The 72,089-nt window shown below is 37.8% G+C and overlaps 2 protein-coding genes and 1 long non-coding RNA gene across 4 annotated transcripts; 1 reads left to right on the top strand and 2 right to left on the bottom strand.

Annotated features, from left to right (window-relative positions):
- Window positions 1-39,313: 39,313 nt before the first annotated feature.
- LOC132610831 (uncharacterized) lies at window positions 39,314-40,892 on the bottom strand. Its single transcript, XR_009571322.1, has 3 exons — window positions 40,726-40,892; window positions 40,236-40,447; window positions 39,314-39,533 (listed from the first exon to the last, which is right to left on the bottom strand). It is a non-coding gene; the product is annotated as an uncharacterized LOC132610831 (long non-coding RNA).
- Window positions 40,893-43,647: 2,755 nt separating this feature from the next.
- On the top strand, window positions 43,648-45,998 carry LOC132611473 (staphylococcal-like nuclease CAN2). The gene is made up of 9 exons (XM_060325896.1): window positions 43,648-43,965; window positions 44,133-44,188; window positions 44,309-44,423; window positions 44,633-44,746; window positions 44,836-45,023; window positions 45,109-45,165; window positions 45,250-45,409; window positions 45,491-45,559; window positions 45,632-45,998. The coding sequence occupies exons 1-9, from the start codon at window positions 43,828-43,830 to the stop codon at window positions 45,734-45,736; spliced, it is 1,002 nt and encodes a 333-aa protein (XP_060181879.1). The 5' UTR covers window positions 43,648-43,827; the 3' UTR covers window positions 45,737-45,998.
- Window positions 45,999-46,134: 136 nt separating this feature from the next.
- LOC132611474 (uncharacterized) lies at window positions 46,135-57,073 on the bottom strand. 2 transcript variants are annotated; one of them, XM_060325897.1, is made up of 4 exons: window positions 56,494-57,068; window positions 54,746-54,815; window positions 54,580-54,672; window positions 46,135-46,413 (listed from the first exon to the last, which is right to left on the bottom strand). In XM_060325897.1, exons 1-3 carry the CDS (start codon window positions 56,860-56,862, stop codon window positions 54,614-54,616), a joined length of 498 nt encoding a protein of 165 aa, XP_060181880.1. In that variant the 5' UTR covers window positions 56,863-57,068; the 3' UTR covers window positions 46,135-46,413; window positions 54,580-54,613. The 2 variants fall into 2 exon arrangements, with proteins under 2 accessions (XP_060181880.1, XP_060181881.1); XM_060325898.1 differs by lacking the exon at window positions 46,135-46,413 and adding an exon at window positions 46,419-46,716 and having other exon boundaries at window positions 56,494-57,073.
- Window positions 57,074-72,089: the final 15,016 nt, after the last annotated feature.

The raw sequence follows: 72,089 nt of genomic DNA on the forward strand, positions 1-72,089 counted from the left end.
AAGGTGTGTTCCCTACCATCAGGAATCTGGAAATCCAGGATGAAAGGTAGCCATACACACAGGTGAAAGGTGAATATTGGGGATTGAAAAGGCTAAAATAGTAATTATTAAGGAGAAAGACGTGTTACGAGAATGTCTCGAAATCTGTAAGACTTCAACTTTCCCCAGATCATGTAATGAAGGTCATGCGGAGAGGTGGATGCGGTTATATCGCCATTAATGCACTGGATTTCATCGAAGTTTCAAGGTTAAGCGTGCTAAGGTGAGAGAAATATTATGATGGGTGACCCCCCTGGGAAGTGTACTAAAAGTCCTATAGATTTAGACATAAGAGGCAAAGGAGAAGCTAGAGTAGCCTAAGGGAAATTAGAGTATACAGAATGGTTGGAAACCTTAGGAGGTCGCGTAGGACGAGGCAGACTAGACCGGTGAAGAGAAAGAAAGTGCATCCCAGCTCTGGAACTAGGATGAGGTTGAATAGCATTTGGAAATATTTTGTAAGCGAGATGGTAGTAAATATATATATATATATATATATATATATATATATATATATATATATATATATATATATATATAGGTATGCATATGGTATCCTATTTATGACTGGATCGATGGGTATGTGAATCCCGGCAACCAACGTTGCGGTGTATGGAAGGCATCAATCGAACAAGGTAACGGAATTCAAGGGACAAAACAAAAGATATGGTACAAGTGTTACAAGGTAAGCTGATGCTGCTTCCACTACCGGTTAAGATTGGAAAGTCCTAATACAACGATATTTAGAAAAGAAGGAAAGTGAGTAGATGCAAGGTAAGGAGATCAAAATGTCGGAAAAAGGTGAAAGGTAAGAAACATGAGTGAGTGAAGCCCCCGAGAGAAACTACAGGTAAGACACGAGACTATTTGGGTAAAAATTCGAAGGTAGGCATGTGAAAGGGATAGAGTGTGGTAATATGAAACAAGAGAGGAATATGTGGGGTTTGAGAACCGATTTCAATAAGTGGGGCTAAGAGAATGGTGACCACGACAAAGAAAGTGAAGTAAGAGAAAGAATGAATAAACCCTGCGACGATGCTAGGAGATTTTCGGCCCTTGAAAGGTATATAGAGGGATAAATGTGTAGCCATATTGATGTGGTTGCCTCAGACATGGAGGAGCTTTCCTGAAAGGATGACTTAAGAATAGAACAGATCTGTGCGTTTAAAGGAATATTTCATGAACTTCAGAGCCGATACTACAAATGACAAGAGAAGAAAGGTCCTCGAGGAGGAAGAAACCCAAGGAGGGTTAAGGATGAAAGTAGAAAAGGTATACTAATGGGTTGGCCAAAGGAAGAGGAGAGCATTTAGGAGTAAAGTAACCATGGGAATAAGAGGGATACTTTAACGAACTGGCGGTAGGAAACCGAATACTCATCGAGGAAAGAACGAGCATGACGAGTCGACACAATTAATTAGAAAATTGATGACATGGAATAGGAATTCACGTGAAGACCTAGAGATTCGATCCTAGAGGAAATGGAATAAAATGCAAGGAACGTGCATGGGAGACCGCTCGGGCGTAGCATCATAAAGATAGATAAAGGTTCGATGAACGAGGATAGAAATAAAGGATCGATGAACGAGGAAAGAGAGAGTGTAAACGGTAAGAATTTTATGCTAAGAGCAAAATTAGCAGGATGCTCAAAAAACATGGATGCACAGATACAACACAAACGCGTAGTTAAGAAGAATTACGAGTAAGTGAGCTAAATGGGCGAAAGGACTAATGGTGGATGGGAAGATATGGCAATATGGACAAGAATGACGATATAGGCGTAAATGAAAGAAGAACTTAGGGTAAGAAGTTTTCAATATGTTATGCGCAGAGTCGGGAAGAAAGACAAGGAGTAAGGTATAACCGACGACTTCATAGAGGACGTGGTGAATCTCGATATTTCCCCGTTAGCTTGTGAGTCCAGGACACCTTGAGAGGATGCTTCATGCCGACATGAGCTACGATATTTCTAGACCATGGTTTGAATCCCCCGTATCGAGCAAAATTTCGCAGTACTTAGGTATGCAGCGATGTGTCCAAGAGGGTAATAAAGAGAGCAAGAAAGGTCTACAAGCTAAGTTCACAAAGGATAATGGAGAGGATGAAAAATTCAAAGGACACTTCGGATGACAACGACTATTATAATGAAAGTACCAACGATTGGTAGTTTGGAAATTTTTAGGAGGAAAGAAAGAACGCTGCTCCTATGAATGGAAATAAAAGAGTTCACCGGATATTAGAAAATAGTTCATGGACCACTAATTATACTGAACATGAGAGTATACTCTATGGAATTATATGAACTATCAACGTGAAGCTGTGCCCAATTATAATTGTAAGAAGTCCACACCGGAGAGCCAACAAGGAATAACAATTGACGAAACGATCGCCAATACAAGGAAATCAAAGACAAGTATACTTGTGTCGAGAGATGTGAGGGAAGGAAGTAAAGAAAAAGTTGTAGCAAGAGCTCAAAGATGTTGCGAGCTAAGAAATTAATTGAACTCGGATCATAAGTTGCCATAAGTGTAACTGGACTGCGAAGGATAATAAATGGCGAAAAACATTACGTATATACGTATTTCAGATAATGTTATAACTGGCCTTAGAAAGGAATATAACCATTATACTCGCTAGCGACAGAGTTATGTTGGATAAACACTTGCAGTGTAAGGGTAAGACAGATAGTGACAAGATGTGAGGACTAATGAACCTGACCAATGACCTACAGGTATAGCCAAGACCAACAGATATCAGAAAGAGTAGCCCGAGATGGTACCGAAGGGATAAACGCGGAAAGGGTACCGTATATGAGAAAGATAGTGTGTTGCAAATAAGGGAAACAAGAAACGAGGAAAAAGAGAAATACTTACGAGCCGATGAACAGTTACGACACGATAAGTCAAGACTATAATAATGGAGACAGATGAGATCAAGATGCTAGTTAATTTCCGACCATGTACTTGCAAGCAAAGAAGTGAAAGAAGCTGCCTGAAGCAACGAAGGAGTTAAGGGAAGACGAGAAGAAACTGAGCCAAGTCAGAGTCTAAACAAATGGTAATCGGACCCTAAGGGAAGAATAATAGTTCTAAGGAATCAAAGATGGTGTCGTGGGTTGGCAATATTGCAACATTCGAGGACAAATGTTTTCTAAGGAGGGAAGGATGTTACACCCCGTAATTTCTGTATGTTGAGATTTGTGAGGCATTAACTATTAAATCGCAGATATCGGAATTGGTATCGAGAAGATACAAGATCATAGGTGTTACAGGAGGAGTGGAGAACCAGTGAACTAAGGAGATCAAGCTTCCGAGGCTCTGAAGGAAAGTTGGGCAAGAATATGTTTTAGTGCATTAAAAGTTTTGAAGTGAAACAAAAGTCTAAGGTGAAGTTTGGGAAGTCTAGTTTCCAACACAACAAACCGCTCCTCAATGGGACATCGGGGTAAGGAGATATGGACGTTACAAGTCGGGCTGGCAGACCAGGAAAAATGGTCTGCGCGAACGCGTAGGAGGCCTAGGGCCAATACAGCGCGAACGCGCTGAACGAAATTTGAGGCTCAGAGTTGGGATGGAGGTTATATTATAAGAATGTAATAATAACATATATATGACATCTGGAGACCATATGGGGTGAATTGGTTCATAAGGCACTTGATGAAAAGCCCTCGTTGCGGCAAGCTAAGTGTGGCCCACATGTCGGAGTGTTATAGAGGACATATGAAGAGACATATGAGTAGTATATGGAAAGTTGAGCAAGTCTTAAGAAGGACCCATAAGCCAAAAATGGGCATAAGCCCTCAAAAGGGGCGATTTAAGGAAACGTTTTCGGATGATCCGACTTCGAGGGGCCAAAACGCTATTATACGTTTGGAATTTGGAAAAACACAAAGAATGAAAGTTTTATATAATTGAATTAGCTTTCCAACCATAGGTCGTGGGCCCTCACACAATATCGGGATCAAAAGTTATGGTCATTTTAAGAGCAAGACCCTAAGCTGCCAAAATGGCCCCGCGGGCCCCACATGAGGAGGTCGGTGAAACCGACCTAACAGGGGCATAAATACCCCATCAACCTCATTTTTTCAGCATAATAACATTCTCAAAGGTCCTAGAAAATTCTCCACACCTCCCCCAAACATTATAGTCCGTAAATCAAGAATTTAACAAGATTACGCCAAACTAGTCCGTGAAAGGTGATTATTCTTGCTTCCACTTACGCTTGGTGTTGGAAAAAGGTTGATGTGGATGTGTTTCTTCAAATATAAGGTATGTTATTCATCCCATCTCTTGTGTCGAGTTTATTTGAAGGTCTAACAAGCTTTAAAAATGAAAATAGTTATGGAGGAAGGGTCATTAAGTGTTGTGTTGTAGTTGTTGTGTTTATGGGCTGTTTTGAACATGTTGTGGCCGTGTGGATGGACTGATTTATGCGTATAAAAATGGTATCTAACATTGTTGGTGTGTTGATGAGATTATACTCCTTGATTGGGATGGAAGGAAGTGTATATTGTTGTTGTATGTTGAAAAACATCGTGTGGGATGTTTATGGAATATATTGGTATGAATAATGGTGTTGTTGATGTTGGTATTATTGTTGTTGTTGATTGGTTGCTGAATTGTAATTTTGGGCTAGGCATATAAACAGGGGAAATGCTGCCGAAATTTCGGCAGATTATAAATGAATTTATTCGAAGGACTAAGATAAGCGTATAACCATGAGTCTAATGATTGTGTAAATCCTCTTGAATGTAGACTAGCGAGCTTGGACAAATAAGCGTAGCTAATAGGAGGCGGAACAGGTATGTTACGGCTCGTCCCTTTCTTTCAAAGTTATGATTCCGATGTTATGACTTCATAAATGTTTCCATATCTTCCTTGTTTTCAAAAGTTACATGCTTATGATTCCAAGGCATGATTCTCTCCCTGATAACTCGTAAATGTTTTTCCAAAGTGTCTGTATTCTCCCAAAATAGAGGTTTATGATTTTGTAAGCTCTTATGACAACAACGATGGATATGTTTTACAATAACAATGATGATGTCAAGGATGAGAATATTTCTATGATGACTATGATGAGAATGATTTCATGTTTGAAGGTTCCAAGTTTACGATTTTAAAGACGGTATAAGAATGTTGAGCTATCTCTTGATTTCCCAATTTTATTCGTGGATGACGACTATTTTTAAAGATTCTAAAGTATATGATTTGACGCCTTATGAGATTTGTGATCTTATTCTACGTTCTCTTAATGTTATCCTTCGTTGATAGTCTCACCTTATAATAATTGTTCCTTCAAGGCGAGACAAGGCCACGATGACTATTCCGTAATATATAATCGGAGGTTACCGACCTTACGTCACTCCGATAGATACATGACTTTCTTTGGGCTCTCCTGCATGCTGCTATATGATATATGTAAATGTATATGTCTACGGGGAAGATGGGAAAAAGGGCCAGAGCGCTATAGACGCTGGGATATGCACACGATACATGTATCTGTATATGACATGATATCATCCCGGACGCGAGATGCCCGGACGCGGGATATATGTGGCTAAGTGGATCGGAGTCGACGTCTCGGCAACATGATATGTTTTATTTTCTACATATATATATATATATATATATATATATATATATATATATATATATATATATGAACAAGAAATGTTTTTCAAAGGAAGTATTACTATGTATATATGTGTATATGTGGATCGGGCTGCACGTTCCGCAGCACTCAGCATGCATGGTACCGCCAAAATGCATTCATTGTACAGGTTACTCTTTTATCTTGCGGTATGCCCTATATGTCCATTCTGTTATTACTCATACTTTACATCCCATACTATGTTACTATTCACTCCTTACATACTCAGTACATTGCTCGTACTGACTCCCTTTCTTCGGGGGTTGCGTTTCATGCCACGCAGGTGTATACAGATGAGTAGAGGACATTGCTAGGAGATGTGTCAGCTGGATTGGCGAGCTCCATTTCCTTCGGAGTGTTGCCGGGTTAGAGTATTCATGATTATGGTATCTTGATTTATGTTAGAGACTTTGCAGACAGAGTCACGTGTATAGCATGTCAGTCTTGTAAGCGGTTCTGCAAGCCGTCGTACCATTATGCATTATGTTACAAATTCCATATGATTACAGATTTTACTTGATTTGGGAACGACGAAAAGAATGGTTTTGACAAGTTTTTATTATGCATTTCATTTCGTAACTCAAGAGTCCAGTGAGGTTATGAACATAACAAGAGCTAAAAGGGGTTCGCTCGGCCCTGAGTATGGGGTCGGGTGCCCATCATGCCCTATCAAGATTATGGTGTGACATAAGGTCAGGGTATCACCAGTTAAAGATTCGGGCAGAGGATATTCCTAAGATAGCTTTCAGGACCAGGAATGGGCACTATGAGTTCTTGGTTATGTCTTTTGGGCTTACAAATGCCCCAGCTGCGTTCATGGAGCTGATGAACAATGTTTTTAAGCCTTTTTTAGACTGTTTCGTAATATTGTTCATTAATGATATCCCGGTGTATTCTAGAAGTAAGGAGGAGCATAAGAAACATTTGAGGATTGATCTTGGGGTATTGTGGGAGAAGAAGATGTATGCTAAGTTCTCGAAGATGTGAATTTTGGTTGTCTTCTGTGTCATTCTCGGGGCATGTAATTTCGAAGGAGGGTATTATGGTGGATCCGCAAAAAATTCAGGCAGTCAGGAAGTGGGCTAGGCCCACATCAGTGACCAAAATTCATAGTTTTGTGGGTCTGGCTAGCTATTATCATTGGTTTGTGAAAGGGTTTGCCCTTTGACTCGGTTGACTCAGAAAGAGATACTGTTTCAGTGGTCCGATGAGTGTGAGGAAAGCTTTCAAAAGCTCAAGATGTTATTGACTACAGCGCCTATTCTAGCATTGCTGTGGAGGGCAAGGATTGTATTGTTTATTGTGATGTTTCACGTTCTGGTTTGGGTACTGTTTTGATGCAGAAAAAGAAGGTGATTGCTTACGCCTCTCGTCAGTTAAAAGTGTAGGAGAAGAACTATCCTACTCATGACTTAGAATTGGCAGCAGTGGTGTTCGAAAAATCTGGAGGCACTACTTGTATGGTATCCGTTGTGAGGTGTACACTGACCACCGCAGCTTGCAACATGTGTTCGCTCAGAGGGAACTGAACTCTAGGAAATGGAGATGGATGGAACTGCTGAAAGATTATGACATCACCATTCTAGATCATCCAATAAAGCAAATATGGTGGCTGACGCGTTGAGCATGAAGTCGGCTAGTATGGGACGTCTGGCTCGTTTGATCTCTTCGGAGCGTCCGTTAGCTAGAGAGGTTCAGACTCTTGCTAACAGTTTTATGAGGCTGGATATTTCTAACATGGTCAGGGTGTTGGCTTGTGTTGAGGCTCGGTCATCATTTCTGGAGCAGATTAAGGCTAAGCAGTTTGAGGATGCTAAGTTGTGTAAAATTTGTGACAAGGTGTTGCGTGGTGAGGCCAAGGAGGCCGTGATTGACGAATAGGGGTGCCGCGGATTAAAGGGAGAGTTTGCGTGCCACATATGAGTGATTTGATTAAGACTATTCTGACAAAGGCTCACAGTTTGAGGTATTCCATTCATCCTGGCGCTACTAAGATGTACCGTGATTTGAGACAACACTACTGGTGGACTAGGATAAAGCGTGATATTGTGGAGTTTGTTGCTCAGTGTTTGAACTTCCAACATGTGAAGTATGAGCATAAAAAACCTGGGGGTACTCTTCAGAGGATGCTCATTCCTGGGTGGAAGTGGGAAAGAATAGCAATGGATTTTGTGGTTGATCTTCCGAAAACGTTGGGGAAGTTTGATTCTATATGAGTTATTGTTGATAGGTTGACTAAGTCTGCTCATTTCATTCTGGTGCGGATAACTTATAACGCGGAGAAATTAGCCAAGATATATATTTGTGAGGTGGTTAGGCTACATGGGGTTCCTATCTCCATCGTGCCCGGCAGGGGCACGACGTTCACATCTCGATTTTGGGAGCATTTGCATGAGGAATTGGGTACTAGGTTGGACCTTAGTACAACTTTCCACCCTCAGACTGACGGGCAGTCTGAGTGGACCATTCAGGTTCTTGAAGATATGTTTCGGGCTTGTGTGATAGACCTTGTGGTCATTGGGATCAGTTCTTACCATTGGCCGAGTTTGCATATAATAATAGCTATCACTTGAACATCGATATAGCTCCATTTGAGGCGTTGTATGAGAGGAGGTGTAGGTCTCCTATTGGGTGGTTTGATGCGTTTGAGGTGAGACCTTGGAGTACAGACTTTCTGAGAGAGTCCTTAGAGAAGGTGAAGATGATTTAAGCTAAGCTTCTGGCAGCACAGAGCAGGCAAAAGGAGTATGCAGACCGTAAGGTCTGAGACCTTGAGTTTAGGGAGAGATAGCAAGTGTTGTTAAAAGTCTCACCCATGAAGGGTGTGATGAGGTTTGGGAAGAAGGGCAAGCTTAGTCCGGGGTACATTAGGTCATTTGAGATTCTCAAGCGTGTGGGGGAGGTAGCTTATGAGTTGGCTTTACCTTCGGACTTATCAGGTGTTCATTTGGTATTTCACATTTCGATGTTGAAGAGGTATCACGGCGATGGGTCTTACATAATCCTTTGGGATTCGGTGTTTCTAGATAAGAACTTGACATATGAGGAAGATCCTGTTGCCGTCTTAGATAGAGATGTTCGAAAGTTGAGATCGAAGGAAATAGCCTCCGTGAAAGTTCATTGGAAGAATCACCTAGTGGAGGAAGTTACTTGGGAAACAAAATAGGATATGCGTAGCAAGTATCCTCAGCTTTTCGCCGAGTCAGGAAACTTTTCCTAGATTCCTCATCTTTGTCCATTCAGGGATGAATGGTGTTTTAATTGGTATCTGGTGTAACGACCCTCCCGGTCATTATGAAAAATATAGGATCACCCCACCAAATAGAAGCTTCCGAAGGGTAGAACGAGCTAATAGAAACTCATTGTATAAGTCTAAGAACTGAAAATGACTTGACTTATTTGTGATTATTTCTTTATTATGTTGAGTCCATGGGGGGTGACGTAGGGAATTAGAACTCCGTTAGAAATTCCGAGGCCACGGGTGAGTTCATATGGTGTTTTTATGTCTATGTGCATGTTTTCTTTGTGTTTGTGAGGCCTCAGATGAAATGTTGGGTGGTAGAGTTGAAAAACTGTGTAATTAGCGAGCATACTGGTTCAATAGCACCGCTGCAGTGGAAGAAGTGCCGCAGCGGTGGGACCACTGGGGCTACCAACTTCTCGTCGCAGCGGTCAGTCAAATTTTCATTGTGTCCGCTATGGCGGGCACTGGACTGCTATAGCAATGTCGCAATAGCGGGATCAGGCCCGCTATGGCGAAGGACAGGTTTGGTGTGGTCCGCTATAGCGGGCACTTGGCCTCTATAGCGAGACCACTGCAACGATAATTTGACCGCCGCAATAGTCAACGGGAATAGGATGTCAGCTTTTAAACACTTCGTTCCGAATTCTTTATTGATAAAACTCCAAAACCGTCCCCCACAAGCACCTAGGGTGAAATTTCAAGCTAGGGCAAGAATATCAGTGAGAGGTAAGTCTCAACCATTCCTTCCGTCATTACATTATCATCTTCATGATTATCATCCCTTTTATGGGTCTGCAATCGTGAATTAGAATTAGTAACCCTAGAACCTAATAGACCTTCTATAGTTGATGGGTTATGATTGTTATCATGTTGACAAGTGGTGATTTTACCACTTATTTTAGTCTCTTCGCTTTGATTTTTGTGTTCTTAATCTATAATATAAGGCTATTCTTGGTGTGTATGGCTATTATTTCAGGTGCATTGAGTCCAAGGAACAAAAAGAACAAAATGATGTAAAAAGAAGGAAAAAAACTGAATATGCGTTCAGTATGCGGCACCGCAAACTCTGGAATGCGATCGCATACTCAGTCTCAGAATGACTAGTGAGTGGAGCTAAATGCGCAAAGATGCGAAGACTACGCATCTCTGCAAACTCATTCTGCGGCCGCATGTCGACTGGTAAGAAGATCGAAGTTGCGGAGAGAATTCAGAGTATGCAGTCGCATACTCCGGTTGCGACCACATACTTGGTCTGCAAAGCATCATTAAAAGCCATATTTGCACTTTTTGTCTCCCTCTTATAAATACTCTCCTAGAATTTTGTGATAATTTGGTTCATATGATTGAGAAGAGCTTTCGAAGAAACCAAGTGGAAAAAAAAAAAGTCAAAAAGAGGCCAAATTGAAGAAATGATAAAAACTGGACAGTTTTGCAAAAATTGTGCAAAACTGTCCAATTGACAGTTTAGTAAAAACGAGGCAGAACAGCAAAAACTAAAAACTTGGGATATATTTTGTCATTTGTGGACTTGGAAATATGAGGCAACTACAAAAGCAACACTTGAGATATTCTCTTATCATCTTTGGCCATTTTCAACACAAGTTTTGGATACTAGAGTTCATCAACTTACACTTTCGAAGAGAAGATTTGAAGACTTAGATGAGAAATATCTTACTCTTTTACTCATTTCTTCAATTCCTTGTTATATATTGAATATCTAAGTGTGGAGTATTTTATTCCATCACTTTAATCTTGTTTATGAAAATATTCATTTGTAAAGTTGGATGAAATCTCTTGTTTTGCTTTTGTATTGAATGATTTTCATTGCTAATGAAGTGAGTTAATGTTGTTTTAATTAATCTTATTCTTCAATGTTTCTTAAGGGATTATCTAACCCTACGACCCGCCCATTTACTTCGATTTGAGCTCGAGAGAGAAATAGGAAAGTTACTTGATATTATATTGATTATGCTTAATATCACACTCTAAGGCTTGAGAAAGCTTAGAGTGAAATTCATTGATTTGATCGAGAGACTTTTGATGAGATTTTAGAGATCATTATCTAATTAGCATAAACTCACTCATAGTTGTAAAATCGTGAAATACATTGGATCATTACTTGAGCGTAATTCCCTTTGTATCCATACTTCTGGATATTGATCATTTTACCCGCTTTCTAGTTAGTTTTATATTTATTAGTTGTTAAACCAAAAATCAAATATTGAAAAAGTGTTTGGCTTAGTTTAGTTGGTGATAATTCTTTATTTGTTTAAATCGCCTATTATATTGTTCCCTGTGGGATCGACCCGACTCATAGTTGGGTAAATTATATTGCATACGACCGTGTACACTTTCTCTTTGAGGAGTGGATTTGGATGTTATCAATTTTGGCGACGTTGCCGGGAACAATTTGGCATATATTGGTTAGTTTGGGATTTAAGCTTGCTTGCTTTGGTCCAAACTTGTGAATATGTGTTTGTAATTTTTTGTGTTTCTTTGTGTTAGTTTTTCTTTTTGTTATTTATTTTTGCTACTTATGTTACTGTGGCATCATGGAATGAAAATGGTTTTGATGGTTGCAACCCATATTTTGATGATCCATGTCCATATTGTGGAGAACCTCACTTTTGCCAAGATTGTGAAAATGCTCCTAGGAGAGAGATGTGTGTGTAGCGGTTCTATTTTTTCCGAATCGTATTTGCACTTGCCTCATTTAAAAGGAAAGTGTCCCGGGGAACTACGATTGTCAATCATACCGGGGGAAAGGAAAAAAAAATTCTACGTGGATGGTGCTCTAATGGAGTTATTTTAGAGTCGCCACCTAATTTTTAGAAAATTAGGAAAACCAATTCGAAAAGGGTTCATTTAAAGCAGTTAAGTTTAAAAGAATCCTAATCTAACTAAAGTATGGGTAAGGGTTCTAGTGATCCCCAGGGAAGGTGTTAGGCACCCCGGTATTAAGGATCCGTAAAATACGGTTCACCTACGGGTTCTAATAGTATGTCTGTGTAAATATAAATTGGTTTTGATAAAAATAGTTATGTCTCATATTTCCACAAATAGATATTAGTCATTTATGCAAAATATACCACGTTTGAAGAATCAAACGTGGTAAAATTTTGCCCAAAATTGGGCGTTTTAGGGTGTCAGACTAGAACACTTAGGCTAATACCCGAAGGCTCTTAGCCTAAGTAGGACCCTACGTAAGTCCACCCAAAAATAGTTTTGAAAAAATATTTAGAATATAGGAAAATAGTTTTTAAGAAAATAAGTTAGGTATACTATTATAGTCTATAATATTCTACATATATAGTCCATTTTATTTCTATCTTTTTCTAAGTTTTAGTCAATTTTTATTTTTTAGCCTAAGTCTAAATAATCATAATTAGTCTTCATAAGTTTTGTCCAAATCAGTCCACACGTCCAAGTCTGTAGTTTTTGTAAATGTTCAAATCAGTCCCAAACTTCCTAAAAGCTGGCAGTTTTAGTCCTTTAATCAAATCAGTCCCAATTTGTATTAATGCCTCAAATTTAGTCTTATCTTTTGTGGAAAATTCATTTTTGGCAACTTTAAAAACATTGCAATCTCATAAGGGTTCCAATCGGCACAATAATTAGGAAAATAATTAATTTAAAGTACATAATTTAAATGAGGTAGAGAATTTGGGCCGACCAAGCCCAAAAGAAAAAATCATTTATGCAATCAACCTCGTTTTGATTCCGACGTATGCTCCATTTTGCTCCAATGTTGGGTTGACTCGATCTAGATAAGTTAGTGGGCCCCAACCTTTTGGGTAGTCAAAGATACAAACGGGTGTGCACGACATTAGTATATATTCATGAATTAGACAAAGTATAAAAATGGAAATCATAATAACTATTACACAAGCAAAAATAAATTACAATTTATTTGAACTGGCCATCTTAATAATGCAAGGTAACGATAAATGATCAAAAATGGTCCAAATGGAAAATAGGCCCAAAGCAGCAGTAACGATAGGCTGAATATAGTAAGAGGAGTGTCAGGCCCAAATCCTTATCTCCTCCCTCAAGTTTTCTAAGTGCCCAAGCTGGGATATGCACAATATACAACTAATGTACCACCCAATTCTCTTCTCAAATTTTTCTATGTGTCAAACCGTTTTATACGTAATATACCGTGGATATACTAAGATAGAGAGAAAAACCCATGAAAAACATACCATCTATACAACTCAATATACACGATATATTTAACACATTTATATCCTCCAATACCAACTTAAATCACACAGGGAACTTCAAGTTTTCCCAGTAATCCCACAACCCCCAAACTCATGTTCTAGCAAGGTTGAATAAACAACTAAAGCTAACCCAAATTTTAAAACTAATAAACAACAAGCTCAAAACATGAATGTCAACTAGCGTAGGAAAGGAACCAAGCAATTTCAATACCAAACAAGTTATGGAAAAATCTAAGTTTAAAGCAGTCTTTAGTGCAGAACAATGATATAGAGAGGAATTATCACCTAGGATTATAATTAGCAGAGGACAGATTCAAGCAAAAGTGAGAAAAGATTGGTTTAGTCTCAATATTCTTCAATTTCCAAATTTTCAAGTTAAAGTCAATCGGATTCTGAAAATTCACTCAGACAGTTGACAAATCAAACTAGTTGTAGGACATTTCAATTCTATTTTTGTATGAAAATAAGATATTACAGAAGCAAGTTCAAGGTCTAAAGTTATTTTCTAAGTCAATTTTAACTCAACAGGTCCAGATATCAAGCAACATAAGTCACAGATTTAAAATACTTCCCAAGTTCTCAAATTCTAGCTTAGGTTCAATCATAGGTCACAAAAGTCTCAACTCAACACAAGAATCATCTTAGCATGTGAATAGCCTCATGGAAGAAACTGACAGGGTCTAATGGTTTATACTCAGTTTTGTTCTTAGAACTTAAACAAACTGGTCCAATACAACTATAGGAGCAAACAGAGTCTCATTAAGCCATAAAGAGTGGTCATGGCATGTCACAAATGATAGAAAAACTCATATTAAAGCAATTACAGATCCCACAAGGGTTTATACTATGGCTAGGATAGGTTCATGGCGCTGTTCTAAGTTCAAACATCCCCTCAGACATGTCTTAGTTCAAATAAAGAAAGCAAGGGTAGGAGTCATACTAGCAAACAGCAATGGACAGTCTATAGTGAGCACACAACTAAGGAAAAAGCACATAAATGGCTAAGTATCCATATGATGAACAAAGAAAGCTCATGTTAATCTCTTTTAGTTTAGTCTTAGTTTGTTAAAGCATAGAATAGTTCAACAGTAAGCAAGGGACGTGGGAAACAAGTTTCAAAAATCAGACACATAGAAAGAAAGGGAAAAAGAATCCTGAGTTATCATTAGATTTAGTTTCATGCTTCCTGTACTTAGTCCATTTAGATGAAAATGTTAGACCAAGAAAACCAAGCAAACTATGACCAATACTACTATCGAATTCAAATCACAAACCAATCAAGAAAGACAACCTCCCCACGCTTCCTATTCTTTATTCCTCTTGAAAAATTCTCAAAAGTAACAGGATCAACATCCATTCAATGTTCAGACTTTAGATTCCCTAAAAAAAACTAACAGGACAAGTCACAGGTCTTTAAGGCCCTTATTTTAAACAAATATTCCACTTATTAGTCTTATAATTCAAATAGGTAAGTTCAAGGAGCCATTGTTAGACTTTTAGTAACTGGCAAGATTAAAAACAAAAGGCGATTTAATATGCAAGCCAAACAAGTAACAACCCAAGACAATAAACTCCTTTCCTAAATCCTTTAAAGCCACAGAGTCAAGAACAGGGAAGTCAAAACACAAAGATTCTTAAAACTGGCAAAGTTCCCACATCAACATTCAAGGTCCAAGCAAACAGATTTTTTTTTTTTAGAAAAAGAAAGAACCTTCAACATATCAATTTTTAAACAGTTTGACACCATTTTTCTAGTTCATATAACAAATATGGAAAACAACAACCTCAGATTATGAAGATGAGCTCAGCATGAACATGTCAGGCATAGGTTTGGATCAATTCAAACAGGCAAAGAAACACAGAAACTCAACAAAAATAATCCCAAGTTTTAAAACCACTTTTAAGTTCACAACAGCCTTTAAAGGGTATTCCAAGGTCAAACACACATCAAATTCCTAACCTTTGTTTCAAAGCCAACACTAGATTCACATAATACAACAATAGACCTAGGTAACTGGCCAACAAGAGAGGAGGAGACTAGTAATAAAAAAAAAGATCCATACATAATAGTTAAGCAAAAAAACAACAGCCTCCTTCTTTCCTTTTATAGCAGATTTCAGGTAAGTATTGACAATACACACAAATTCATAAGTGAGTTTTAAGATTTCAAAGATTCCACTAACAGGGAAATTTCAGAACCTTATTTTACTCTTTTTTAAAGGATGTTGAGCCATCAGAGGTGATTCAAAATTAACAAGGGCTGAAAAGGATCAACTTTGACCTCCAAGACTTAGACTTTAACAGGTTTCTAAAGGAAGAAATTTAAACTTTTTATAGCAGAGTCAACTTGAGACAATATCTAGGATAAAAACCACATCAAACAATTAAACTAATAGACAAGGTTGGTCCATTATTGTTAACAGGACCATATTCACATCATAAGGAACAAAAGTTACAATAAAAGACTAAATACTCAAAACTAATGAACAATATCATACAACAAAGACACAAGAAATTTAAATACTTGATATAAATGATTTCAGCTCCAAACAACACCCTCCAAATCCCATTTCTTAGTTCTAAATCCTAGAAAGGGAAACAACCAAACAAACCTTGAACATGATTCAAAAACAGGCTCAATCACATTATATTAGTCTTAAACAACATCACCACTTCATTATTAACCAAACTAGGCAGAAATGTATCCAAATTAGTGAAACAACACTTCAAACACACATTTAGGCAATAAAATAATTATTTAAACTCATTTATGAAAAACTAAAACTGATTTAAACAGTAGGATAGGGATATTACCTCTTGCAAAGTCAACCTAAAGATCTAATGAGGAGATTGAATCAAGCCTTCAACAACAACGCTTCAAAAAACCTTTTGCAAGCCTTCTTTTTTTTTTCTTTTTCTAGGTGTAATGCACTATTTTTCAGAGCAATTTCTTCTATATCAAAGTAAAATCTCTATATCTATTTTGGTAATGTATGTATATATGTAGTATATTTTAGGTAAACTATCCAAAGATTCAAACTCTCATAGTCGAGTACTAGTAGCAGCCCCCTCTTTTTTTTCAGAAAAAGAAAAAAGTCCCTTTTAATGTCACATACAATATCTATTTATACCATGGAAGATTCTACCCTAAGGACCAAAATGAAAGATTCTAGACCCTTCTAAATGAATTTTGCACAAATCAGAATTCAAAATTGAGCAAAACAAAAAGGGATTTTATCCTAATCGTACTAATGGCACAAAAAAAAATCACAAGAAAATAGTACACCCAAGGACAAAATGATTCCCAATCATTACATAATAGAAACCACAAATGCACCTAGTCACACACAAAGACAAAGATCGAACCAGAATCGATCCAAAAGGACCGTTGGAAAACAATCAAAACCTTACACATTGATATAACAGTACGAGAAGGGTGTTAATCCCTGGGCAAATCACCACACACCATTTCCCTATTGTGTTGTGGTGGCACAAGTTGGCTAGAGACGTTTAGGCTCGCCCATGGCATCCCACACCACGGGAAATGGTGGAGAAATACCCACATACGTCGTCTTTAATTAACAATTTTCCTAAGTCGAGCCCAGCAAGATATGCATCTTCTTCTCAAATCACGTTTGTGACAGTAAATAACTCGTAACTTCTTGTATTTATTAATTTTTATGAAAAATAATAATTACATGTCAATTTTTGCAATTTTCTCGGGATTTTTGAATTTTTAATTTTGAAGGTGCGTCCTCGCTCCATCTTTGACTCAGGAATTTTGAGAATTAAAATATGCGCCCTATGTGATGAAAATTAGGTGTCAACAATTGCCCCTTGGGAGTTCGAGAATGGCGAGGCCATCCTTGAGCTACGAATTTGACAATCCTAATTTTTACCGAATAATAGCAATTACAACTCTTTTGCGCACAATTTCAAAAGTATGGTCGGACCCTGGCTTCTGGGCTTCCTACATATCTCAGGCTAAATTAGAATTCAGGCCGTTTGTAATTCTGACTCTATGAGGACTACAAAAAATAAGAGCTTTTCTTTAAACTATCTCGAGGTGTCTCGGGATATTTATGGGAATATAGCCGAGTCTCGAATTTTGAGTAGCCTACATATTTCTGGCTTTGGGAATCAGTACAATTGTAGTTTGACTCGGTAGCCCGAAAAGGAATATCCCTTTATGTGGGAATCCCTTTGACTATTTCCAGTGAAAACTCAATCTGAAGCGGTTTGCAAAAGATTCATGAGTGCAGTTGTTTGAAGTGATGTTTCAATCTCGGTGTAGAAAGCTTGACTCTCGTGCACGATTTTTGACCGCTTGCCTAAGAAAAGTTCCACGTTTGCTCCGCATGTTTTGAGTCTGGTTATCTTGCTCCCATCTTGGCATCTTTCAACCATCCCCAAATGTTGAGCCCTGTGTGTTAGTTTCTGAATTTTTTTAATTTTAATGTACTCATACCTTGTTTCGTCATTTTTGTTGACATTGAAATCATCTTCCAAAATTATGTCCGTATTTTCGCAAATACTCGTCCGTCTTTTTTTTTTCTCTCTAAGTGTGTGTGTTTTGTGTATTTTTTTAAGAAGGCAATCTACTCTGGAGAATAATCATGATACTTTGACAGGCTCTTTTTTCGTCATTTTCAGATGTTTTCATCGTTCAATGATAAACTCTGTTGGGATCTGGGTCGGGCTATACCGCATTTTGCGAACCTACACACTCCAGTCCGGTTGTCATTTTCGTAAGTAAGATGCTACTAATGAAAATCATGTTTTCAAGTGCGAGGTCATTTTTGTTTCTTAGGACATCCGCCACCCCTGAAAATTTGGACTTACATCATTTTCACATATTGCGGTGACTGTCGCGAATCGAATGTCGACTACATCATTATCCTCATACGAAGCTTGCGATATACCAGTTCGGGACCACATCACTTATAATAAAAAATATCCAAATGTAGACTGCACATCAGAGTGCAGTATCATATTCCTCTCATGATGGCTACCAACCCCTGTGTCCAGAATTACAACATTTAGTCAGAATATTCAAGTTAACTACTGCATATTCAGGTGCGGAGCCTTTTCTCATGACTACCACTATCCCTGAACCATGAGTACGTTAACTTGAAATAGACTCCAATAGCGACCACAAATCTTGATATAGGAATCACATTCGTATTTCAACGATTGTGGACATCAACCTCGGAATTATGTTACCTATTTTTGGCTATACATATGGATGACGACTCATCCCCTTCGACACGTAGTCGTTTAATCCATATCGTCATTTTGAGGAATGAAGCTTACCTCGGCGGCAAGACTGACACCTTTCTTTTTTGACTCCGAGAAAGAATACCCACCCATCGATAAGGTTCACATCTTCCAAAAGGACTAGACTCGATTGTGAATACGACATTTCAATACCGATATCAACTTATCATTTTAAATTTTTAGATTTTTGGACGTCCATTCAGCTAATGTATCAAGGCAAGCCATGTGACGTCTAGGCCGGGGTCTCAATACCTTGACATAATACCGTTTAATGGAGACCCAACTTTTAGTACCGTGATTATATCTTCCAGTAGTCTTCAAAAAAAATTCTTTTGTAAAAATCTTCGTGCTCTGCAAAACGAACAAACTTATCAACGTAAAGCAAATGTTACTTAGGGGGGTTCGTTACCCTTTCATACATTCTTTGTGCCGCTATTCCCTGAAGTTTCTTCTTCGCTTGGCTTGTTGTCGTTATCCTGATTTAAACATTCTAGCAAACGAGTTAGGGTAAAACATCCATGCTTGTTTGTTCCTGCATCCACAGAAAAATTTGTCAGTTTCCTATATGGTCGACCGCTCGCCCTGCGTATGGACTTCTTCCATTCATATTCGGCAGGAAAGGATGCTCAGTTTCCTTAAAATCTTTTATTTTCTAGCAGAGCTAAGAAAAGTTTTTGGGTGATGATTTTTTTTTTTTTTGAGAATATATGTATTTTAGTATATGTTTCGAAAATGATATATTTTACGCACGCCCTTTTAATGTCATGACATTGGTTACTCAAACAAGGTCTCCCGTCTCTTTCCTCCTTCTTGATCTTGATTTGTGAAATTTGTGAAATTTTCGAATACCTTTCCAAAATTTTGCCCCAGTTGGTATACATTTTTATACCGACTTGAATTTCGCAATGTCGAAGGAATTTTTGAGATCCTCTCAAAAAATTTGCCCTAGTGTACAAGTTTTCATCATTCCGTTCATTTGGACTAATATACTTAAAGAATTTTTGAGGTCCTATCAAAACATTCTAGCCTAGTTTCCTTATGGGGTTACTTTCATCTTTCTCTTACCAAAATATTTATGAGGTTTCCTAAGGCTTGTTGGTAATTTTGTTTGGAATGACCGAGCTCGGGAGAGTGCCTACGTATCCCATTTCAGGAATCAGGTCGAAACGTAGTTCGGGGTAAATATATTGAAATGTTGTTTTTTTGAGACCGAGCTCAAAAGAGCGCCTACAAATCCCGAATGGGAATCAGGTCATAACCTAGTTCAAAACACATAATTTAGGGATTTTTTGGTTAAAGCGACCGAGCTTGGAAAATCGCCTACGTATCCCTTTATAAGTATAGGGAATCAGGTCCTTGCGTAGTTCATACATGATTTTGGATTTGGTTTTTCTAACAAAAAATTCAAATTACAAGCAAAGGGAATGCAACTAAAGAAAACCTAAACTATGGAAACTCTAAATCTTCGTAGTTATCTTCTTCTTCACACGTAGTATCTCTTGATGGCATCTGAATTTATTGCTTTTGGCCTCTCTTGACCATCCATTTCAGCAAGTACCACAACTCCTTCTGATAGTACCCTTCGCACCATATACGGTCCTTGCCAATTTGGTGCGAACTTTCCTTTGTATTCTTCTTGATTAGGGAATATTCATTTGAGCACCAATTGCCTGATTTGAAAAATCTTAGTTCTCACATGTTTGTTAAAAGCTCGTGCCATTCTTTGTTGGTACAATTGTCCATGGCAAACAGCAATCATCCGTTTTTCATCTATCAGAGCCAGTTGCTCATACCTCATGCGGATCCGTTCCGCATCGTCCAACTCAGCTTCTTAAATTATTCGAAGTGAAAGGATCTGTACTTCGGCTAGTATTACTGCTTCAGTGTCGTACACCAACAGGTACGGAGCGACCCCAGTTGAAGTTCTGGCAGTAATGCGATATCCCAATAATGCATATAGCAGTTGTTCATGCCAGTCTTTGTAGTTATCAATCATCTTTCGGAGGATTTTCTTGATATTTTTATTGGTAGCTTCTACAGCCCCATTCATTTGTGGCCGGTATGCGGTTGAATTCCGGTGAGTGATTTGAAACTGCGCACACATGTCTTTCAACAAGTGGCTATTGATATTATCCCCATTGTCTATTATGATTGATTCTGGGATGCCAAATCGACATATGATGTTGCGCACAAAATCTATAATCACTTTCTTTGTTACTGATGAATAAGATGCTGGTTCCACCCACTTAGTGAAGTAGTCTATGGCGACCAAAATGAAGTGGTGCTTGTTTGACGTAGCTGGCTCAATAGGTCCAATAACATCCCTGCCCCAAGCGGTGAATGGCCAAGGCGAAGTCATAGCATTCAGTTCTATTGGATGAACCTTTATCAAATCTCCATGAATCTGTCACTTGTGACATTTTTGGACGAATTTGCTATAATCATTCTTCATGGTCATCCAGTAATAGCTTATTCTTAAGATTTTCTTCGCTAGCACGAACCCATTCATGTGAGGTCCGCAGGTTCCAGCATGCACTTCTTCAATCAATTTTGTAGCTTCGACAGATTCAACACATCTAAGCAATCTCAAATCTGGAGTTCTTTTGTACAGGACATTCTTGTTGAGGAAGAAACCATTCGCCAACTTCCTGGTAGTTTTCTTCTGGTTAATGGTGATTCCTTCGGGATATTCTCCATTCTTCAAGTACACTTTGATGTCAGTGTACCAAGGTTTTCCATCAGTCTCTACCTCTACAAAAGTACAGTGGGCTGGTTGATCTCTGATTTCAATTTTGACAGGATCAATGTATCTTCTGTCAGGATGCTGAATCATGGAGGCTATTGTTGCCAATGCATCAGCAAACTCATTCTGGGTTCTTGGTACGTGTTTGAACTTGACTTCTTGGAACTAATCTGTCAATCTTTGCACAAGTCCAACATATGGTATGATTTTTTCATTTTTAGTGGCCCACTTTCCTCGAACCTGATGAATTAGCAAATCCGAGTCGCCGATTACCTGAAGTTTTTTCACATCCATGTCGAGGGATAAACATAGACCCAAGATACATGCTTCGTATTCAGCCATGTTGTTGGTGCAACTGAAGCTTAAATTGGCTGCCACCGGATAATATTGGCCCGAGTCTGAAACCAAGACGACTCCAATTCTCGATCCTTTAAAGTTGACCACTCCATCAAAGTATACTTTCCATCCTGACTATCTTCATTTTCATCGCCTTTAATTGTCATTATTTCTTCATTCGGGATGTAAGTCCACAAGGGTATTATCATCTACCGGACTTCCCGCCAATAAATCTGCCAGTGCTTGCCCTTTAACTGCTTTCTGTGCGACGTATTGAATGTCGAACTCACTTAATAGCATTTTCTATTTGGCCAACTTCCCTATGGGCATAGGCTAGCGAAAGATGTACCTTAGTGGATCCATTCTTGAGATCAAATGGGCTGTGTATGCAGCCATATAATGTCTTAACTTCTAAGATACCCAGGTTAGAGCGCAACACGTCTTTCCCACCAAGGAATATCTGGATTCCCAGGGTGTGAACCTCTTACTGATGTAATAGATGGCTCTCTCTTTCTTGCATGTTTCGTCATTTTGTGCCAACATGAACCCAAAAGCATTTTTTGATACCGATATGTATAGCAGCAAAGGACTTCCCGGTCTTGCGAGACTAAAATGGGTGGATTTGACGGGTATCTCTTGATTGCGTCAAAGTCTAACTAACAGTCTTCTATTCATTTAGTTAGAGCGTCTTTCTTGAGGAGTTTGAGGATTGGTTCTATAATCACTGTGGACTGGGCAATAAAGCGACCAATGTAATTCAACCTCTCTAAGAAGCTCATGGCCTCTTTCTTCGTTCTTGGCGGTAGGAGTTCTTGGATTTCTTTGATCTTGGTAGGATCCAATTCGATACCACGACGACTAACTATGAATCCTAGTAATTTTCCGACAGGCACTCCAAATGCGCATTTTGCAAGATTCAACTTCAAATCGTACTTGCGGAATATGTCAAAGAATCTTCTTAAATGTTCGAGGTGCTGCTCACCCACTCGGGATTTGATGATGACATCATCCGCATACACCTCAATTTCTATATGCATCATATCAAGAAAGATGGCGGTCATCGCCCTTATGTAAGTGGCGCCGGCGTTCTTGAGTCCAAAATGCATCACCCGATAATGATACACTCCGCACGATGTGATGAACGTCGTCTTTTGAGAATCTTCTTCATCCATCAGTATCTGATGATAGCCCGTGTAGCAATCCACAAAAGATTGCACCTCATGCTTAGCGCAGTTATCAATGAGTATGTGAATGTTTGGGAGTGGAAAATTATCCTTTGGGCTAGTGCGGTTAAGATCACGATAGTCCACCCAAATTCTTATTTTCCCATCTTTCTTTGGTACCAGAACTGTGTTGGCTAACCATGTCGGGTAGGGTGTCACCGCAACGACTCCTGACTAAATCTGTTTTTCTAATTCATTAATTCGGATGCTGACATCAGACTTAGGCTGCCTGATTTTCTGTTTTGCCGGGGCAAATCCTTTAAGGATCGGCAACCTATGGGCAAGAATTTTCGTACTAAAACCTGGCATATCGGCGTACGAACAAGCGAAAAAATCTTCATATTCTTTCAATAAACTCTGATACCCTTCTTTCTCAGTTTCTGTCAAATGTACACTTATTCTAGTTTCTCGAACCAACTCCTTATTTCCTAGATTAACTGTCTCTGTTTCCTCTAGATTTGGTGTTGGTCTGTTCTCGTATTATTCTTTGACATCTATCAACCCTTCTGGTTCAGTTATCCCTTCTTCTTGATCGTCATTTTGTTCGTCGTCGTTTTTACTTGTTTTGTAACATGTCATGACATTATTTGTGGCCTTTGTACTATTAATATAAAACATAACAACACATTTATTAATCATGTAAAAGTAATTTTAATTACGTATTTATATATAATCACATATTTATATAGGTGAAGTAAAGCGATTTTATCTTATTGTAAACTTTGAGGCGTTTTCTTAAAATTTAGAAGAGCGATACAAACTGTGATCCTGACTCGGAATGGAACATCGAGCCATTTTCATTATTTAACAACACGTAAATAAAAAACATGAAAATCCTATAAGTCGTTCCTCAAAGCCGGCTTTCGCCGTTTTTCTGAAAATGAGCATTCTTTCTACCGCAGAGTGAATAACGGGATAGAAGTCCATCCGTTTGTTGTCCCTCCTGGTTCAGCATGGCGAATCTTTAATGCTTCAAAGCATTCTTCAATGATGGCTACGCATTCTTCTTCCCAAAACAACGTCCTTAAACCCTCTTCTGGATCTTCGTTGTTGTGACCCAATGGGCATGTTGTAAACGACTAGTACAGATGCGAGAATGGCTTTCTCATTTCAACGGGGCCTCTTGGTCCATATTCTTCTTCTTCTGTCTCACATGGATCGTATCCAACCCCAAACCGATACTTCCCATGTTTGATACTCACTGGTTTTCTGATTCCTTATAAGTTCTTTCCCGAGCTCAAACCCACTCCTTATCATAGTTGTAGCAACCATTTTATAGACCAGTGGCATACAGATATCTTCATCATCTCCCCTACGATCTATCATGGGTAGTTCAACGGTGTGAAAATCAGCACCAACTAATGACTTCTCTATGACTGATATAGAGTTGTCCGGATAGTTGTGGACGCTTCCTTTACCGTGAATCAAAACTTCTTGATCACCCCATATGAATTTGAGAGACTGTTGTAACGAAGCTGCTACAATTCTGGCGGCGTGCAACCATGGTCAGCCTAACAATAGGTTATAGCTTATTTTGATGTCTATGATGACGAACTCCACTACGAACTCCGCAGGGCCTATTTGTATGTGTAGATCTATTTCTCCAATTGCGTCGTTGGTTGCGCCATCATAAGCTTTTACGTTGGTTCGACTCTGACGGATCTTGCCAACATCATATCTAAGTTGCTTCAAAGTCGTCACGGGGCACACATTCAACCCAGCTCCTCCATCAATCAGCACTTGAGGAATAATCTTGTCACGACACTTGACTGTTATGTGCAAAGCCTTATGTAATTCTTACCCTCTCTTAGTAATTCATCATCATAAAATGATAGCCCATGTGCTCGTACAACATACCCCACGATCTCAGCCAATGTTTCACTTGTAGTGTCGGCGGGCACTTAGACTTCATCCCAAGCTTTTATTAAAGCTAAGCGATGTTGAGACGAACTGAGTAGCAATGACATTACCGATATCCTGGCAGGAGTTTTATGCAGGTGCTCAACAATCTAATAATCCTTGATTGGAATTTTCCTCCAGAAGTTTTCAGCTTCGCCTTCAGTGATTGGTCATTTATGAGGGTTCTCATGATGTGGTGCTTCGAGCACAGTTTCTTTTATAGCATAACTCCTTTCCGACCTGGTCATACCTTGAACCACAACAACTATTTTTTTTTCTTTATTGATCATCATATGGTGCGGCGTTTTGATCACAAAGGGTGCATTCTCAACTAGTCCTGATGTTTTGAGTATGAATGGGTTGTTATGAATTAGAGCGACTGTTGAGAGATATTTGAGCACGAAAGGTTCTCTTTTGGCTACAGCAAATGTCTCAGACTTCTTTGTCAAAGGGCTTAACACTTCTTTTCGCTCTTGTAAAGACAATGAGGCGACGGTGCTTTCTAATCCTTCAATATCTGGACGAATTATCGTCGGTCTCTCTTCTCATTCATCACCTCTTTCTATCATGTTAATTTGGTTCCCTCCATGCTTTGGGAGCGGATTTGTGTCCGCATTTAGAGGTGTTGGTTCCAGAATAAGCTCATGATTATCAATCATATCCTGTATTTTGTGTCTTAAGTTTATGCAATATTTGGTGGCATGGGCAACTTGGTTAGAATGGTAGGTGCAAGTGAAATTTGGCATGTACCATCGATCCATGGGATTGGCAGGTTTCGGTGGAACAATGCTCATTCGCCCGGCATCTCTTAGCTTGGAAAATAATCTTGTCCTTGATTCTGGAAAAGGAGTGAATGCTCTCATAGGTTTCTTTTGGGGTGCCTCATAGTTTGCCAGAGGAGGCTGATTTTGGAAAGTCTGGTTTTGTGGGGCTTGTTATTGGCATTCGATAATTTGGTCGTGAAGCTCGATTGTTTGGTGCTGGTATTTGATAATTTGGTTGTGGAGCTTGGTAGCCAGGTTGTGCGTAGCACACAGACATTAGGCTATATTGGGTTGAAGTGGTTATATAGTTGGTTGGTGGAGGTGATTGATAGTTATATGGGTTTTTATGGGTCATCTCTTTTTCTCGGCTTTTCAGGCTAGTAGTTCTAGAAACATAGGCTATATCTTCTCTTTTATTTTTGCCACCTGTAGAGCCAGATGCACCTGCTCTATTTAGTACACTAACAATCCTGCCGGTCTTGAGGCCATCTTCGATATCTTCCCCAACGACGTCTAAATCTGCAAAGGAACTCCCTTTCATAGTTATCATTTTGTCAAAGCAATCAGCTTTTTGATACCATAAGAATGCGGCTACCAACTCAGCTTCAGTCATAGGTGGTTGCACACGTGCCGCTTCTTCTCTCCTGCAACTAGCATATTATCAATAGGTTTCAGTCAATTTCGGGTGAATTTTCTCCAATGAGAAGTGATCAGGCACATTTTCCACATTGAAGCGGAATATTTCCGTGAATGAACTTTCCATTTCTTCCCATGTTTTCCATCGGCTAATGTCTTGAGAGATAAACCATTCTATAGTTGTTCCTGACAGACTTCGACTAAACAACCTTTTCCGCCATTTCCAACCAACTAGTCACAGTAAGCCCTCAAGTGGGCTCTAGGATTGCCCGACCCATTGATCAAATTTTGGAATTTTAAAGCCTTCAGGCAGACCCAGGTCTGGATGTATGCACAAATCAGAGTATCTTAACTCCTCTTTAGTTTCAGAGCCATGTTCCAGTTCAGCAATTTTCTTCCCCATTTCCTTTTCGATCTTGTCTATTCTTGCTTCAAAGAACATTTCCATGTTCTCTAGTTCTGGCGAAGAGTCAATATAGGTGACATGGTATTGAAAAGTGACATTTGGTTGTACGGGATGAATCACAGGAACTCCTGTTGCCCGAGGGGCATGATAAGCATTTGTGTTTGCAACGTGAGCGGGCGTTTGAAAAGCTGGGATTTGGTGGTAGGAATCCCCCACATGGATGGTATTTCGGCGTAGTGGAGTTTGAAAAGTAGCCCCAGTCTAGGTTTGTGGTAAATGGTCAGGAATTGGTAAATCCAGATTTGGAAAACTGGGTGGAGGTCTCCTAGCCTCAGCATTAGTAGCATTTTCCTTTTCGGCCCTTAAGCGGTCCGCTTCTTCTCTAACTTCAGCTAATTGTCTCATTAGCAGGCTAACAACCTCTTCCACAAGCATTCCAGCTACGTCAGTTGTTGGGGTACCCTCGCCTAAAGCAGTCCTGTTCGGTGGCGGAGTATTAGGCATGTTTTCTTCTTGAGGGTTTAAGGACGCTGCGACAGCTTTTGATCGAGTAACTGGTGCCAGCGAATCAACCCCTGTCTATAAGAGAAACCAACTCAAAAGCTCCCAAGTTAGCGTTACATTTAAGCATGGAACACAAAATATCACATTGTTTGCAGTTTATAGCACATAGAATCATACATTTTATTTCAACTCTTGACTGATTCGCATTCCAAGGGTATTTTGGTCTTTTTGTTTTTTAGGAATATTGATTTTTTAGTAAGTGGTTTGTATGGTTGATTTGCTTCTACCCATCCTATACTAAGGGGGATTTAGATTTTTATTATAAAAAGGTCTAGTCTTAAATAGATAGCCTATATATCCCATCAAAGGGAAATCAGGTCCATCCGTAGTTCAGGCATACACAGAAAAGATGTTTTCCTATGCTACTCGAAACTTATTTTTTCTACCCTGACCAAGCCTTAGTTCCCACGTATCCCCAACGGGACATCAAGTCGGCGTCGATTCTTTTACACAAAAAGGGAAAGGGATACTCTATCTTATTGAAAGCAGTAAAGGGATACTTATGTTTTTCTACCCAACCATACTAAGCAGGTCTTCATTGTATTCTTCATCTCCATCTTCTATCCTTGTCCTCCCGCGATAATCCAAACATGGCCTTCATTTATGAGGCGTTCCAGTTCAAGCTTGAAATCCACACATTCTTCATTGTCGTGGCCAGGCGGCCATGGTGATACACGCAAACCCTTTCTCTTGGAGATCCTGGGCAACCCTGATAGGCTTGCGGCACTGCTCTTACCTTCTTCACACTACATTGTACGGAGTGAATCCTAGCGTATGACTCTTCGAATTTGGAAAAGTCGCTTCTCTAGAACCTAACCTTTGATATCCTTTCTGGACAGTTTCTTCCTTGGTCATGAGTCAAGAGAGTGGGGTCCCCACAGTTGGCTAATGCTCCCTTGGTTAATCCATTGGATAAGCTTCCTTTCCAATGCTCCGCACTCATTAGCTGTATGACCTGACTGACTTCGGTGGTAGAGACACTTTCTGTAGATCATAGAAGGAGCGCATGGTGGAAACAGATTTGGGCTTTGTGTATACACTCCAAAGCTCCCCAAATTCTCCAAGAGTTCTTGTTTAGACAACTCTATTAGTGTACCCCAATTGTACGATCTTGTGCCTTTAAGAACAATTGTGCACAAAACAGGAGGCTCTTCGAGCTAAGATTCACACGGGTCTCCATAGACTTTCAGATTGGGGATAAGTAATTCATCATCTCCATATGGTATGGGGTCAAGCCCTTCTTGTTGACCAAGTGGGACATAACTCCCAAGTGGAGCTTCAGGTGTGTTTCCCTGTTTTACTCGATTGGCAGGGTATTGCAATGTTAGTTCCTCAATATAAGCCAGGAGAGTTTCTGCTTCTTTCATTTTTTCATTGGCTGACTTAGTGGTTTGTACAACCTCTTTCATTTTAGCAGTGGCTAAGGCCATTCTATTGTCCTATTGTCGGTTTTTCTCACTTGTTGCTTCCGTGTTCTCGTCGTCATTGACTAGGTTGACGTAAGGTGAAGTTGCACTCATGCTCTCTAGAGTCTCTATTTCCTATTAGCAAATCAACTTTTTAAAAGTGGAGATATATTTGTTTTAGGGTTTATTTTCTTTGGTTTTTCTTTTGGGTAGTGACCGGAATGTGGACCAATCAAGAGTTTCAACAATATATATGATTTTCACACAAAGCAGTTATATCAAATAAGCATTTAGGTAATATATAATTTGCTTTCCTATACCTCGTTGCTCCAAGGCTACTAGCGTATGAAGCAAAATTGCACCATATGTAAAACAAATGTATTGTTCCCAAAAATAAAATCCTAGTGCTTTTCATTAATAATATTTTCCCAAGGGGGATTACAGAGCTGTTTTTTTTAAAGTAAATGCAATAATCAGAAAAAGTCCATTCCACGGACGGAAATCTGCTCCCTATCATCTCGTGTCTTCTTCGCCCTTCGAAGGGCGGACTGAATGGCTACATGGTCTCGCATCAATGTTGTCCCAATCCACTGACCCCTCTGATCGTCAGTCAATGACGCCCTCGTATCTATGGCTTCCTTAACAAAAGTGTCAAGCCATTCCAAGCTCTTTAATGAAGCATCTGCCTCGTCTGTCAAACTCTTAATTATCTCTTGATCATATTCTATCTTTGCTTGATGATCCATTTCTCTTCCTTCTATTCGTTGTTTCATTCTTCTAACTTGAATTGCATTCACGGCTTCCCTATTCTCGGGAAATTTGTACAGATACGGTCCCGGAGTGCTAGTACCAGCTATCTCAGCCCTAAGCCACTCATAGTAGTTTTCTTCATGACTTAGATCATTTGGATCTTCATCAATCTTATCTTCCTTTTCACATTCTTCCAATCTTTCTGAGCATCTTTTATACCCTCGATGCGACCTTCTTCATAATCTCGTACGAACTCTCCCATATTACCCATATTCGGAATAACCTGTCTCATACCAAACTGTTTAAGTACACTCCGTAGCGCGTAGGGTATGATCCCCCTGATGCCCATAAGCGGTAGATATGGACGCCTACGGCTTTTAACACAAACAGTCTTAGAATGAAAATCAAGTACCCTCCACCTGATATGTTCTTCTCTTAGTCTGGAAAAGATGTGAGCCCATTCTCTTTTATCTTGAACCCCACAAGGCCTAGCAGCGACTCCCAAGTCATCCTCTCTCAGGGTCGGATCTCGGCGGGTAGATAAACCGCTCCTATCTAAATGCTTAAGTATCCACCATTGGACTAAAAGGTCGCAACCCTGGAAATAGTAACAATGGTTGCGGCATTCATTGTAACTCCCCTAAGAACAGCATGGGCAACAAAGACAAGTTTGGTGTCAATAGTTAGGGAGGCATTTAGTGGAAATACCATTGTTCCCAGTAGACAGGTGATAAAGGCTAGTGTTTAGTTAGCTTCCCAGGATTGGAATAAGTAAAACTCAAGGATGTGATTTTCATACCCCCTGTTTGGATGAATACCTCCCATATAACTTTCTAAATGCTATAGTGGGTCCCTGTGCCCAATCGTCTTTGTTAACAGCAAACATGTCTTTGATTTCTTTTGGGGTAGGTTTGTCAGGGATAAGGATATTTTGAGCTAATTTCTTTTTGGATCTGTTAGCGCTTCTTACGCTTTCCAAGACATCTCTAATCTCTTCTAAAGTGGGAGTCATCTCTATCTCTCCAAATCTAAACACCATTCTGTCGTTGTCCCAATAACTAGTGATAATCTCTAGTAGACCCGAATCCCCAGTCATATCCATCAATGAAGGTAGATGCCCTATACAACCCTTTATCCCTTTCCTCTGATCATTAGTCAAACCTTCCCACCACATCACTAAACCTGGTGGTGGACCCACAATCATATCAAACTGCATATCTGGAGACATGCAAGACAAAACACTGTTAGTTCCCCATCCCCAGGAACATCAATTTATTTCACATATTGTCACGACCCAACCGGAGGGCCGCGACGGGCACCCGATGCTAACCCACCCGGCACCTCTTATCATACTTTCACATTTATCTCTAGGTGATCCACATAGCTAATTCATATTTTCTATCCATCAACCATACTAATCCCATTGGACAACAATACATTTATATCATCATTATTAATTATGCCCATAGCAATGTACATAAGCCGACGAGGCTAACAAAATGATATCCAAAATATAGGCCGACAAGGCCAAACACATCTAACTATATACACATGTCTACCAGCCTCTAAGGAGAGTATGTCATATCATATAGGCGGGACGGGACCCCGCTATACCCATAAATATGTACACAAAAGAATCAATACCAAAAGCTGCAGCTCCGAATGAAATGGAGCTCCGCTATGTAGTCCCTGAGTAATAAAGTTATGGATCAAGTCTGTCTCCCTGTCCACCTGCGGGCATGACGCAGCGTCCACAAACAATGTACTGAGTATGTAAAGCATGATCAATATCATTATGAAAGCATAATAGACAACATAGAAATAGCATAGGATGAGAGATAGTAGTATCATCGTCATAAGCACTTACTTGCTTCTCATGGGGACTTTCCATTTCTAATGCGAGATTGTGTTCATACATCCGTATTCGTATTCGTACTCATATCCGTACTCACTTACATTTCGTATCCATAGTCGTATTCATATACATATTCTTATTCGTATTCGTATCATATTCGTATTCATACTCATATCTAAATCATATACATATCCACATCATATACATAGCATACCTGACCACGAAGGTTCAGTATTTCATGTACCCGACCATGGCTAGGCTCGGTTATCATACATACCTGGCCAACCAAGGCTTCAGGGTTACATATACCTGGCCCTACCAAGGCTTCACGGTTATCCGTACCCAACTGCTGAGGTGCGCGTGCGTTACATAAATATATATATATTCTACCCGGCCATAAAGCTCGGGGTTCCATAATAGTCATACATAGACACATATACATAAAAGCTTATAAGCATCTTTAGCATCATTACTATTATCATCGCCATCATTATTATCATCACCATTATCGTCGTCATCATTATCGTTATCACTATTATCGTCGTTCATTACATCTATCCCTATAGGATTACTCGTCATATGGGAATTTAGTACAATCATAACATATCGAGAATCATAAGCTTGGTAGCTTTTGAAGATAGAATCATTTGGAGGACATCATAGGCTCATAGAAGAATAGATATTTGGCCAAAGAATCATGCCTTATGAAAGAAGGGTTAGCCTTACATACCTTTCCGTTCAACTATTCTATCACTTGCATGTTCTCCTTCAATGCTCACGTTTCTACCTTCATTAGAGTTATACTATCATTAGAAAGTCGATAACTTAACATACATGACTAAAGCTTAGAGAGAATTGGACAGCATTTCCTTTATTTATACGACTTCTTCCATATCATGCATCAACTCCCAAACATCAATCATAACATTTACAATATCATAACAATACCCTTTATTCACATACATTATCCTTACTCCTCAATTCACTTCCAATTCATCCATATTCATAGTCATAGCACACTATTATATCCACTCATATACAATGTCTATCCCATGTTCTTAATGTCATTTATAACATGATTATAATCATAACATATTAAGAATCATTACTCAACCCAAGCCATTACTCAAAAATGACACTATTCCCACATTCATGACCCATTTTCTATCTCCTTCTACAATCCAAGTGTTTCAACTTCTAAATACCTTAAATAACATGGAAAGATCATAAAACTTACCTTAGATGTTGTAGGAATAAGCTTTGGATGGAAATACTTCACTTGAGTCAAAACTCTAGTTCATCTCCAATGAGATTTCTTGACTTGGATGATCTTTAATGAGTTTCTTACACTTGGTTTTCTTAGTTTGATGAAGTTGATCATAAATTTCTCTTGTGTTCTTGTAGATGAAGAGTGGAGAGGGTTTCTATAAAGTTCTTGAAGTGTTGGATGAAAAATGAAATGAAATAATGACTTGGTCCCTTTTTAATAACGTGAAATCTGATCTGTCGGGAAAATTATACGGACACTTATACGGTCCGTATAAGTGACCGTGAAATCTCCCCTTTAATCACTCAATTTTGCGTCCATTATACGGTACTTTATACGGGTCGTATAATTTTATACGGTCTGTATAAGTGACCGTGAAATTACCTCTTCCACATCTCGCCTCTGTGACCATTATACGGCACATTATACGGGACGTATAATTTTATACGGTCCGTATAAGTGACCGTATAATCTCACCAGTGAGGGACTTCACTGTGACAATCCTACGGTCCATTATACGGACCGTATAATCGACCGTATAACTCATCTTTTCACTAATCTTGTTCTTGTCACTTGGTTTGATCTCCAATCCTTATGGAACCTTCTTGACACTTGTTTATCACCTCATTAACAATCTAAGGGATGTTATAACTCTTCTCCAAAACATCATTAAATCATCATTAACTCGTTACTCGTACTTTCTTTTCAATACCTATCGTATGCCTTGCCTTCTCTTGGCAAACTTCCTTCCCCTACCTCGAACGTCTTTGAAATCTTAATTAGGGTCATCAAATATCGTTCCTTACTTATTGAAAAACCGTATACTCGTACTCTTCGTTAGTCTATTCACTGTGCATCAATGGAAAAATTTTCGAGGTGTAACACATATGGCACAATAATGCTTCCAGACAGCAAATAGTGGGATGCGGTGTCTTCCAATTTTTACACCATCTGAACACAGTAAGGTGTCTTTCCTGTCCGATTCAGGTAGGTCTGAAATATCCAAACCGGTCTATGGTCAGCATGTGCTATATCAGTAAGAAGTTTGTTTCACTCTACGCTAATTATTCTAGAGTTGTTTTTCAAGCAAATAACACAGGTTACCCAAGCGGACAAGCTGGGGTGGGCTCTCTAAGGCTGTGGGATGACCGCATGTCCACTTGAACTTAGAGACCACCAAAGAATATATCAAAAGGTTTTTTAGTGAAGGTATGACTGCAGCTCATCCCGCGTCGTCACCCTTAGAAAAATGTAAAATAAATGTCAGGAGTGGCGGAGTATGCATGCATGAATGACAGTTATATTTTGCGAAAATTTAAACACATAAACAGTTTATATCACTTAGGCAATTTATATCATACAAACACACAAATTATTGGAACCCTTATGGTTAGAACCTTAAATTGTCTCCAGCAGAGTCGCCATCTGTAGCGGTTCTATTTTTTTCTATTTATATTTGCATTTGCCTCATTTAAAAAGAAAGTGTCCCGAGAAAGTACGGTTGTCAATCGTACCAGAAAAAAGGAAAAAATATACTTCTACATGGATGGTGCTCTAAATGGACTTATTTTAGAGTCGCCACCTAATTTTTAGGAAATTAAGAAAACTAGTTCAAAAAGGGTTCATTTAAAGTAGTTAAGTTTAAAAGAATCCTAATCTAACCAAAGTATGGGTAAGGGTTCTAGTGATCCCCCGGGGAAGGTGTTAGGCACCCCGGCATTAAGGATCCGTAAAATACGGTTGACCTATGGGTTCTAATAGTATGTCTGTGTAAATATAACTTGGTTGCAATAAAAATAGTTATTTCTCATATTTCCGCAAATAGATATTACTCATTTATGCAAAATATACCACGTTTCAAGAATCAAACGTGGTAAAATTTTGCCCAAAAGTGAGCGTTTAGGGTGTCGGACTAGAACACTTAGGCTAATACCCGAAGGCTCTTAGCCTAAGTAGGACCCTACGTAAGTCCACCCAAAAATAGTTTTTAAAAAATATTTAGAATATAGGAAAATAGTTTTTAAGAAAATAAGTTAGGTATACTATTATAGTCCATAATATTCTACATATATAGTCCATTTTATTTTTATCTTTTTCTAAGTTTTAGTCAATTTTTATTTTTTAGCCTAAGTCTAAATAATCATAATTAGTCTTCATAAGTTTTGTCCAAATCAGTCCACATGTCCAAGTCCGTAGTTTTTGCAAATGTTCAAATCAGTCCCAAATTTCCTAAAAGTCTACAGTTTTAGTCCTTTAATCAAATCAGTCCCAATTTGTACTAGTGCCTCAAATTTAGTCTTATCTTTTGCGGCAAATTCATTTATGGCAACTTTAAAAACATGGCAATCTCATAAGGGTTTCAATTGGCACAATAATTAGGCAAATAATCAATTTAAAGTACATAATTTAAATGAGGTAGAGAATTTGGGCCGACCAAGCCTAAAAGGAAAAAGCATTTATGCAATCAGCCTTGTTTCAATTCCGACATATGCTCCATTTTGCTCCAATGTTGGGTTGACTCGATCTAGATGCGTTAGTGGGCCCCGACGGGTTTTGGGTAGTCAAAGATACAAACGGGTGTGCACGACATTAGTATATTGTATGTATTCATGAATTAGACTAAGTATAAAAATGGAAATTATAATAACTATTACACAAGCAAAAATAAATTACAATTTATTTGAACTGGCCATCTTAATAATGCAGGTAACGATAAATGATCAAAAATGGTCCAAAAGGAATATAGGCCCAAAGCAGCAGTAATGACAGGCAGAGTATAGTAACAGAAGTGTCAGGCCCAAATAAAAGGACCAAATCCTTATCTCCTCCCTCAAGCTTTCTAAGTGCCCAAGCTGGGATATGCACAATATACAACTAATATACCACCCAATTCTCTTCTCAAATTTTTCTATTTGTCAAACCGTAGTATACGTAGTATACCATGGATATACTAAAGATAGAGAGCAAAACCCATGAAAGGCATACCCTCTATACAGCTCAATATACACCATATATTCAACACATATATACCATATATTCAACACATATATATCCTCCAATACCAACTTAGATCACACAGGGAACTTCAAGTTTTCCCAGTAATCCCACATCCCCAAACTCATGTTCTAGCAAGGTTGGATAAACAACTAAAGCTAACCATAATTTTAAAACTAATAAACAACAGGCTCAAAACATGAATGTCAACTAGCATAGCAAAGGAACCAAGCAATTTCAATACCAAACAAGTTATGTAAAAATCTAAGTTTAAAGCAGTCTTTGGTGCAGAACAATGATATAGAGAGGAATTATCACCTAGGGTTATGATTAGTAGAGGACAGACCTTGTAGTAGGCCTGTGCACGAATCTGTTCGATTCGGTTTTGGCCATCATCGAGTCGAAATTTTGAATTTCGACTTTCTAAAATTCTCAACCAAACTCGATCCATTCTAGGTTCAATTCGATTCGTTTTTTATTATTTCGGTTCGGTTACACAAATCGATTTGTTCGGTTTATTCGAAATTTAAACAAGTAACTATTTTCATTTCAGTTTTAGAGTAAACATAACAAAAAATAATGAGACCCTAAATTTGCAGCCTTATAACCAAGACATTAACCAAGAAAACCCCATAAACTTGCAAGCATAATAGCATATAAATAGCAAAACAAGAGCTTGACAACTTGTGCAAGCATACAAATCCGCCAACACCACATTACATATACCAAATTAACAATCCAGCATCTTGCAACTTGCAAGCAGACAAGCATAATAACTCAATTTGCATCCTAAAAAAAAAAAAAAAAAAAAAAAAGTCTAATTTGTACAGGCTAAGATCAAAGAACAAACAAAGCCATGGGTGGAGGCAATGGCCAAAAGGAAAAGATGGCTCGTGAGAAGAACGCTGAAAAGATGAAAGACCAAAAAGAAAGTCAGCTTGAGGCCAACAAGAAGGCCATGAATATCCAGTGCAAGGTGTGCATGTAGACATTCATTTCCACCACTTCTGAAGTTAAATAAATATTACTTCACTATTAAGTATTAAGCGTATATACAGTTTAGACTATTAGAGTAAAGGGCAGCCCGGTGCACTAAGCTCCCGCTATGCGCGGGGTCGGGGATAAATTCGGTTTGTTCGAGTCAATTCGGTTGATAATTGAAGTCAACCGTATCCGAACCGTTAAACCGTAATATTTTACAATTGCATTTGTAAATCGAAATCGAATTGTATTATCAAAATTGAATTACCCGAATTGTTTCGAATCGGTTCGAAAATTCGAATTGAACCGATTTGTGCACAGGCACCTTGTAGGCTTCTTGGTCATAAAATAAAAAAAAATGAATGAAGAATTCCATTAAATTAAATTGGGTAATCATGTCACATAATTTTTCATTACTTTTTAATTTGAAAACACCGGCAAAAATCTAAGCTCAATGACAAAAATTAAAGAAAAGTTATGCGACCAAAAAAGTTAGATTCTTTCTACACCTTGAGTATTTTGGACACAAACAACACATGAGGGGGAAATATTTTGGCATCTCCATTAGATTCCAAATCTTCTATAATATTACATCATTAAATTCTTTGGCCTATTTATGAATATACTGTGAAACCTTTTTTTTATCACATAAAGACTGATAAAGTAATTCAATCCATGAGATAAACACCCATCAATAAATGAAAAATGAAATCTAAACGCAAGAGGCAAAAAATAAAATTTACCTTTTGGTTTAAATTTTCCTTTCTAGAAGTATTTTACTCAGAATCTCTCTTTATCCTCACCTTCATTCTCGTTCGATTTTGGTGAAAATGTATATATTGATGTGTCAAGTGCAGTGAGAGAATTGGGAAGTGGAGTTGGACGTGGGGTTTAGGGGGGGTTAGTTTTTTTTCTGATTAATTTAAAAAAGTAAGGTAAAAGTGTTGTTAGTTTTACAACTAAAGAAAAAATACTCTAAAAAAAAAAAAAACACATGCAACATAATTGAGTAGAGAATGACCTATGAGAATTCATGTACTAACTCAAGGAAGTAGTAAGAAGAAAATTATATAGACGGCTATGAAGAAAATACTTTAAATATGTCAGTAATAGTAAATTTAAAAAAAATTATATTAAAATATAAACTATTGAATTACCTCTTTCTCGATCTTCTTTCCTCTGGATAATCCAGTCAACATCTCTCAAAACTGAATAACTTTATTTTTTCTTGCATCGCCAAAAAATCTAATTACAATAAGCCCCATGGCACTTTGATCTGTTATTATCTTATATTTTTTTTTTTAAATCATAATAATACAAAATATCAAAAATAAATGTGTGAGTCTACAAACATAAACGTCATACTTCTTCATACATCGGTGAGATCTCTTGTAGTTATATTAATTCGGCTAAGAGACATAATAATGAACCAATCAAATAATAAAAAGGAAAAAGAATATAAAACACTTCCCCAAACCTTTGTTGTCTCGTTTGAAACTCATATTGAGAGCAACTAAAGAAAGACCTAAAATAATGGTCTAAAATTGGAGGAGATGAAATCATTTGAAATTGCGGATAAAGAACCACCCACTCCTCTGTCCAACCGTTATATTTACTTTGTGAAACTGAAATGATAAGTGGGATAAAGTAGGGAAGTTATCCATGGCAGTTTTTTTTTTTTTTTTTTTTTTTTTTTTTTTGTAAATTTACTTATGTACTGACTATTTGTTTAAAAAATATTCAAACGTGGGCTTTTCTTTTTATTTTTCCTTTTTAAAATAGAAAATTTCTGATGATGACACTTGTCATCCTATCATGTTTTTGCCTCTTCTATTATATATAGATAGATATAGATATTAAGTAATTATATTTTTTCAATCAAGTACACTAAATTAGGTGAGTTCATTTAATAATGTATTAATTTATTTTTTAAATTGATACAAATAGAATTTGTTATCAAGTGGTTTGTTCATATTATGTCACTTGGCTTAATATTAAGCTACACTACCCTTCTTTTATTATAATATAGATATAGATTAGGATTAGAACCCGCGCGGCGCGTTGCGCTGCAATATAACATTTAGTTAAGGTTTGAAAAGCACTGAACTTATCAAGTTATGTTTCATAGGCATATTCACCAATAGCTAAAATAATGTCGTATATAGCTGCCTATTTTATCATTTATTTACTTCTTTATTTATACACGATATATATTTAATTTCTATCTGTTTATACTTCATTTTCGTTCAGTATTTTTTTTTTTCTAGAGAAAGAAATAACCATTGCTATATTAATCATATGTGAGTATCTAATATTTAGGCCCAATGATCTTCTAATGTTCTATTAAACCATTATCGTCAACTTTTATTCTTCAGACGAATATGAATACACTACAACGAATGCCTTGTAATGCATTGCGTATGGTAGATTGAAATATACCGTGTCATTTTATTTTGTAGAATATGCATTGTATGAGTTATGGCGTTCTAGAACCTACCACAGTTGCATCACATCCAAGATCAATTTCCGTACGATCTTGCCGTCTTGGATTGATTCTCTTTTCTTTAAAAATGAAATAAATATTTGTCTTCATTGTCTTTTCAACAGATGTTAACACAAATGCAACACACGAATAATATTGGATATTATTAATCATGTTAAATTGTAGCCTAATTTATTAATTTGAGCATGTTAGAGATCATATTATTTTAACAATATTACCAGTTTTTCAATGAAATGAAATTAAAGGGAGCGATCATATAGTCATCAATTAATCACCCGATAAATTTATATTCTTTATTTTTATTTATTACTTTAGTTACCATTTAGTAGCGGCAAATTCAATAACTAAATTTTATGTGTTCGAGTTTGAAATTCTACCACAACCCATTTGCTTTACTGTGTTGAACTCTATTATTTATAGTGTAATTTAATAGTATAATTAGAGCTATAACTTTATTTCTCTACCCAATCTTTTACAAAAAAACAAAAAGTTTATGAAATGAAAGAAACGAATTACATGGCTAGTTAATAGTTTTTGAATAACATAAAAAATTATCATCATCTCCAAAACAATTCACGTAAATGTAATTTGTTTTGTAGGTTTTTTGAAAAAGTAATACTCCAATGAATTACGTAAATCGATTACAGTCTTTCACTTATTTCTGACTTACAGTGTCAACTTCGTGTTTTACTTTATTTACATACATGAGCTTGAAGTAGTCCCTTTCTTTTCCTGTATGTTTTTCGAATCTCAGGACATCAACATGTTTGATATCTGCAATAAAATATCTTGTTAATATGCAAAGATTTCACATGAAACAAAATATTTATGAGAAACACGAACCGATATATGCTAATGAGAAAGTAAAAAAAAAAAGATGTCTAGAATGTAGATATTGACAAAGAAACACAAAAGATAATGATAATAATTTAAAAATTACTTATCTTCAAGGCAAAAGAAGTAAACAAAAGAAATTTACAAAAGTGCTATAAGTGTCGTTCATTTTTCCAAAAACCACATTTTCAATTTTTATATGTGATATTTGGTTAAACTTAATGAGTCTCCATTTCAACTAATGAGTCTTGTCTTTTGAGATAAAATGTTATCTCAATTCAAACTGAATCCATACATATGATTCTTATATTTTTAAGTGGAAACCGTATTAAATTATGCTGTTTACTTTTGAAAATTATTTTCTTAAATTCGGCGGAATTATGATTTATCAACAAAAATAGTTTTATCTGGATATGTAAATAATTTATATGACAAACAGCTTTCAATCCAAGTACCTAATGTGCTTCTTTTTTTTTTTTTTTGCTTTTGGTATATATATATATATATTTGTTTTTGGTATAATGTAATTGCTTCAACGGTACCTACCACACAAACAAACACTCAAAGAAAATATAAATTATGGTGGCAACGTAAGTGAATAAATTTGCTATTCCCTGCTAATATGAACAATCAAAAGCTTACATCTGAAACATCCTTCACATTAGGATTCTCCTTTTTAAATGTCTTCCTGAAATTAATTCCTCGCTGCAATAGCATGCATGATCATTTGTCATATGCCACTGAACTTGGGAGGCCTCTTAGGCTTATTAGGATCTTTCTTGGCCTTTTTGTCCTCCTTGACCGTCAAATTATCGTCTTTCGACGTTGCTTTTCTCTTCTCCATCTTTCAGAAACTAAGAGAAACAAACATTATCCATCACTAAAATACTTATTTTATCATTGTGCCACAACACAACGTGAAAATTAAAATCAGAGAAACTTCAAATATGTAACCCAAAGGTCTATGCAACACCAAAATTACATCCAAAATAACAAACAAATTGATCTTCATGTGATATAATTTGACGTATACATGAAAGAGAAAATGTCAAAACTGAAAGTTCAATTGAAAATGAAACAGAAAAAGATATAAAGAAGAATTAAAGTACTCTGTAAACAACACAATACTTACCTTCCAAAAGTTATCTCTTCGTGTAACTTTCAACATGACTATATAATTTGTATCTCACGATGGAATGGGAAAATGAAAAATAGGGAAGTTAGGCAGAGATGGGGGTGAGTGGTTTGGGGTGGGTTTAGGTTAGTAACTTCTTTTTTGGTCTTGTTTCTTATTTTATCCTTTCCTTCTTGTTTTTCTTCTTAAAACTAAAATGTGCAGCTTTATTTTAGCATGTAAAATTTAAATATAATCTTTCATCTCAAATTGAACTTGTACTTATCTACTTATGCTAATATCTGAAATGGTAATTTTAATTTTCTTAAAAAAAAACTTGAACTACTTTATCTCCAAAAATTCTTTGATGCGTGCATTCTGGAATACAAAATTTATTACCAAGTTTAAAATTTTCATGTAAAAATTCCGAAAATTTATTATAACAGTTACAAAATTTTAATTTAAGTTTAAAAATTTCATGTAAATTTTTTGAAAATATGTAACAACAGTTAAAAATTTTGAAAATTTGTAACAACAATTGTTATTTTTATTTTTTGTTCTAATTATTATGTCACTTATAACAGAAAATAAGATAAGGAATGCACCCCTTAAATCAAGCCTTAAATTTCTCAACCGGTAGGGTAGAAATCGTTTCCTACTTTTCTGAATTGGCTTTTTTTTTTTTTTTTTTATTTCTATTTTAAAATATAAGTTTTGACACTTGGCATCTTGAAGTGATTACACTTGGCAGCCTAAAAGCATTTTGCCTCTCCTATTATATATAGATAGATTTGTCACGTTTCGCTTCACAAGAGTCAAGTTAAATGTATTTTTTTCATCATATTAATATTAGAAGAATTGCAACTTATAGTATTATTCGTTTTCGAACATCTAAATTTTAATTTAAAATATAGAATTAATCTAATTCAATTTAGCTGTGAAGATTAATCAAATTGACTCTCGAGAAGCGAAATGTGACAAGTGAAAGTAAAGGGAAGGAGTATTTTTATTTCATTGGGAAAATTTCAGAGACCTCCCTCAAATTTTGCTTCGTTTCACTGACCTCCCCTCACGTTTGCAATATTACATTGACCTCTCCTATTTTAAATTTTTTGTAATGATTTTATACTATGTATTACTAATAAAAAATAATATATCTGGACTGATTTACCCTCCTTAAGATCATGGTCTTACAATTAATTGTAATTATATTAGTATCTCCTTTAAAAAGTTACTTTTTTAGAAACATTAAATGAATAAAATAGTAAGAAGTGAGGAGGCTGTGCTCCGGTGAAATTCGGGATCAAGCCAGCTGTGAGGATCGAAGGCTTCAGTTGCCGCAGCAGTATCTCTAATGTAGCTTAGGTGAAGAAAAAATCACCCAAAGATGGATAAAAATGTGAGATTTTTGGGAGAGATGAGTTACCAAAACAAATTCGTTTTAGCTTTGTATATATAAAGTGAAACAAAGAGGGTCGCCATGAGTTATATTTCCAAAACCATTCAAGTCATGTCCGTTAATATGTTTATTAGGTGACAAATGAGGGAGTGTTCAGTTGATATCGGAAAAATAATACTCTTAATATAACCCAAAGAAGAGAGATAGGTCAAAAGATTGTTGTCTTTCCTTTGGGATTAATTAGGGTTCTTATTTTAGCGTTAGGCTAAGTTTGTATTAAGTATCTATTGTGGTGTGAGTGTGAGAGAGTAAAAACGAGAGGCTTCTTCTTCGTGAGTGAAAAATTTGTCACTCTTAAGTCTTATCCTTCATTGTAATTGTAATTCGACGGAAAAGAGAAGATGACCTTCTTAGATAATAAACTCTTTATAAAGAGAAGATGGTCTTCATTTAATATTCCTAAGAAATAACTTTTTAGAGGAGATATTTATAAAATAATAATTAATCAAAAGAACAAGATCTTAGGGAGGGCAAATCAGTCTATATATATATTATTATTTTCATTAGTAATAAATATAAAAAGAAAAGGTGTTACAAAAAAATTAAAATAGAGGAGATAGCCGTAATATTGTAAACGTGAGGAAAGATCGGTGAAACGAAGTAAAACGTGAACGGAGGCCTCTGAAATTTTTCCATTTTCATTTAATTTTGCAATAAAAACTTAGACAAAAACAACTGGGCCGACTTTGAGCGCTATCGCTGCATGATAGGGACGGTGGATCCCAATGCAATGAATTTGACCTACTCACGCTTCTGTGTTGTGTATATGTAAGTCAACACTCAAAGGAGCTATTTTTTCTTTTCACGAATCAAGGGGCTGTTTGGCTTATGTTAAATGTGTCGGCAAGAGAGAGAGTGTATTCCAAATCACAAAATTCAGAACAAATGTGATGTCTTTCATCATCTAATACCATCGCTATGGATGTGTTTTGGACATGACTTTCTGATCACTTTATAAAACACATGCAGTGGCATTCTTTTTGCTTTGTCTTTTTAGATTTATGCATATTTCCCATATTACTTTAAAAAACATTGTTTTGGTCATGGTACCTCTGAACTCATTGAGTTTGACATACGCGTGTTAATTAACTAGAGAGAGGGTTTTTTCACTATGTCATCATCGTATAAGCGCTTGCATTCTTAAATTTATAATCTCAGAAGTTCCTACTTCATGTTAGGAACATGAAATTTTGCAAAACGTTCTTTGGAGAATAACTTTTATGAGAAATTGTCCTTTGAAAATAATAAAATAGAAGCAGAAAAAAAAAAGAAAAAAAAAGAGGACTCTGATTACATCCGCTAACAATGTAAAATTCTTTGTCACTGTAATTTTAATTGTGCAATTACCATTTGTATTAGACAAAGAATATTACAATATACGCGTAGGACAGAGAATTGCAAAGTACCGTTGAGACGTGGACCCCCAAGGCAGGGGCCACATCAGATATTTATGGATTTAAGTGTAGAAATCACGTATCCTTAAACCAATGAAAACCCATTATCATCAATTTTCCTCAGCTCCAATTTAACAAAGGATTCCCTACCATCATCATCTTCTAACCTAAAATCTAAAACCGAATTGGCTTCACATAATAATCTTGAATTGTCTTCTTTTTCTGCTTCAAAAAACTCAACAGAAAAGAATACTTTAGATCCCAAGAATGGGTAACGCTATAAGATTGTTGTATGGTCATTGCTGCAAACCTTCAGCAGATTCTGACTCCCTTGGCCATCATGGCTCCGCGCCCGGTGTTTCAGCTCTAGCACAGGATCTCTACAACTTTGAAATCACCTCCCAGGTAACTTTTATATATTTTTGCTACTACTGTACCTTTAACCTGAATTTCCTGTCCTCTTTACAATTGCTAATTAATTGAGGTGTAAAATTGATTTGGAGATCTGGGTTGTTAAGTTTTAGTTGGATCCTGTTATAAAAATGTAAACTTTGTTGAGTTTTCCTAATTAGGTTCCTCAAGGACTGACTAAGCATGTTGTCTCATCCAAGAAGGCTCAAGCTAACTGGTAAGACTTTATTTCATTAACCAATTACTTCACCTGACAGAATTAGCTGCTGTTCTATGTTATCTAGTTTGATCTGTAAGATTGCTTTCCTAACTTGTGCATCTTTGGTGATGAATGAAGGTATAAGAAACTTTCAGACGCATGGAGAGAAACAAAGCCTCCCCCTAAAACACCTGAAGAAGCTTCAAGGCTTGTTATCCAGACCTTGAAGAGACATCAGAAAGCAGATGTTGAGGTTGTAACTTTGTACTATACTAAATTTCCCACCTCTTGTTTGAACATGTTGCTCGGACTCTCAAAAAATGATGCCGTGCCTGTGTCGGATCCTTCAAAATGCATTACTTTGGACGAGCGGACACGCACTCGTCACTATTTTCAAAGAGTCCGAGCAACATAACTTATAATGTGTAGCAAGATTGTCAGAAACTTAATATTTGATTTCAGGGGTTACTGGCTTTCTATGGTCTTCCACTTCCTCACTCCCTAGTAGAACTAACTACTGATGGTGCTCCTCCATCACACCCACATGGACTCAAGTTTGAATTGCATACTCTCCCCGTAAGATTATTAATATCTCAAAACATGCTTAGCCTCTTAATCAGCATATTTGAACGATTAGCGTAATACTCCTAGTATTTATGTGCTAGGTTGATGCAAAGGCTGTGGCAGATGGAGATACGGTAACTGTATATGTTAGTGCAACAGATCCTAGAGAGTCATCGTGTCTCCCAAGAGACGTGCAAGCTGCGGCAGTTCAAAGATCAAAAGCACGGGCTCAGAAGAATTATCCGAAGGCAGATGAACTGCACAAAAAGATCATAGATTCAGGATACAGGTCAGTTGCATGAGCATAGCTTTGTCTGTTTTGACTTTCATTCACCCAATTCATTTCAGTTCTCTGAGATGAGTTTTTGTCACAGGGTGATACCAGTGAATCATGACGAAGTTCTTGCTCGAAAATATAGGATCAGATTAAGGTATCCAGACACTTCCTTGGAAAATGTTTTTATAATTATGCTATATATATCAAATTGGTAAATAACGAATGAAGAAGAAATCAGGGGAATAGATGCACCGGAAAGTGCAATGCCATATGGTAAAGAGGCCAAGGAAGAACTGACTAAAGTTGTTCAGGGTAAGAGTTTAAGGGTCTTAGTTTTTGACGAGGATCGTTATGGCCGCTGTGTAGGGGATATATACTGTAATGGCATATTTGCACAGGTACTGAAATCTGATACAATACTTTCTTCCCTCAGTTATTCAATTAAGACTCTTCTAGTTCTGAGTTGACTTCTCATGTAGGAAGTGATGCTGAAGAAGGGCTTGGCCTGGCACTATACCGCGTATGACAAGCGTCCAGAGTTAGAAAAGGTAATCTGCGTTTTCATGTCGCTATAGACTAACCAAGGCAATTTTTCTAAATATTTGTCTCGATGGTTTTAGTGGGAGAAAGATGCTCGAGCAAAACGAATAGGCTTGTGGGCAGCCAGAAATCCTGAAATGCCATGGGAGTGGAGGAAACAGAAACGTGAAAATCAACGATCCTGAATAACAACGGCTTCAACAAAGCTATGGTTTTCCTGGAGAATAATTGCTCCAACAAAGTTAAGGCATAAGGAAGCCACAGTAACATCATGTTCAATTCTCAAACCAGATTCAATTGTTTTTATATAGATGAGGTGCAATGGAGATGCCACATGCTCCTAGTAATTTAATTCCAAGGAAGCAATGTTATTGTGCATCCCTGGTTGTATATGTATATTTCCTTCTCGTCAGTACCGTCAGAACGTTTTCCTCTTTTCTTTTTTAACTCTCGTCCATTTCACAGTTAAGTTCCGCTTTCAACATAAATTACCAAATGTATCGATATTTGCCGCAAATGGACAACTAGCATGCAACACTACTAAAAGCAACTTGACACCAAGGCAAAATCCACTGAAGCTGGCTTGACAAACTAAACAAAGAATCATTATCTTTTAGGTTTTCTTCCAGTTAAGCCAGAATTACAAGATCAAACCACCATGCCACAGAAAACCATCTAATGATAAATAATGTCATTTGCTAACAGTCCAGTCGGACAAAATAACACTATGGACATCGAGTACTTAGATTTTTTTAAAAAAAAAGAAAAAAGATCACGGAGATCAGAACAGTAAGCCCAGTTCAACGTCTGTCACCAAACTACAGGGGATTGGCGGCAGGAATAGGAATAGCACCAAAATTCACTGCATGAAACAAATTATAATTAGTGAATTGTAGGATATAAAGTTTCGAGCATGAAAATTATTATGTGGCTGTGGGTAGAAGAAATTCGAAAAGGATGCTAAATATTAGTACAATTTAATATTTTGCTCCATTTCTACTGAGATGATTGGATAAGCTAACAGACTCCTCCCCTCATCAACCCCACAAAAGACTACTATTAAAGAAGAGGTTACATAGCAGATGGAAAGTAGTTTCCCTGGCCCTCTAAAGAATGGCAGGCAATAGTTGTACTCCCACCTGTCATATCCTGCACACTTTGCTTCCTAAAAACACATGTATTAGGATATCATTTGTTCTGATACAACCAACAGAAAATGCCACCAACAGTCGGCATTACTAGACAGTAACCAACCAAGAAAGACAATAGATATCACAAAGATAGAAAAGACTAGCTCTACTTGTTTTTACAACTGCAAAAATAAGCGTGTCAGCTCATGTTTTACAGTAAAGCAACAATCCCATAAATGCTAAAAAATCAAAACCTACTCGATTTCCTTTCTCAATGAATGAGCAAACAGGAGATCATAAAATGCAAACTAGTGAGGACTTAACTAAAACTCATTCAAATTACAGTCTTTATCAGCACAGAAAAATTGTCACAAGTGATGGAGCAAAAAGTAGCCACACTATCTTTTTATGCACTTATTTAGACCAAATTGTCAAGTTTATTCCATCTTAAATGCCTTTCAAGCAACTATATACACAGACTTTAACATAGACACTCATCTTATTCTGCTTCCTGTTACCTTGACATCAATCAAGGTGAGAAGGACCTAAGTCTATATCAAATACAATTATGCTAAGTAATGCGAAGTTTCCTTTTCACTCTAGAAACCTATATTAGATCCATTCTACTGTTCTTTCAGGTAAAAGAAGAGAAGAAATTTCCTCAACTTAACAGTCCACAAAAAGCAAACAGATTACAACTCTTAATTGAAGTTTTTGCTAATGTAGGCCTGACTACATGCAAATCTATGAATTTTCTGGGTCTATTTTGAAGCAGAAGGAATAATCGGAAAGGTTATTTAATTTTTACCTATCCAATATTTTCACCTCAAAATTCACTTCCATCACACTCCGTTAGAAAGCAATTATTCCCCCCATCCCAATTTAAGTGACTCTTTCCTTTTTATTCATTCCTAAAAAGAACGACAACTTTCTATATTCACAATTTAACTTTAAAACGCCCAATTTACCTACAGCCACAAAAGTATATATCGCTTATCGTATACCACAAGTTTCAAAAGTCTTTCTTTCTTTCTTAAACTCTGTGACCAGTCAAATGCCATCACATAAATTGACACGGAGGGAGTACAATACTAGGCACTATTCAAATCCTAGCAGAGACAAAAAAAAAACTAGGTTCTTCCCCTCTGTCCTAGCCTGGGTGGACAGAGTTACCTGGTACCTGTTGCTAATGGGAGGTGGTAGGTACCCGTGGAATTAGTCGAGGTGCGCACAAGCTGGCTGGACACCACGGTTATCAAAAAAAAATAAAAAATTACCAGGCACTATTACAATATTAGGAACTAGGTTCTCTAAGCTCGAGATTCAAATGCCAAAAGCTTCAGACAAGATTCTCACAATTTGGGTGCTCATAATTAACCCTTTAGCTTAAAGGCTCCAGACAATCATGGGAGGAGACGGAAGATTCAAAAAAAGAAATCAGCAAAAATAAAGGAAATTTAAAGTTTACATTTAATTGTCTCCCACTCTTACTATATAAAGTCTGCTTCAATTGAAACTTGACCATCCCATGTAATGCAACTTGGGTGGTCAGAAAATTTTTAGAATCCATGAAACATGTCCTACAGAACAACTCTCTGCAAGGGGATTTATAACCTAGACTACACTCTGTGGTTAAGGGAAGTTCTCCATAAAGAGTATGTATACAGTATACTCACCTTATGCCACAATACCAAGAAGTCCCATGGAGAGGAACTGCACTACAACCAAACATCCATCCGACACAAATTCATTCTATGGTTAGCTGCTTCGAAGAGGCTGGCTACAGTTGACAGACTACTCAAATTTAGCATACAAGTTCCTGTGGATTGTGTGTTCTGTTCTACAACAGTGGAAACTTTGGATCACTTGTTCTTTGAATGCTCTATTACAAGGAGCCTGTAGCAGAGACTACTGCTTCAGATGGAAATTCAGAGATCTATTAGGTGCTGGCATGATGAACTCCAATGTGTGTGTAACTGAGCTAAAAGGCAATCTGGCAGAGGTGCAATCATTAGCTGCATTTTTGCAGTGACAGTATCCACCATTTGGAGGGTAAGGAATTGCATCAGGCTTCAAGATGGTCATTTTCAGATGGACAAAATTTGCAGAGATATTGTTCTTCATACCCATATCAGAGGCAGGGACTCGAAGCTATGGAAGGCATCACTAGAGTTGTATTTTTTTGTGTTTCTCAATGCTGCCAGTTTGTTTTTAAAGTTGCTTGTAACAGTTGACTAGTGATAGGTTAGCCTTAGTTCTTTACCTTTTGCTAAGTTAGTCCTCTGTTGATAAATTGGTGGTCTGCACGTGTTTGACTTTGTAATTATTCACTTTTGGTATCAATAATATGTTTGCTTACCCCCCAAAAAAAGGGGTTTGATGGAGAGCCGAGCTTCAAGAAGCTAAGAGCATTAAGGATGGATTTGTAAGTCGTCAAGTTGTTTGCAAGGGTAGAGTCAAACATTGATAATTTGATCAACCGAATAGAGCAATCTGAACATCAAAGAGGAGAACGATGGGGAAACTAATGATGACAAGACCCTGCAAAAGGAGATCAATCGTAGCGTAGGACAGATGTTGCTCGAAATAGTTCCCACGTAAATTCGTTGGAAAAGGAGATACAACATCAAGTTCTTCGGTCGCATGCCTAGTGCTCATTAAAGATATACAGTCAGACCTCTCTATAACAGCATCCACATATAACAACACCTCTCTATAACAGCTAAGATTTTTCGGAACCGATTTTTTATGTTATATTTTACTTTTCTATAACAGCATTTACTTATACCAGCAACAACCAACTTTATAACAATACGCTCTTTGTAAAATTACCCCCCATATAACACCTATCTGCTTTTTTTGGTAATATAATTATTAACCATCTTTATAAAAATAGAACAAGAGAATATGGAAGCCGCAGACAACAATGAAAGTGCTGACAAAGAACCTCAACCTATTGTAACTTGGACTGAGTTAGAAGATTCAACGGTTTAGACTGAGTTAGAAGATTCAACGATTCAACGATTAGATTCTCTTCGACGGAAAGCAATTAGATACCCGTTTGCTGAAAGTTTGGACGCAAATCTTCGTAAATTCAAGCGTTATATCACACTAACATATTGGATTCTACGAAACAAGCTACAATTATGAATTTCTTCCATCAATCTTGAAAGAATTTAAATTTCAAGTACTGTAGATTTAAAATGTGTGCCTTAGAACTTAAAACTTTATACATTCAGTTATGGATTTATTGAAATTGTATTAACTTTCTTTAATGTTTAGTTAGTTAAGTATTCATATCTTTGAGATTTAAAATTTAAATAATTTGTTATTTTTTACAATATTAAAACTAAAAATAAATATATTTTATGCATCTTTTTGCCTATAACAGCCAACTTCTATTTTAATGGCAAATGATGTTATAGGTGTATAACAACAAAAGAATTTCGAACCCAACGATGCTGTTATAGAGAGGATTGACTATAGCTTCCTTAAAAACATACAAATTTAAATAAATGGATAGGAGTTCATGAGGATAATCAATTTAGGGAAAAGATTCTACAATATTTACATACACTACATAAGGAAAAGGAAGTGTTCATGCCAGGCGCGGAGGTGTAGAATTGCAGAGTATTAGCCATGAAGAAAAGAGCTTGAAAAAACCTTTTTGAGTTTTGATAACGACGTCTAAACGTGCTTTAGAGAATTGCTCGCATGATAAAGCACTTCGACCACATGGCCTCGCTTACACATTTTCCAAACATGATTGTGACGTAGTAAACAAATAATTTGATGAAGTGCAAGGATCACTTCCACCAATATGGATCCATAACCCTTCTTTCACGGCCACATATTCTTCCGGCTAAGGAATGGGAAATCTTTTGTGCATGAATCCTATTTTCATTTCATTCGGAAAAAGTTATCTTTTTCTCAACAATAAATTTGTCATTTGATCACATAGCATTCCGTTAGATAGGAACATATTTACTCCCTCCGTCTCGATTTATGTGATATAGTTTAACTGGCACAGAGTTTGAGTGAGAAAGAAAGAAAGACTTCTGAAACTTGTTGTCTGAAACAAGCCATAGATATTTGTGTGGCTATGAGTCATTTCATTAAGGGTAAAAGGGAAAATTTTAAGTTAAAGGTGAGAAGAGGCGATGAGGCGAGAAAGGTGTCGCCTTTTTTTTTTTTTGAAAGAAAAAAAAAACAGGCTGAAGCAAAACATAAAACGTCGAGTTAGGGTTTTACGATACTTATCTCTTTCAGTCGACTGGAAGTCTGGAACTGTGCGACTTCTCCTGGTCACTGTTTAGAAACTTCAAATTCAAGGACTTGAAAATCTTGAAGATGAACTAGAATAGACTTTTAGTATTGCTTGTCTTATGAAATATGAATTATTGAGTCATTCAAGTTCTACACTTTTAGTATCTACTATCTACTTTTAATTTTTGAATTGAAATATTTGCTAATATGTTATTGTTATCGAGATTTTGATAATTTATATATGCAATTAAATATTTTATTTTATTGGTAGTAATTGGTGCCTCAATTCAAAAAGGCGAGCGCCTCGCCTCTCGCCTCACAAAAAGGTGAGGAAGGCCCTTGTCGCTTTTTGTTGCCGCGCACCTTCCAAAACACTGAGTGGGGAAGATTAGAATTTTTTTCATGTGGAATCTAGCACCCTCACATGGTGCTATTCCTCGTAAAAAATCTTTCAAAAGATGGCACCCTTGGTTACTCATATATAATCATGATTCCAGAGAGAGGAAAGGCAGTGCATATTAAAGATTTTTTAACTTATAACTCAGGTAGGGATGTACAAGATGGTGGCAAAGGTGTTGTCAGTAAAATTGAGGTCCGTAATGGAGGATATAAGCTCACATCTAGCAAGCAGAATGCTCAATGGTGAGGCAGAGAAACTCTGGATGCAAGTACGTTTGCTAATGAGACAATAGGCTCTAGGCTGAGATGTCATAAACCAGAATTAGTAATTAATATCAAAAAGGTCTACGACCATTGAATTGGTATTTCTGATTATACATCCTTTTCAAAAAGGACTTGGGGCAAAATATAAGAGGTGAAAATATCATGGGATACCACTATGAGATTCTCTTGTTTTGCATCCGATCATATGTCTGCCAAGAATCTTCTTATTCTGGTTTAATACTTGTATGTTTGAGCAGGGGTAAGTGTGAGATTTAGAAAACCCGAATTGCCTTAAAATATAAATTATTCAGTTTAAAATTAAATATGCTAAATAAAGAGGGATTAATAGACATGATTCATATAGCCGATTCCAACTAATTAGCAATTGAAATATCGATTTATTCATTGATTGGGTGGAGGTATTAGACGTATTGTCATCGGCGGTAGATAGGTGGAACAATCCGTAGCTAGAGGTTGAGCAGCAGTTATGTACGCAGTGAAGGAACGAAAAGAGAATTTTTGTGTAGAGTCTATAGTTTCTAGTTGAATTTTTGTGTAGCATATTTAGATTCCACTCCTTGTAACTATGGCCTTCACAGACCCTTTTGATTTCAATACAAACCTGTTACCATTTCAAAAAAGAACGAAAAGACACCTCTATTTCAATCTTCAATAGCAGATGATGTGTTCATCTTCTAAAGCACAGGTGAGACACGTAACATTCTTGTGCAGAACATGATGTGGTTTAAAGTTGTCTCTGGACCACATATAAACTTGGAATATGCAGAATTATTACTGATAGAGTAGTACAAAGCACTCCAGAATTAACATGAGTTTGTGGGGTAAGTTGGCTAACATTCTGGATACATAACATGGACCTATCTCCAGGAGGAAAATTTAAGGACACTGAACTGAGACTACCAGGGATACAGAGAATCAAAATGAGGTTGGTCCTTGTTTGAGGGCAACAAAATAATCCTTGTAAAGGCGGCACTTACAAGTAACACCACATACTTCATGTCATTGTTTACAATTCTAGCATCGGTTAGCATGAGGACTGAAAAACTACAGGACGTTTTCTGCAGTGGAGCTAGTGGATAAAGGAGACTATTTGTAGGATGAGATAAGATAATGGCCCCAATTAAAACAGGAGAATGGACATTTGTAAAGCACATACTTTAGACCTAACTGTCATGAGGAAATTGCTACAGAGATTTGCATGCAAGGAAATGCCATCTGGAGGAAGTTGGTTCTGCTTCAGGGGAAGTACGGATGTAGACAACACAACTGGCTCTCATACTGCTTTATTTTAGGTGCTCATACTACTAATGAAAAATATTTGTGGAAAGGAGTCATAAAAGGGGAGAAAGAGTTCTCTAAGTTCATTTGGCTTTATGGGGAGGCTAACAGCAACTATATGCAATTTTGGTTGGACGTTCACATGGAGAATAACCCTAAAGGAAAGTTTCTCACTTTATTCTCTTTCACAACTACTAAGCGATGCTAGCTGACTAATACGGAGAGATGGACATTAAAGTATCACGGGACATCTCATTAGGAGACTTATTCATGACTCATAATAGGAAGGCATTATAAATTTCTTCCTAAAACTTGGGGGTCGTTTGATTTAGAGAAGTGTTATGCAGGAATCAATAGTGCAGAGATTGTAATATAAAGATTAGTAATGCAGGGATTGTTATGTGGGGATTAGTAATTCAGGGATTGTAATAGGATTACAATATGTGTTTTGTTCACTCTTTAAAAATTGTTTAATACAAGGTCATTTTGGTCATTTTATTGTTTTAATCCATGTATTACTCATCCCCTTCTTATTCCACTTTCTATTTGCATTACATAAATTCCTGCATAACTTATGCAAGTATTACTTATGAGGGCAAGGAAAATGACAACCAAACAATGTATTGTGTAGTGCAGAATTTTATGCAAGAATAAAAAGTTTAACCAAACATTGTATAGCTAATGGGGGATTTTGTACCGGTGATGCAACTAACGAGCACTTAAAGTCACACTCCAGTTTGGAGAGCTCAACACAATGATCTAAATAAATAGCATAATCTAAAAAGTTCCAATGAAAATGTACTATAAGGGCTTCTATAATAGAGGTGATATGAGGCCTGCATCGATGTTTGAAAAACTAAGACACCTAAGGAAGTGGCTTTCTTTACATACGCGCAGACTGGGTGCTATCTTATGGGGGTGAAATTCCATAGTAGTCAGTTGATGTTGCTTGTGTAAAAAGTAAGGGGAGGATCATCTTGTAATTTTGCAATGGAACTTGTTTATTATTTAATTAATCATGGGTATAACCTATTACAGTGGCAGAAGCTGTCACGTTTCTGCCACGAGTTGGACAAGAGAGCTGAGCCCCAGAGAGAAAGAAGTGTGGAGTGTAGCTCCTTTTTGCATATTTTGGATGATTTGGCGAGAAGCGAGAAACGAGAAACGCCGAAAGCAAATAAGGAGGGCTAAAAGTTCTCTTTAATTCCATTTATACTTTTGGTGCAAAATCCTGTACGAGAGTTTTGATGTATTTACAATTGCATGTACTTTGACACTATCTTAGTTCAATATTAATAAATCATCTTGATATACACCCCCAAAATATAACGTACATCAACCCCATGTACCCTGTAAAAACTCTCAAATCACTGAGATATTTGTATGAAAGATAAATCAACTCAACTCTATGGTCTTTAGAGGATCTATAATGTCACAGAAATACTTGCTGCTAAAGAAGTTTTCAAATGTCAAGTAATATAGATATAGTGGCATTATCATACACTACTACATACAAAGTTCAATACCCTAGCAAGTGCAACAATTTTCAAACAACGTAGAGCAGAAATAAAACAAGACCGTAAGCTCAACAGTTTGCACAACAAGAGTGAAAGAAATGAATTCAAAGGACCCTTTTTTGTGTGCGCGCAATGAATGCGAATGGAACTTACGATGCCATAGCTTGTTTTACGGATGAAAAGAGCTTCAATTTTGCTTTGCATCACCCACAGTATCATCAGAATCAGAATCACTGGCATTATAGCCTTACAAAAAAAAAAAAAAAATGAACACCACACAATAGCAAACCAATATGATAAGCAAGCAGAAAGTCCATACCTGGGCGTTTATCACTCACTTTCCATGCCGATGACCGACTCTTAGAAGCTCGGCTAATCCAAGCTCTTCCCTGTACCCAAAATGATCAATCAGTAGAAGCATTTCCCATATCCTTTGACTGCTTTGAAAATTTTGAGCAACTTTTAGTCAATATAAATGAAATTGAGTGGGCACACTCTGGTTTTCCACTTGGACTACAGAGAAGATAAGTAAGCACGTACATGCAGTAAATACTCTTAATTATGTGTGTTTTGATTAAGAAGAAAACAAGCCCTTAAAACTATGCAGGCGCACTCTAGTTTTGCTTATCCTTCTCTTGAATTATATTAAAGAAATGAAGATAAACTGGATTGTTGTCTTCACATGATGGACACATTTTCTTAATTATGGGTTTCTTGTAGTATTATAAGGCACACACGAGCTTGAATTTCATACTTGAAGATATTTCGTGTGTTTGACAATGATAAACATTTGTTGTCAGCCGTTTATCCCATTTTTCACCCTTGTTATCAAAACTAATGTAAGACCAAAATATTCAGAGGACTCTTCAAAACAAAATAAAAAATATGTAATTGTCAGCAAAGTTGTTTCTTTTTTTTTTTTTTAAATCAAATCCAAAAAGCTCTTCTTACTTAGAATAGGTTGTCTATTCAACATTAGATAAAGGGGCTAAAAGTTCCAACTTTACTTTGTATAAGCACAAAACAGTGTCAAAAGTTCAAGTGTAAAAGCAGTTCTAAGTTCAGACTGTGCTCTTCCAACAATCTGTTTTATGGGGGTGCTTTCTATGTTCATATCTTGTCAATGGAAAACATGAATTCCCATGCTAGGTTATTTTATAAGAGTTAATGGACAAAACACACCGAAACTATCACTATTTTGTGAGAGTCACACCCCAACTATCAGTAACTATCATCATCTATCCCTTTTCCTAAACTATCATCATCTATATATTAAAACACAACTCAAAGCTGACTGGGCCAACTATCCGTTGTTCCCTTTTCACCATCTACTCAACTAGGTGTGTTTTAATACATAGATAGTGATAGTTCAGGTAGGAAAAGGAAACAATCAGGTGTGTTTTTTTACCATTAACCCTATTTATAAATCACCAAAGTTCTAGATTCTTAGCAACCTATGAGCAACTATATAGTCAACTAAGGCAAGTAAGAAATATAACAACAACAACATACCCATTATAATCCCACTTTAGTGGGTTCTGGGGAGAGTAGAATGTACACAGACCTTAGCAATAACTACCAACAAAATACGATAATCGAAATACAAGATACAACATATAATAACAGAAATCGAAGGATAAAGAACTACTGCAAAGGATAATACAAAATCAAAGACCTTGTGTTCATATCTTTTTGTTTTTAGATAACCGTGGTGTCCGGCCAGCTTGCGCGCACCTCGACTAATTTCACGTGATACCTGCCACCTCCCACCAGCAATAGGTACGAGATAACTCTGTCCACCAAGACTAGGACAGATGGAAAGAAATCACTTAGTGTTTTTGTCTCCGCTGGGGTTTGAACCAAAGAGCTCATGGTCCTCAACCCACATTGACCACTAGGCCACACCCTCAGGTGCTTTTCTCTGTTCATATCTTATCAATGGAAAACATGAATTTCTACACTAGGTTATGTACAAATCACCAACTTCAGGATTCTTAGAAACTATATATAGTGAACAAAAAGACAAGGAATAATAATGAAACAAAAGAAGAGCAAAAAATCGAACACCTTATGTGCATCTCTGGAAATACCATAACCACTAAAATACATCTGACCAACAAGGACTTGCATACTAGTATCACCAGCTTTAGCCTCCTTAAGTGTATCCTGGAACCACCTCTTAACACAATCAGCCACCACGTCAGCAAGTGGGACCCTCCTCGATGTACTGGAATTGGAATTAGAACCTACTTCTTCCATAATATTCTTACTCTTCTTCAACAGCCTTTGCTCCGATGATGATTCGCCGCCGTTGACCACCGCCTTTGACCTGATTCTGCTGGGTGGGGCTTTTATTCGGGTCGGGATTCTATTCGAACTGATAATTCTACTCGCAAAATCTTGAATTCTATTTGGTGAAGGAAGAGATTTCCCCATAAAAATAAAAAACCCACTACCACTAGCCCAGTTTACCTTTTTTCAATTTTGAGTAATTGTAGTGCGCCTACAAAAGGAATATTTGGGTACACCCACGCAATTGATTTTTTTAAAATTAGAAATTAGTACATCTTAATGTTCTTCGATTTTTTTAATTAAAGAAATATTTGTTATCTTTTTTTTTTTTTTTGGGTGATGAGATTTTAATTGCTTAGATGTTGGGAATTGGGACCGCACTGATGAGATTCATTTAGTGATTTTTTTTAATCAAGTGGCTATAGGAGATGTTTTCATATATCCATAAATTAATTACAAAAAGAAAAGGTTCAGTGTTGCTGATTTTGGAAACATTTATTTATCTGAAAAAAAAGTGTCATATTTGAGCTTTTACTATTGAAAAATATTTAATATATTATCGATTCTTAGCCCTAACATTATAAAGCTCCTCAAATTTATTTTTCTCAGTTAACCATATCTACTTTAGCTATGTGACATACCAACTCATAATCCCGAGGCGATCATTCTTCTTTCACCACCCACTCAAAATCACCAATACTTTCAACATATTAGGTATCATCACCACCAACATAAATCATTTATAAGTTTGATAGATCAACATACATAATTAAGAACCAAACTGCAATTTGATATTAACATTTTTGTAGTTGTTACCCAATTTCTAGTCAAATACACAATTTTTAAACTAAGGGTGTGTTCGGTATGGAGGAAAATGTTTTTCACATAAAATGTATTCTTGAAAAATAAGTGAATTTATATTTATTTTCTCATGTTCAGTTGAATAGTGGAAATAAGTGAATTTCTTACTTATTTTTTCATGTTCGGTTGATTAGTAGAAAATATTTCCCCGAAAATACCCACTCAAGCCCCACCACCTCACCCACACCCACCCCCAACCAAATCTCATCTCCCACCCGACCACCACCCTCGAATGCACTTCATCTTCACCCACCCCCAACCCCACCCCACACCACCTCTCCACCCAACTCCCCCACCCACCCCTCCCAAATTTTCTATTTCATATATTTTATATTTACTTTTATAAAAAATTTATTAAAAATGAGGAATTTTTTTTTTACAACCCCCATCCCACAACCACCCACTCCACTTGCCCCCACCCCCAATCACAACCCATCCCCAATACCAAATTTAACCACGCAAACTTCCTAATTTTTATAAGTTATAAAAGTAAAATAAAATATATGAAGTAGAAAATTCGTGAGGATGGGGGAAGGAGTGGAGGTGGGTAGAAAACCTAAAAAAGAAAACAATAGTTCAATTTTTAGTGCACTCTATCAATTTCCAATAACTAGAAATTAGTTGTTGAAAATTGTTTTTATGGTCTAATTTAAGCAAATATGATGTTACTCGCTTCGAGAATTGAATTAGAATGTCTTGAAGTTAAATATTTATAATTCAATTTTACAGCCTTATAAGGTAGTGCGATAGTTGATGTCTCTTAGTTTACAAGCTTAGGCCTTTATAATATTTAGTTATTTGTTTCAATTTCGTTAGAAATTTCGTTACAACAACATACCCATGTAATTCAAGTGGGGTCAGGGGAGGATACAATATAAACAGATCTTACCCATACCTTGGAAGATATAGAGGTTGTTTCCGATTGACACTTGGCTTAAGACAAGCAAATGAAAGCAGTTCTAGAAAAGAAACAACTGAAGTAAAAAAGACATGACAGAATCGTTAGAAATTTCATTATATTCATAAAATTAATTTTCTTATCAAAGTAGAATAAAAAAAATTGTACCGGAAGAGTATTGGTTCTCAATTGTGTGTGTAAATCCATCAAACTTATAAATGATTTATATTGATGGTGATGGTCTCCCGAGACAATACTATTTTAGACAGACCTCCTCCAACGACTTCCGCCTCTCTAGTAAGCCAAGCTTCATCGGTCTCGGTCAATTTATTGAGTAGAGCACTCACCACATCATATGAATTGTCCATAACGGACCCCTTTGCAATATTCTTAGCCACCGACTTGTTGACCGAGTCAAGTGACTGATAGAATGTTTGGAGAATAGCACTATCGGGCAACCCATGCTTTGGATAACTCTTGACTTTCTTTTTTAATCGAGTCCAAGCTTCATGAAGAGTCTCATTTGGAAGTTGACGAAAGTTGTTAATTGCGTCATGGAGTTGCAACATCCGGGATGGAGGAAAAAATTCTTGAGGAAAGCTTTGGTCAATTCCTCCCAATTAGTGATGGACCCGGACGGAAGATCATCCAACCATGCGGTGGCTTCCCCCGTGAGAGAGAACAGGAAAAGCCTTAACTTGATCGCCTCGCTTGAGACGTTCGGGTGCACATTGGTGGTACACACCCTAAGAAAGTTCTTAAGGTGCCTATTCGGGTCATCAGTGGGTAGACCTCAGAATAGGCCCTTAGTGTTGAGCAGGTGCAACATTATGTTGTTAACATGGAAACTCGTGTTCTCCTGAAGCAGAGGTGGGCAGATAGCGGCTGCATACCCGGTCTCCTCCACAATGCCATCATCGGATTCAGTATCCGTCATTTCACCTAAATTAACACAATCAACAACAAAGAGTAAGAGGAGAAATAAAGACTAAAAGTAGATTTTTACACTAATTGGTAAAATTCTAGACCGTATTTTCCGGCAACGGCGCCAAAATTTGATATGCCCAAATTACACCCTTAAAATAGGAGTAAAGCGGTCGTTGATCAAATATAGAACCTGACGAGGTTGGGGTCGAATCCCACGGGGATTACGAAGAAGAAATATACTTAACAAGTGTAATGCTCAACTAATAGCCTATATTTCTAGGGAAGGGGGTATAAATATTGTTTGATTTTAAGTTTATCACACTAATTGCTAAAGAAATCTTGTTGTGACTTTAATCTATTGGTAAAAGGACTAAGGTTGTGGTCCCCAAAGGAAAGTAATGCAAATTGGTATAAATTTAACTTATTTGTATGTTTAGAAGTAGTAAACAATGGGTTACTTAATTTTACCAAAAGTCTTTCAATCAAATTGGTAAATCTCATTACTAAGTTTTTCCAAGCCTTAAAATGTTGCAAATGTGAACACCCATTTTAGTTTCAAGTAGCTTTCCTATTTTAACTCAAGCTATTAAATGGGGTTTAAAGCCCCAAATTTTTGTTATTTAACTATTTTCCTAACTTCTACTTTCTTTGCCAAGCAAAGTAAAAGTATTTAGGCACAAATAATGTTGACCACCATTAAAAGTAGTTCAAGTTTGAAGAGTTAATAGAAAACACCTTTTAACATACAAATAAAGTTTGAATACAAAAACCCAATCACATAACTAATATATTTGGTCCTACAACCTTAACTAGTGGTTTAGCTACTCATCTATATCTATATCTATCTATATATATAAAATAGGAGGGGTATAATCAATGTGGTTAAGTCAAGTGACTAATTAATAACAAGCCACTTGACAATTTTAAGATAATGTCATCTAAGTTATGTAATAAGTTAGAATTAATCAATTTAATATTAACTTATTAAAGAACATTAAAAGATAAATATAATAAATCTATATTCAAAATTTAAAACCTTATATACAGATTAGCCTGAGTTGGTGGGAACTAAGTTTATCATTATCAGTAATAAAGATCAGCCTACTTTTCAAATACTAAGAAGTACTATATATTTGAAATATTTTATTACACTATATCGAGAAATATATATAACAAAATTAAGATTAAATATAATAATTTGAATTTCATAGGAATGGATACATATACATAAGTCACGGCTGAAACGATGCGTTCTAAATGTAGTCCTACATCTGTTTAAACTGTATGTATTAATATGCTCTAATCAAAGCAAAGTTCTTTGTCGAACGAAAAATAATTAGGAAATAATGAAACATTTCTTAAGAAAAGCATAATAAATTTAGGTCAATATTTGATATTTTTAATCAAAAAAATATATCAATATTTATAAATGAAAGATAAAAATTTTAAAGTTTAAATTAAAAATGAATATTTAAATAAACATATATTATCAATAAGATTGACTAGATACTCCCACAAAAATGAAAGATGATGACTAGATGAATACTAGTTTTGATTAAATAAAAGACGAGTAAAGTCAACATTCCTAGTGCTTACAAAGGTAATGGAAGATGATGACAAAAGTACAACATTCTTCTTAAAGTCTTCAACAACTAACACTAAGTGGTCGTTTGGTTTGACGTCAAAATAGTCCCGGGATTACAATCCCGGGACTAATTTATGCCATCTGTTGGTATTATTTTATACCATCTGAAAGATGGTATAAAATAATCCCAGTATAAGTGGGTTAAGAAGGTATAAGTTGAGTTATTCCAGCACTAATTTTTATACCACGTTTGGTACAAGGTATAAAATAATCCCGGGATAAATCTATACCTTATACCAAACGTGGTATAAAAATTAGTACCGGCATAACCCATGTTATACCTTAAACCAAACGACCCCTAAATGCTTTTAATACTGAGAGACAACAAAAACTGAATAGAGAATGCATTTTATAAAACCATAGAAGAGAATTTATAACATCCCAAAAACGTGCACCGGCTTTGGACAAAAACACCCCTGCATGCATGGCATGCGAGCCGCAGGTGGTGTCGCAGGTTGCACCAAACTTCCGTAAGTTATGCCAACTTCATTGTGTGGGTGACATCATTTGCGACATCAAATCGCAGATGGTGCTCGCATATGTTGCTTCCAATTTCCCAAATTTCTCAAATCGCTGTCACCTTCTGCATTTCATCTGCGTCTCGCAAGCATGACTTGCAATTCGCACGTCATGCTCTCCTGTAACCTTGATCTGTTTTGCTCCATTTTGATTTGTTATGCTCTCCGAACATTCTATCCTACAAAACGACACAAACACAAGAAAAGTAACACAAAAGGTATTTAAAGAGTCACAAAAGTCGAAGAAATTAGCATTAAATGTGTCGTAATTTCACGACACATCAACACCCCCAAACTTAAACTTTTTCTTGTCCTCAAACAACTTAAAACAAAACTGTAACTAAATGACAAATGTTCAAACATCTCAAAGTGATGATGACTACAATGGTGATAGTAATCAGTTACAAGCACACATTCAAGATATGACTACCCGTCATTCTTATTTTTGCAAAATATGGTGCATTTACTCAAAGGTTGAAGATTAACTAACCGCTTCACTCGGTGACACAATGCTATTAGCCTCAAGGAAGTAGTCAAGAATCCTAAGCCGAGAAGTAATTCCTTCATTAAGTTTTGTAATCCACATGCCCTCACAAAGAACAAAGAAAGTCTCAAAACACACATATTTACAATCAACACGGGACAAAAAACGAAGGAGAATAGAACCCATCACACTCACAAGAATGTACAAATGAATAAATGTGATATCATAGGCTTGTCTTTCAAGTATTTCTCCACTAATGTAAACACACTCAGTTTGAAATCGATTAAGACTTGCGGGTTGTATTGTAGGCTTTTGGTTAAGGTGGGGTAAACTTTGGAAATAGTGACTCAAACCTCCCTAAGCACTACTACTTGCAAAAATTAAATCACCAATCGTTCAAAACTATTCCAACCTTTTCTTTATTTGTCATTCCACCATCTAGTCATCCATTTATTCACAGCTTTTTATGCTTCTTTCCTTTTTCTTCATCATTTTATATATATCTATATATATATATATATATATATATATATATATATATATATATATATATATATAAACTACCAAGGAAGATTCAATATTTTTATTCTCACCTTTTCACCTTTTAAGCTCATATCACAACTTTTTCAAACCATCACCTCCAAACTTAGGCTTTTAGCCGATATTTGCAATTTCTAAGTTCTTAGGGAGGTAGGGTGTCAAAAACTAGATCAATGAAGAACAAAAGGGTAAAGCTTGTAACAAGGTTGCCAAAAAAAGGGTTAAAGACTCAAAAGGGATTGACTAGGAAAATATGCAAGGGTAGGAAATTTAAGGTACAAATACGATCAAAAGAAGGCCTAACATCCTTTTTCAAACCAAGTGTCGTTTGGGATTTCTCCTTGAGACACTTTCCGAGTAAGTTCTAGACCACAATTATGCACATGACTTAGATAACACTACCTCACAACACATGGCACATGGATTATTTCACTATTTTTTAATTAACTTCCCAACCTAGCACTCAAGATAACAATCATTCACAATTCAGTTTCTAATAAGCACAATGTCACCAAATGAGTCATGCAAGTTAATTCTTTCACCTTCAAATACTTACGCACAACTAAAATTAAATTAAATTGGAGAGGTATATTTTCAAAAGATAACACAAGTACATGCCATGAACTAATTAAATCATCACCATATAAGTCATAATACTTTGCTATACTTGAATAGAAACAACAAGCTCAAACACTGCCTAGACATTTCTAGTTCAACAGAAAATAAAAGCTCTTAGGAAAGAACACTAGCAAAGAAAATCCAAGAGCTCCAAAAACTTCCACACCCATCAAAACATGAGCTAATCCACCGCTAACAAAATAAACATGCAGTGTCCCCAGTGCATCAAATGTAAAACAAAAGGTGAGGAGCTTTCTGGGGACGCTTAAAGCATCCGTCTAAGTTGCGTCTAGGTCAATGTCAAACTCCGTGTGTGGAGTAGGAGTCTGATCAGCAGGAAGGGCCTCCAAAGGTAGGACAAGAAAATGTGGTGTAGCAATAAATCACCACTCAACGGCTCCTTAAAAGCGGATGTGAGTGTTTCAGGACCGACTGACGGTGGAAGAGGAATATCAACTGGGGGAGTAGAGGAAGTACTAGCTCCGTCGGCCCGTGAGTGTGGTGGCACTAGATCATCATCATCTTCTTCTTGGCACTGGATCATCATCATCATCATCATCATCATAATCATCATCTTCTTCTTCTTAAAACAAAAGGTGATGAGCTTTCTTGGGACGCTTCAAGCATCCGTCTAAGTTGCGTCTGGGTCAATGTCAAACTCCGTGTGTGGAGGATTCTGATCAGCAGGAAGGACCTCCAAAGGTAGGACAAGAAAATGTGGTGTAGCAACAGATCACCACTCAACGGCTCCTCAAAAGCGGGTGTGAGTGTTTCAGGACCGATTGACAGTGGAAGTGGAATATGAACTGGGGGAGTAGAGGAAGTACTAGCTCCGTCGGCCCGTGAGTGTGGTGAACACCCTCAGTTACCTCATCTTCCAATGGCCTCAGTAGAGAATAGGTCCACAGCGGATGGTAGAATAGGTGCACTAGGCTCCATTTCAGGGATTTTCAGCCCTTGAATATCTGCCTTGACCTGTGCCAAGTCTACTCGAATGGATGGAGGACCATCATTATCACCACCTTCAATGCGCTCAAGTCTGAGCTCAATTGCCTTAATACACCCCTTAATCTGCTCTTGCCCTCTTCTGAACCCAAAAGCAGTGGGTTGGTCCTCGGGGTCAAGAATGTGCGGATCAAGCACAGTTCTTGCTACCTAATTCTAATCGGTTAATATCAGCTGTCTACTCAGCCTTTACCATTCTATCTATCACGACCCAGCTAGGGGCCGCGACGGGTACCCGGAGCAATTACCGAGCACTGCTTACTCTACTGCTTGTCTTGCTCATTTGATACTCTTTTATCAATTTTACATACCAATTGTAGGAAAATCATATTTAATTAAAACATAAATACTTTATATACATTTGCCTCTTGTCCATCAAAATAATATACATACATATGAAAACATCTTGTGAGACAATCTAACCCACACTGCGTATCTACGAGCCTCTACTAACATAATGAATACATAGACGGAACAAGACTCCATCATGCCCAAAATATGCATATATGAATGTACATCAAAAGAATAGCCATAAGCACCTCCGAACAATGGAGTGCTATCTATCAGCTGACAGCTACTGAGGACCTGGGCCAAGCTCTCCTCCCTGTCTACCTGTGGGCATGAACACAACATCCGAAGAAAGGACGTCAGTACGAATATTGTACCGAGTATGAGAGGCATACATAATGAAAGGAACATCAATAATATGAGGATAACATCAACATGAGACATCTGGATCTGACTGATAATCATAAATGAAGTAATACATGCTGTCTTACTCATACTCATCATCATAACATGTATGCATCATATGCAAGCTGCCCGTCCATGTCGGAACGGTGTGATAATCAATAATATTAGCCCGCGTCCAGGCCTCCCGCGTCCGGGGTACCATCTCATGCCGCCCACTAGTGGTGTCTGCCCACGCCCGTAGGTCGTGGTGAATCCGTATCGCCGCCCGCCGAAGCGGTGTCTGCCCGGCCAACTAGGCCCGGTGTGAATGCAATCATGACATGCTTATGAAAATGCTCATAGTAATATGCTTATCATAAAATAATTATCTTATCATAATGCGTATATAAGACTCATGATCAACTTTACTTTATCGGGGTGACGTAAGGTCGTGATCCCCCGATTACATTATGGATCCATCATGGACATTCTGCCTCACCTTGAAAGGACTAGTACATAAGGTGAGTGTAGGCAAGGAATAACATCATCATCATTCTAGTGTCATCATATCGTATAACTTATCTCATATAGACATTCATAGGTATAAGCTTTTAACTTCTTAGAATGTAAGAATTCATGAAAGGAGTAGGGACTCAAGCTAAAAGATTCATGCCATTAGAAAGAAGGACTAGCCTCACATACCTTGGTCGTTTAGCTAAGATATCGCTCACTTGTTCTCCGTCGATATCACGTCGTTACCTTCATAAGAGAATTCGTATCAACATTAGTAAACTAACTTCAAGAACGCATCGCTAATTCTAGGAAAAGTCGGACAACGCTTCCTTCGCTCATACCATTTTTCTCATGTTTTATATCAACTCCCAACATTCATGATATTACTCGCAATATCATAATCGGCAATCGTCATTTACATACATTTGGCAAAATCCACCATTTTCCTCCACTTTTCCCCTATTTCTACTTCTAACTCATCCTTGCGTTTTCATGCATTTAATGCTTGTTTCATGATATAAACATCATTTATAACGTATTTGTACTCACAACACTTCAACATTCATAGTTCAATTCCACTATCATTCATTTATGTCACCATTCACTCAATAATGACCCATTTCTATGTTCTTCCACATTTCAAGTGTCTAAGCTTTCCAATACTTCAAACAACATGGAATAATCATGAAACTTACCTTGGATGATGGTTGAACAATCCTTAAGTTGAAATACTTCAATTAACCAAAACCCTAGTTCCACCTTCTTGGGAATTTCTTGACTTAGAAGATCCTTTGATGTGTTCTTACACTTATTTTCATGAATTTAGTGGTGATGATCTTGATATTCCCTTTGATTCTCTTGAATTCTTGTGGAGGAAATATTTGGAGAGTTCTAGAGGTCTCTTGAGTTGTTGGATGAATAATGAAATAATATGAAGTCTAAGTCCCTTTTTAAAATCACAAAATCTGGTCTTTAATGAATTCTTGTCGGGATGAACAGTGGTCGTAAACCACCATATACGGACCGTATTTTGATTTACGGTTCGTCCTCCATGGCCGTATTTATTCATTTCAAAAACAGTAAGTTTTGGCTGAGGAACATGGCAGTTTACGACCTGGTTTACGGTCCGTAAACCAGTTTACCGGCCGTAAAATGGGTCGTATTTAACCATATTCAACACTTGGCAGAACTTGAGATGTTTGGCAAGCTGAAGGACGATTGCACTATACGGTCCGTAAATCACTTTACGGGCCTTATAGTGCCATATACGACCACTGGGCTGAAAAATTTTCCGTGACTTTCTTATTTCCAAAAATTCTTAATTAGCCATTCCCGACTTAATAAAACATCATTCACTCAACTTTTCATCATTCCACTCATCATACAAGTACGGATAAATTTCCGAGGTGTAACATTCTTCCCCCCCTTTTGGAACATTCGTCCTCGAATGTTCGATGCTCGGGGATTCTGTAAAATTTTTGCCAGAGTTTCCCTTGTAATTTGGACACTACCTTTCCATTACAACAACTCACAATATCTTCGCCTCACAGGGCCATATCACAATAGCAACACATTTATGGCCACACACGACCAAAAACATAAAATTAAAACATACATACCTTACACCATCGACGTCTCATCTTAAATCTCTTCTGGGGATTGGAACAAATGGGGGTACATAGATTTCATCTTCTCCTCCGCTTCCCAAGTCATTTCTTCCCGATTATTGTTCCGCCATAGAACTTTGACTGAAGCAACCTCTTTATTCCGAAGCCTTCATACTTGTCTATCCAAAATGGCAATGGGCATTTCCTCGTATGTTAGCTTCTCTGTTACTTGCACATCATCAACCAGAACTATTCGTGTTGGGTCTCCAATACACTTGCGGAGCATCGAAACATGGAACACTGGATGCACAGATTTGAGCTCTGAAGGCAAGTCCAATTCATAGGTTACTCGACTCACCTTGCGAATGATTTGGTAGGGTCCGATATATCTGGGACTTAGCTTTCCCTTCTTGCCAAATCTCATTACTCCCTTCATCGGCGATACCTTCAGGAACACCCAATCGCCCACTTGAAATTCCAAGTCTCGTCGGCGATTATCTGCATAAGACTTTTGGTGACTTTGAGCTGTTAACAGTCGGTCTCGAATCACTTTAACCTTTTCAACTGCTTGTTGGATCAAGTCGGGGCCTATCAATTGTACTTCTCCGGTTTCAAACCATGCAATTGGAGATCTGCATTTTCTTCCATATAAGGCCTCATACGGGGCCATTTGAATGCTGGAATGATAGCTGTTGTTGTAGGAAAATTCGATAAAAGGCAAATGCTCATCCCAACTACCACCAAAGTCCAGCACACACGCTCGTAGCATATCTTCCAAGGTCTGAATAGTACGCTCGGCTTGTCCGTCGGTCTGCGGATGGAACGCCGTGCTGAGCTTAACTTGGGTACCTAGACCTACTTGGAAGGACTTCCAGAACTTGGCTGTGAACTGTGCCCCTCTGTCTGTGATAATGGCCAAAGGAATACCGTGAAGTCGTACAATCTCCTTGAGATACAATTTAGCATAATCTTCCGCTGAATATGTGGTTCTAACGGGAAGAAAATGAGCTGCTTTCGTGAGTCTATCCACGATCACCCATATAGAATCGTACTTCCTTCGCGTACGGGGTAATCCTACCACAAAATCCATATTAATTTCTTCCCATTTCCACATAGGGATTTCCATTGCTTGCAATAAGCCTCCTGGCCTTTGATGCTCGGCCTTCACTTGCTGGCAATTTGGGCACTGTGCTACAAATTCTGCTATGCCTCGCTTCATGCCATCCCACCAATATATCGATTTAAGATCATGGTACATCTTAGTTGCACCTGGATGAATAGAATACCGGGAATAATGTGCTTCCTCTAAAATCCGTTGGCGCAAGTTTGCCACATTCGGTACACATAGCCGGCCTCGATATCTAAGAACCCCTTCTATGGAAACTTCGAATGGAGACTTTTCCTTTTCCTGAGATAGATCTCGATAGTGGCTTAACTGAGGGTCTTCATATTGCCGTTCCTTCACTTCTAGATTCAATGATGAAACTGTGGGGTCATTGACGCTAATACCTGCATCTCCTGAATCAATTGGTTGTACGCCGAGACTTGCTAACTGATGGACCTCACGAACCATTTCTCGCTTTTCCGAAGGAACTCCACACAAACTACCCATCGATCGGCGGCTAAGTGCATCCGCTACTACATTCGCCTTCCCTGGATGATATAGAATGTTCACATCGTAATCCTTCAGTAATTCCAGCCATCGCCTTTGCCGCAGGTTCAACTCCTTCTGTTTGAAAATATATTGAAGGCTTTTGTGATCCGTATAGATGTCCACGTGCACACCATATAAGTAGTGTCTCCATATTTTCAATGCATGAATGACCGCAGCTAGCTCAAGATCATGAGTGGGATAATTCTGTTCATGTTTTCGCAACTGTCTCGAAGCATATGCAATAACTTTCCCATTCTGCATCAATACACATCCTAATCCCACACCGGAGGCGTCACAATATACTACATAGCCATCTGATCTTTCTGGAAGTGTTAGCACTGGCGCTGAGGTCAACCTATTTTTCAACTCTTGAAAGCTACGCTCACAGGCATCACTCCACTGGAATTTATCCGACTTCTGGGTTAACTTTGTCAATGGGGCTGAAATAGATGAGAAGCCCTCTACAAATCTTCTATAATATCCTGCTAACCCAAGGAAACTACGAACTTCTGTAGGCGTCGTAGGTCTTGGCCAAGTCTTCACAGCTTCTATTTTCTGAGTGTCGACTCAGATACCATCATCTGAAATAACATGACCTAGAAATGCCACTGAGTTTAGCCAAAACTCGCACTTCGAAAACTTTGCATACAATTCCCGATCTCGAAGAACGCCAAGAACAATTCTTAGATAATTTGCATGTTCTGATTCTGTGGGAGAATATACCAGGATATCGTCGATAAACACTATCACAAAAAGGTCCAAGAACGGCCTGAACACATTATTCATTAAATTCATGAACACTGCCGGGGCATTCGTCAACCCGAACGACATTACTCGAAACTCGTAGTGACCATATCTTGTCCTGAAGGCAGTCTTGGGAATATCTGCTTCCCTAATTCTCACCTGATGATAACCCGATCTCAGATCTATCTTGGAGAACCATTTAGCACCTTGCAATTGATCGAACAAGTCGTCAATTCTAGGAAGGGGATATCTGTTCTTCACCGTCACTTTGTTCAGCTGTCTGTAATCAATACACATTCGTAACGAACCGTCCTTCTTCCTTACGAACAAGACTGGTGCTCCCCATGGCGAGGAACTAGGCCTTATAAACCCCTTCTCAAGTAAATCTTTTAGCTGTGCTTTTAGCTCTTTCAGTTCTGCTGGAGCCATTCGATATGGAGGAATAGAAATAGGCTCGGTGTTTGGTAATACATCAATGGTGAAATCAATCTCCCTTTCTAGAGGAAGGCCTGGTAACTCGTCGGGAAACACATCTGGGAATTCCTTGACTACCGGGACAGACTAGAAAGTTGGCACTTCCGCTTCCATGTCATGAACCCGAACTAGATGACAAATATAACCTTTGGCTATCATCTTTCTCGCCTTAAGGTAGGAAATAAACCTACCCTTTGGGGAAACTGTATTACCCTTCCACTCGAGTATGGGTTCTCCCGGAAATTGGAATCGAACTACCTTTGTCCGGCAACAAACATTAGCATAGCACGATGCCAACCAGTCCATACCCAAAATTACGTCAAAATCTATCATCTCAAGTTCAATCAAATCAGCCCTTGTCTGACGATCACATATAATGACTACACAGTTCTTATATACTTACCTCGCTATTACAGGATCACCAACCGGAGTGAATACCTCGAAAGGTTTAATTGGCTCAGGTCTCACCCCAACACAATCAGCGATATATGGAGTAATATATGAGAAGGTAGAACCCGGATCAATCAGAGCATATACGTCACGGGAAAATATAGTCAAGGTATCTGTGACAACATCTGGGGAAGACTCAAGATCCTGTCGCCCAGCTAAGACATATACACGGGGCTGAACATCACCCGAAGTAGATGCTCCCCCTCTACCTCTGCCTCTGCCTGCTGTAGTCTGAAGAGTCTGGGTTGTCGGGCGCGCTGAAGAAGAACCCGCTGCTGAACATGTGGGTTGAGTCCCCGCTCTATCTCTCGCTGAAGGGCAATCTCTCATCATATGACCAACATGCCCGCAAGCATAGCAAGCATCCGAACCCTGACGACACTGTCCGGAATGTAATTTGCCACACTGGCTACACTGCGGTACTGAAGGTCTCCTCTGGCTAAAGTCTCCCCTAGACTGCGAATCTGAGGCCCTCGAACTCTGCCCCTGGCCTGACTGAAAAGAACGATCAAATCTCCTATCCGAGAATCTGTGAGGTGCACTGGTCGCTGACTGACCTGAGTGCCTGGAATGCGTCTGTCTCGGTCCCCCTCGGTACTCACTGCTCTCCCCCATAGATCTAGCCCTCTTACCTTGTCTTCTGTCACCCTCACGATCACTTCTCTGCTGTCGTTGTCGTTCCTCGAGGTTCTGAGCATGGGCCTGTATCCGGGAAATATCCATCCCGTCTTGCAAAGAGGCTGTCAAACAATCTCTGTACAGATGTGGCCCCCAAACCACTCACAAATCTATAGACTCGGTCTCCCATGTCAGCCACCATAGTCGGAGCATACCGGTCCAATGAGTTAAATTGCATACTATACTTTCGGGCACTCATGCTTCCCTGTTTCAAATTCAAGAGCCTGTCCGCTCTAGCTCAGCGGACTTCAAGTGGCAAGTAGTGACGAATAAAGGCATCCACAAACTCTTGCCAAACGGGAGGTGGAGCATTCTCTCCTCTTGTTATCACCCAATTCTTATACCATAGCACCGCCACGTCGCGAAGTCTATATGAGGTCAATTCCACGGATTCGGTCTCAGAAGCATGCATAAGTTTCAGCATCCGCAACATCTCATCGATAAAACCTTGTGGGTCCTCATCCGGCTTCGACCCGAAAAATTCTGGAGGGTTTAGAGTAAGGAAATCACGGGCTCTTGTACTAGCCGAACGATCACTTGGGCCCGCATTCTGTCGTTGTGCCTGAGCGGCAACCAACTGCGTCGATAAATGTATAGCCTCGGACACTTGTTGACCCGAAGCACCCGGTGGAGGAATCGGAGCTGAGGCTCCTCCCTGCTCTTCTACATTGGGCGCGGCCTCACTTTGCGATTCACTTTCCTCTACCTCCGCCGGAGGCTCCCTTTCTGCCCGCTTCTTCGTCGTAGCTTTGCCTTTCTGGGCAGCTGTAGCTTTTCCTTTCGGCGGCATTTTCTGAAACCATAACACACTTTTAGGAATGATATAATCCTAGACATGGCTCTATCGCACGATCTTATGAGAAGAAGGATGGTCATTTTCCTAAATGCCCTGTAGCCTCTTGTTTATTAGCGTGGCGTGCAACACACCATAAACAAGACTCTACTAGACACGACTCATAGACACTTCCTAGGGTGAACTGCTCTGATACCACTTCTGTCACGGCCCAACTAGGGGCCGCGACGGGTACCCGGAGCAATTACCGAGCACTGCTTACTCTACTGCTTGTCTTGCTCATTTGATAC

The sequence above is a fragment of the Lycium barbarum genome, chromosome 9 (assembly GCF_019175385.1).
Source record: "Lycium barbarum isolate Lr01 chromosome 9, ASM1917538v2, whole genome shotgun sequence".
Classification (NCBI taxonomy): domain Eukaryota; kingdom Viridiplantae; phylum Streptophyta; class Magnoliopsida; order Solanales; family Solanaceae; genus Lycium; species Lycium barbarum.

Bases quoted from the DNA above. Each gene is read 5' to 3' on its own strand.
- LOC132611474 (XM_060325897.1), bottom strand. From the start codon at position 56,862: ATGGGGAAATCTCTTCCTTCACCAAATAGAATTCAAGATTTTGCGAGT. The intron at 54,816-56,493 runs GTGTTCGATTTT...TTTTGGGTACAG, and splicing joins TTTCCAGAGATGCACATAAG to GGAAGAGCTTGGATTAGCCG. The intron at 54,673-54,745 runs GTATGGACTTTC...TTTTTTTGTAAG, and splicing joins AGTGAGTGATAAACGCCCAG to GCTATAATGCCAGTGATTCT.
- LOC132611473 (XM_060325896.1), top strand. From the start codon at position 43,828: ATGGGTAACGCTATAAGATTGTTGTATGGTCATTGCTGCAAACCTTCA. The intron at 43,966-44,132 runs GTAACTTTTATA...TTTCCTAATTAG, and splicing joins ACTTTGAAATCACCTCCCAG to GTTCCTCAAGGACTGACTAA. The intron at 44,747-44,835 runs GTAAGATTATTA...TTTATGTGCTAG, and splicing joins TTGAATTGCATACTCTCCCC to GTTGATGCAAAGGCTGTGGC.